The 72,089-nt window shown below is 37.7% G+C and overlaps 1 protein-coding gene and 2 long non-coding RNA genes across 7 annotated transcripts; 2 read left to right on the forward strand and 1 right to left on the reverse strand.

Annotated features, from left to right (window-relative positions):
• Positions 1-15,498: 15,498 nt before the first annotated feature.
• Positions 15,499-17,335, reverse strand: LOC148130838 (uncharacterized). Its single transcript, XR_015749355.1, has 3 exons — positions 17,269-17,335; positions 17,107-17,195; positions 15,499-15,585 (listed from the first exon to the last, which is right to left on the reverse strand). It is a non-coding gene; the product is annotated as an uncharacterized LOC148130838 (long non-coding RNA).
• PCGF5 (polycomb group ring finger 5) lies at positions 17,332-56,543 on the forward strand. Of its 5 annotated transcripts, none has more exons than XM_026670782.2 (10): positions 17,332-17,466; positions 41,331-41,636; positions 42,640-42,736; positions 45,462-45,517; positions 45,621-45,680; positions 46,166-46,314; positions 47,448-47,546; positions 48,600-48,689; positions 52,615-52,674; positions 55,123-56,543. In XM_026670782.2, exons 2-10 carry the CDS (start codon positions 41,525-41,527, stop codon positions 55,168-55,170), a joined length of 771 nt encoding a protein of 256 aa, XP_026526567.1. In that variant the 5' UTR covers positions 17,332-17,466; positions 41,331-41,524; the 3' UTR covers positions 55,171-56,543. The 5 variants fall into 5 exon arrangements, with proteins under 5 accessions (XP_026526567.1, XP_026526565.1, XP_026526569.1 ...); XM_026670780.2 differs by lacking the exon at positions 17,332-17,466 and adding an exon at positions 17,819-18,150; XM_026670784.2 differs by lacking the exon at positions 17,332-17,466 and adding an exon at positions 17,819-18,150 and having other exon boundaries at positions 46,169-46,314.
• A 2,500-nt stretch (positions 56,544-59,043) lies between these two features.
• On the forward strand, positions 59,044-59,420 carry LOC148130839 (uncharacterized). The gene is made up of 2 exons (XR_015749354.1): positions 59,044-59,189; positions 59,221-59,420. It is a non-coding gene; the product is annotated as an uncharacterized LOC148130839 (long non-coding RNA).
• The last annotated feature ends 12,669 nt before the right edge of the window (positions 59,421-72,089 follow it).

Below are 72,089 nucleotides of genomic sequence, written 5' to 3' on the forward strand. Positions count from 1 at the left end.
TTCTAGCGAATAGGTGCAAACTGGTAGAATCCCACCCCTGATGCTATCATATTTGGAGGGTGCCACTTTTGGAATTGCTTCCTCTATTTTTATATCCACCCCACATAACCAAGAAAGAGGAATAACTCCCAATAACAGAGATGTATTATTGCAAGAAAAGCATCAATGTTTATGGCTGGCATGTAATTTTTGTCCCGGAATGGAATCTTAATGCTATTGCTGTGGATATCACTATCAATAGTTAACATCACATACTTCACCATTCTGCTTTTATCTTGCATTACCCTGTTTTAAATGTAGGATTGAATATTCTGTTTTAGCATTTATTTGGGTTTGCTGGCTTTGAGGGGTTAGCTGTTCTTCTCCATCTTTCTATGGCTCGAAGGACAATGTGGTACTCATGTTGGTCTCCAGCCCTATAAAGCTGTATATTAGGAGCCCTGGTGATGCAGTGATTAAAATGCAGGATTGCAGGCTGACTGCCCCCAGCCTAGAGTTCGATCCTGGCAGAGCTCAAGGTTGACTCGGCCTTCCATCCTTCTGAGGTTGGTAAAATGATGACCGAGATCAGGGTGTCAAAACTCGCCGTGTCACATTGCTGTCACGTGATGTATTGCGATATTTTCCCGCTTCATGGAGCTGGGATGGGCGTGGCCTGCTCATGACACATCTGGCCCGTGGGCTGCCAGTTTGACACCCCTGACCTAGATTGTTGGGGGCAATATTCTGATATTATAAAGTTACCAGAGAGTGCTGTAAAGGTATATAAATCTAAGATCTATCCATCTATCTATCTATCTATCTATCTATCTATCTATCTATCTATCTATCTATCTATCTATCTATCTATCTATCTATCTATCATCTATCTATATTTGCCAAGGATAAGGTATGGTGAAAGTTGCGGTCCATGTTATCCAGAGGTCCATTATTCTCTACTGAAAAATGTCTATTTAGTGGTAACTCCTATTGAGCTCAATGAGATTTCTGAGTAGATATTTTATGAATAAGAATGCACTTCCCCTCTTATTTCTTAAAAAATGCTGTATTTCATAATAAAACATTCCTTCCCATGTTGCAACCAAAGCATACTATTACACTATCTTACCTACTCAATACCCATGTGTTTGATTAAAATTGTTTTCTTAAAAATAAAAAAAAGAAACTTTGTGAGGATCCATTGTGTTGGGGCAATATGCCGGCTCTGTAAACGGCTTACAGGGGGCTGTAAAAGCACCATGAAGCGGCATATAAGCCTTAAGGGCTATTGCTATTAAAATGGCTGTTTATCCAGTGCTTTTCAAGGTAACTTGGCATGCAAGAATTAAGTGAGAGAAGCTTTTCCTGGGAAAAAAGCAGCTGAGAAACCAGAACTTGTTTAATTTCTGCACTGCAGCTTCTAAAAACCGTATGAGCCAGGCCAACAGAGGATGCCAAGCCAAATAGCTCTTAAAGGGAAAGCCAGGTTTGTTTTCAAAACATCTGGGAAGGGTCTAAGAGTACATGGTTGAAACAGCATGGAATTCATGTCCTTTATAAACAGTGCTGTTAATTCACAAAAACTCTTAAATCAACAGCTTCTGAAACATTCCTAGGGAGTTTGAGCTTTTGGATAAATACTCCGAGGGGAGATGTCTAAGCAGTTTGTTTACCTTGTGTTTAGCTACAGATACACTAGCCAGAATTAACACCTTTAAATCCCATTAACTAAATGGAAAAATTATGCACGCACTTAACTTTTAAACTTTTAAGGGACTTTGCTCCTTTCATTAATTATATATTTCCTTTACGATGAAAATGCTGCTTTCTTTCTCTTTTCAGCATCCAAATTCTTCCGTAAAGGTTGAAATGAAAATGAAGTTCCATTGTGAAGTCCAAAATACTTTAAAGTACTTTGCTGTTTAGTATCCATCTTCTTTTGTGTGAGATACTTCTAAATACAGACAGAACTTGAGATGTTTTTATGAAAAGTAATGTTTATTGTAGCATTTTTAAATGAAGAAATTTTTTTTTGCAAGGGACCAAGGAGAAGTTATATTTATGATCTCACTTCATTTATTTAACCAAATAAACCTCCTAGACTCTGTCATTTATTCTCAGATAATACTTTCCTATGAATCCCGGACTCTAAAATGTTGATTCATTGTGGCTCCATATAGACTTCCATGGTGCACAAAGCATAGAAGAATTCAATTGGCTAGATTATTATTTTTATAATTATAATAGTTTCATTTCCTTCACGGGTGGTTTACTGGTTTTTTTTTTTTAAAAAAAAATAAATGTAAAAAGAATCTATAATTATTTCAGGTGGAACGAACTACCTGAATCCGTTATATTGCAAGTAAATATTTATTAGACTTTCACTGATATACAAATATTGTATGATAGAGATTTTACCAATAATAAATAATACAATAAATAAAATTGCTATTTTGTCAAATAATACTGATTTGATTGCTCAAGTATCGTAATTCTTAGATAAGACTTGGACTTGGTGGAGTATAGTTGCTAAATCCTTAAGTTTATTTCAGTTTCTTGTTGCCTTCTAGTAGTAGATAGATGAAGAACATATAAATCAGCGTTTCTCAGCTTTAATAACTTTAATACAAGTGAACTTCAATTCCCAGAATTCCTTGTCTAGCTTGGTCTCTGGGGAACTCTGGAAATTCCATATATCTTAAAGTTTCCAAGGTTGAGATAGGTTGATATAGATTAAACATTATATTTGCAACATTACTTTGTTTTCATCCTTTAATTGGACATATGGGATTGTCTTGGACAATCACTATATTCAGCATTGAATATTTCTGCCCAATAGTCTTCTGCATGATGGCTGTATCCTAAATCTAGCCACCTGCCTTTATAACTATATACTCCACAGCATCTGAAGTTCTCCATTCTTCTGGTGGACTTTTTGACCACTCATTGCAATTTTGCTGCAACTTTCATAGTTTCTCTTAATCTGAGAATCTTAATCTTATTTCAGAACCAAGACTGAGATGACTCCAAACAGAGCCAGACGAAGGAAAGGGGAAGACATTTTCTCAAATTATGCATGGGCTTGGTGGAAAACGTTTTGGGGCTGTATCTGATTCACAGCTGTAAATTCCCCTTCCCTTTTATCACTATTTCCACATATTTGTAATCCTATGAAATGACAGCTAACCTCTCGTGCATTAGCTAATCCTGAGATGATAAAGGCGAATCCAGAACAGCCATTTATATACCACCAATTAACAAGGATATGTAAAATGTTCCTATGATAATATGTAAATATCAATGCACATTTTAAATAAGAATTACTGTATCATCTAAATCAAATGGTTTTCCCCTTTAATTTATATGCACGGGAACTTTTCACTTTCATTTTTATTGCATCATCTTGTTTTGTGACTGATTCTTGATTTTACTGTTGTTTGTTACTTTCTGTTTATACTTTCTGTTTGTTTGACCATGGATGTTTTAAATTAAACATACATAAGTTGCCAAAAGTCATTTTGATTGCAGTGGGGTAGAAAAATGTGTTAAATTGGCTAGAAACAAGCCAAGTTCTATATATCAGAGGTGCAATGGTGGGATTCAAAGATTTTTATCACTGGTTCGGTGGGTGTGGCTTAGTGGACACGGGTGCGCCAAATGCACACTTTACGCAGGCGCAGAGGCGTTCCAACTTACCTCTTGCAAGCCTGCACTCTCCCTGTTGCTTTAGTAACTGCCACGCGGCACTCTACTGTGCCGCACAAAGAAGCTGCACTTCAAAAGCAGGGAATAAAGGTGAATATGGGAGCGTGGGTAGGCCCAACAGCAGAATGGTAGAGAGAACCGGTTCAATCTCCACTGCTCATTGGTGCTACCAGTTCATCTGAACCGGGCCGAACCGGTAGAATACCACCACTGCAGAGGTGGTATTCAGCAGGTTCTGACCAGTTCTGGAGAACCGATGGTGGACATTTTGAGTAGTTCGGAGAGTTGGCAAATCCCACCTCTGACTGCAGATTTTACAGTATCCTTCCCCTGCCATGCTCACCAAGCCACGCCCACAGAACTGGTAGTAACAAATTTTGAATCCCACCACTGCTATATATCAGCAATTTGAGGAAAAATTACAGCCCAGGATCTGTTTGTCTTTTCATCTGCTATCCGAAGGATGTCAAATTGGCAGCCCGCAGGCCAGATGCAGCACGCACAAGCCACACCCACCCTGGCTCTGCAAAGGCAAAAAGTGTTGCGATATGTCACGTGACATCACGTGACACGGTCGAGTTTGACACCCGTGGAACACTAAGTACTGATATTCAATTTCAAAGCTTCGATTTTCCTTTTGTATCTTTTTTAAAAAACAGAATTTATTTAAAATCTCTCTAGACAGATTACTGTTCTCACACACTTCTTCTGTAATAGAGAACTAAGAGTCATCCACGGCAAAGCTAACTTGATTTTGCAGCCATGGAATTTATGACTGCCAACATAGAGCCTAAAGTACAAGGCTAATCTATTTGGCAACTGTCTAGTTTAATGCTAAGTATACCATATGTTACAATATTATTGGGAGAAGGGAATATTCAGAATATTTACTGAGCAATCAAGTACAATGGATGAACTAGGCAACTTGAGAGAAACAAAATCCTCTGCAGAATTCCTAAGGAAGAAATACAACAGCTAAACCATAAACAATGGTTTACAAACCACAATGGATAGGTTCATGCACATGCTAAGCCAAAATCAAAGAAACCACTCATTTGCAGGGCTCCCACTATTCTAGTTTCTCATGACTTCGGAAATAGTTTGAGACTGACTCACAATTGTCTTAATTGACATGAACCTCAAAAGTGTACAGAACACCCAATGAGGTCATGAATGTATCCTTTAGTAGTCTTCAATTAACCAATGGACACAAAAGCCAGCACCCATTCTTTATCCACATTCTTAATGGATACTGTATTTGGCCTTTGGAACTGCAAAAGTATAAAAAAAAAACAATTCTCCATTGAAGATGCATGTTTGAAAGCTGGCTCTAATGCAAATCCTGCTGAACTGTGGCTGAGTTGGAAACAGACCCAGGTGCCAAACAGAGAACATGGTTAAAGAACTAGCAATATAGTGCGCAAATTCTGAGATTTACATGATATTATTTTGGTGTAACATGCAACTTAGGTTTTTTTTTCCAAACTCTGGGGAACAACAGTATATCATCAAATATGTATGTTACATATATGCACACATATATATATCTGTTATGCACAGTCAAGCTATTTTGAATTCAAAAGAAGCCTCAAAATGAAGTGATTTGCTCAAAAAAGTGAAAAGTTGAAAAGAAAGGGTTGGTATGCTGCCTTCACCTCCTTGGGGAACTATCTACTACAAAACGTAATTCAAGTGCAAACTCAAGCAGAAAGTTGTGATTTTTTTAAAAAAAATGCCTTTTCCAGAAAACCAGCTTAACCTAGTGAGGAGTTATCAAATTAACTCTTGCAACTGAACTAGCCTATTTGCAAACTTTTGGATCTGCTGCCATCTCTCCTTTTTCTCCAGATTTTTTAAAAAATGATTGTGTGTGTGTCATTGCTCTCTTACACTCAAGTAGGTTCGTCAAACATCTTCCTCTTTCGTTCTTACTTGGTCCATTGTTGCTTAATCTTCCTTCAGTTCATTTATCTAACTTTTCACTCCTGTCCTTCCCATCCCTTTCTTTTCTTTCAGATTGCAATATCTTTATTGAATTCTGATTCCCCCTCACACACATTTATTTAAAGACAGTAATTTTAGGCATACAGGAAGTCCTCTAGTTGCAAGCACAATTAAATAACTTTTGCCCCAATGTACGACTTTTCTTGCCACAGTTGTTAAGTGAATCACTGCAGTTGTTAAGTTAGTCACATGGTTGTTAAGTAAATCTGGCTTCCCCCCTTGATTTTTTGGTCAGAGAGTCACAAAAGGTAATAACATGATCCTGGAACACTGCAACCATCATGTGATGACCCAGAGTGTAACACAAACGTAACAAAATCCAAAATGTAAATAAATGTCCTTTAATGCCTCCAACTTGGCCCCACTATTCAATAATTCTCAGTTGGAGATAAAACGTATTCAAAAGTAGTCTTCAAAAGAAAGCAATACAGTCTGAACTTAATGAGCAGACAGAGGTGAAATGAAAAACTAAAACAAACTACAATGAAGGAATTTCCACAAGGGACCAGGATAAGTAATTACCCACTTCAAGGAGGTAACAAGGCACAGTCTGTTGGAAGGACGCCAACCAAGATAACACATGCTTTGCTTCTGGCAACGTTGTTTTAACCGTTTCTCTTATATACTATTCTCCCCAGCTGCAACCAATGAGGGAGATCATGGCTGCTTCCTTTCTCGTAAGCCAAGTTGTTTCCTTCTCCGTTCATCCCTGCGTGTCCTAGGATGAAGAAGGGATGGGCCTGGTTCTTCCTCTGACTGCCCAGCCAGCATCTGCCCCTCTCTAGCCTCTTCTACAATCTCCGGAGCCACACCTTCACTCCCTGTCGGCTGTTCCTCCTTTACCTCAGAGTCCAACTCTAACAAGGGCATGACACATCATAACTATGAGTCAGTTGTCAAGGATCTGAATTTTGATCCTGTGATTGTGGGATGCTGCGGTGGTTTCCTGCTTGAGCAAGGGCTAGAAGACCTCCAAGATCCCTTTAGTAATTTAATTTGAAGTTACAACGGCACTGAAAAAGTGACTTATGACCGTTTTTCACTCTTACGACCATTGCAGCGTCCCCGTGGTCACATGATTTACATTCAGATACTTGACAACTGGTTCATAGTTATGAAGCATTGTCCCAGGGGGTCATGTGATCATATTTTGCAATCTTCTGAGCGTCAAAGTCAATGGAGGAGACAGATTCACTTAAACATTAGTAACCGTGTTACTAATTTTAGCAGCTGCAGTGATTCTCTTAACAAATGTGGAAAGAAAAATTATAAAATGGAGCAAAACTCACTTAACACATTTCTTTACTTAGCAATGTAAATTATGGGCTCAATTGTGGTCTTAAATCAAGGACTACCCGTAGATAACCTAGAAGTCCCATTCATCAGAACAGCCTTAAATTTCAAGCACTTTAGATTTTTCTTCAGAGAAGAATTCCAGGTCAACATGCTGCAAATCTGCAGTATAACAGATAACATTGTTGTCGTTGGTGCTAGAAAAATAAATTAATAAAAAACATAAATAGTCACTTGCTTTGTGAGGTAGATGGCTATGTAAATTTGAAAAATAAATAAACATGAAATTAATTGTTGACTTGTGGCTAAGGATATGATAGGAACTGCTCATCTGCATGGCTTACGTACAGAAACCATTGTTGCAGACAGAAATGAAGTGGGTTTCCTTTGATAGAGGTGTGTCGTTTAAATCTCTACTGGGGAGAATTGCTTTTTGAAGCCCTGTATAACCCAGATGTATATAAATTCAAATTTATTTCTTCCTGACTGGCTTCAGAATATGTCAGTTCTTATAGCAACCCTAACTGTCATAGCACAATGTCTTATTGTCACTAGATTAGATATCATGTATCCAGTCTTAATTGAATTTTGTCTTCAATAATCAGCATATGCACAGGTCCTGTTCAAACAAGGTGAAAAAAAAGCTTTGATAAGCTGTCCCTAGCTTTTTATTAATATTTGTTTTGTTAAAATATCAAACTGAATCAATATATTTTTATCTTCCCTGTCAGACATAAAATACAAAACGTGAAGCGTGCATGTTAAACAACACAGCAGCATTAGAAGCTTAAGTATGGTTTTTTTCCTATGCTAGTCAGTATTTAAGAAAGCAGCACGAAATCAGCAGAACCTGTTGTTTCTCTCAAAATAAACCTGTCACTGTTCCTCTTTTTTTCTACTTTGTATTTTTATTCAAATTGGATTGCATGGAAGCTTTTTCAAATCATCTTTTGACTAAGGATGTGGTGGAGGGGAAAAGGTATTGCTTTGTATTTTGATAGAAAGCAATTTCACACCAAATCCCAAATTAAAATCCCAAACTGGAATCCATTTATTCTTTGGTTTACACACCTGTCTAAATGTCGTGATGCAATTATAAGATCAAAAAAGGCACAACAGACATGGGCGAATTTTCATGCTGAAAGTTTTATTTGCAGACGAGGAGGAAAAGAAACTTCTACCTTTCTAAAAAAAACATTTTAGAAAGCAAAACATGCCTTGTTTTCATTGCTATGAGCTAATAACTGAAGAGTAGCATACAGACGTATCTGGTCTCTGTGAAGAACAGAAAATAAACAGAAGTCACAACATTATATGTTGTCTCATAAGGAGAATTAGCTTGCTGGCTAGAGAATTTGGGGACTTGATGCCTACCCATCTTTAAAATACCATTGAGAAATACTGGATTGGAATAAGATTAATTGAAGAAAATACAACAATCCTTTAACACAACGGCCTATAGTAGTGACACCTCTCTGTCTCTCTACCCCCCTCTCTCCTTCTGCCAATCTCCATTTAAGAGTTACTTTCAAATTGAATATAAAATACATTATTTAACAATGATTTCTGATTCAACATTTTTTACAGTTTGGGATTTGGAGTGATATTTTTCTTTTTAAAATAAATTCAATGACTGCTTTTTCTTCTAAAGTTGAGCTGTCTAATTATTCTGATGTGGGTTCCTGAAGTATCTTCATCAATATACATACACAATATGCAATGATTTCTAACATGCACATAGCCTTTAGAATACTTTTCCATTAGTGGTCTTTTTTGTTGTCCTTTTCAAATCTACTTCAACCTGTATATTCTTTTCTTTTCTTTCACAAACAGATGAAGACGATGTTCACTCATTGCCCACAATCCTAGTCATATGTTCCCTTTATGAACAATATGTTGGGTAAATGTGAGACAGTTTAGTAAAAGGCTTCTTTGACAGCTATCCTTCCGCAAGAGAAAATGTTTGTGTGTGTGTGTGTATATGTAAATTATTATGAAGCATTGATTTTTCAAACTGCTTCAAACAATTATTCTTGTTGGCGTGCAGCAAAGTGAGAACAAACATAAAAACAACAATGAACTAATCAGATATGCCCCATTGGAGTGAGCATGGTGTCAGCTTTACCAGGTAGACCAGACAGGAAACATGATCACATAAGCTAATTCTACTTTAGTGTAAAGCTACATTAGTAGAATCTTGCAAGTCTGAAAATACGAACTTCCTGCCGTCTCCATTACAGCCTGATAAAACTAAGAGAGAGTCCCTCCTAGGCCTCTTGCTATGCCCACTATGAAGCTGGGGGCTATGCTGTCTCTTATCTGGCCATCTCTCTTATCTGACCATTCCAGAAGAAGCATCTCTTCACTTGGTCTCCCAAGGTTATTCACATTAACCATTATACATGGTTGTCTCAAAGGTGCTTTTTCAAAAAAGCAGCTGGACTATGTTTTTTCCTTTGAAGGAGAAGACGACATTTTGTTTCTCAACCAAGAAGCTTCATTAATTTTGTCTAGATGGCGGGAAGTAATCCTTCCATTCCCTCATCCCCTCACCCTCCACCCCAGCAGCCAGCCAGAACTGATGAAGCTTTTTGGATGAGAAGCAAAACGTCGCCTTCTCCCTCAAGGGAACAAAAACCATAATTCTGTTGCCTTTTGAAAAAGCACCTTTGAAACAACCATGACCTGGATGACTGAGAATCACCATAGATATTACACATGGTCATTCAGTTGAGTCAAAAGGAATGACAAAATAAAGCCATTTTTACTGCTTTGTGGAATGCGGGAAGGAAAAGGGAAACAATAATTTCAAACTGTGCAGGCAAGATGATATTTGATCTATCTCAATGCTATGCAGCGTGCAACCTGATAGATAATTCCTACATTTCAAATTGTACTACTGGAACTCTAAAATTGATGGTTGCACAAGCCACCATTTTTACATAAAGTGACTCATAAGTACAATTCATGTAAAATGATTCATCAATATCCTGGTGACTACTGTACAAGTTTGTCCAGAGTATTTGAATAGGCAAAGTGTACAGGTGATGCCCTTTCTTATTCTTAATGCCAACATAACCACTAAGGCTTTCTCTCCCCATGATTTTAGAGGCACATTATACATAGCTGCAGAAATTATGCAGATAACTTAATTATACAGTCTTAGAATTTGTACTGCAAATTTGAATATTAGCAAATGAAAATCTGATCATGGTTGATGAACATTTTATTGGCAAAACTATTGTGAAAAAGTACTGATTTAGGGCTTTCCTACATAGCTTCGTGACAATACTGTTGGGCTAAAAAGTGCTTTGAATTCAAAGATCAAAAAGATGATTTAGAACATATGGGGATGTTAGATCAGCAGGTTTCATGTAGAGGAAAACCTTTCTGTCATTACAAAATTAGCAATGATAGCGTTATCTCCTGGTAGTGGGATCTTTTTTGTTAGGTTCACTTCTCCCTATTTCTTTCTTCTTTTTTTGTAAATTTTATTTGAGTTTTCACATAAAAAAAATACAAATAAAACATCTTTTTTTAAAGTAGCGTAATCCCGGGTTACATTTCTTCGTACAGACACAAATTCAATTTCACGCTCATTTTTATGTTCTATTCCATATCTTATTACTGTTTTACATTTTCTACATAGCTTCTCCCCTCTTTTAATTTCCTCAATTATATTTTAATTATCTCATCTCAATTCAAATCATTATATTTATACTTTTTGTCTGTCCTGTTTCAATTTCATATTATCTTTTCTCATTAAACAAAGTTTCTTCTGTAGTTGCTGATTGGAGTAAAACACCTTTATATCTTTTAATTTTATCCATTTAACTTTTATTTAAGCTTCAATATATACCTTAAAGTTATAACATTCAATATAATACATAACTTCCATTCATATTCTGCTTGGTACATTCTTAAAATACACACTATATTCTTTAAAAAAAAGATTATAAATATATGTAATTAAAACAACACATTCCATTCCAATTCAATTCTATCATTAATGTTAATATTCATTACAATCTTAACTTCTTTAACATTACTTTTCAATTAAATATCATATTTCTATGGGAACAGTTATAAGCTTTCCATAATTAATTCCCCCCCCCTTCACTTATATTTTATAAAACATTGACTAATTAAAATGTTCCCATCCCTTCCTAATTCAATTCTCTCATTTATTTTATTTCATTTATTTTATTAACAAACATTTCACTAGATTACAGTAACTATTTTATCCCTCATTTTAATCATACATTGTTTCAAATTTTCTAAAATTATTTCTATTACTAATATAACAATACAATCTTATGTACCTTTACAGAATCCCTTTTTCAGTTAAATTTTCACCCATTATCTCTAAATAGGCCCTGTTTCTCTATATCTTGTTTCTGTCCTTTGTAACTTCTTTTCCTTTCCTTCTTCCCTCTCTTCTTCTCTCTCCCCTTTTTATTAGCAATGATAGCAGTATCTCCTGGTAGTGGGATCTTTTTTGTTAGGTTCACTTCTCCCTATTTCTTAATGAACACCAGAATAATCCAGGAAAATAATCAGATTACTTAAATATTTTGCTTCTTCCTAAATGCAGTATCTAATAACATCTCCAATTTATCACAGTTACTTGGAAAGTTCTTGGATTTCTACCCCAATCATGAATTCCCTATTCTAGCAAAACCATGATCCATTTTTTGAAAATCATGCTCCAGTTTTTCAGACTTTTCACATGTTGTGTTTAAATATGTGTATGGGGTTATCGTTGAAGACTTCTGAAGGCAATGGAGAGATTGACATCTTTATCAGGGTCCAGTTCCTTCCCCAGAATCACAAAGAGCATTTCCACATCAGTAATTTATGTTATTATCCAACTATTACTGTGGTGGCATGTCATTTATCAATATTTGTCATTTATTAAATATAATCATGTCATTTATTATATTTATATTTCTGTGGTGATAATTTCATGCACAACTATTATGACTTGGCATAAATGTTGATTTTACCTTGTGAATCCATCTTCCTTGGTTTAGTTGAATAATTTAAGAGGGGACCAAGCAATATGGGACTATCCAGATTGTTCAGGTTTCAGCACAATCAGCTTCAGCCATCTTGGCCATTAGCAAAGAATTATGGAAATTATAACTCCAATTTTCTGGAAAACACCTCTTAATAATTACCTCCTGCCCTATGATATTCTAAGGTGAGAGATCCTAAGAGTCTTAATGCAACCATCTCTATATAACCCTTGATTCTTCACCCCTGCTTAGGAGCAGCCCTCCTGCAGAGTTTGACAGAGCAAGACAGCAAGGTTATAAATAGATTGGATCCAGAGGTGGTATTCAGCAGGTTCTGACCAGTACTGGAGAAGCGGTAGCGGAAATTTTGAGTAGTTCAGAGAACTGGCCAATACCACCTCTGACTGGCCCCGCCCCCATCTATTCTCTGCCTCCCAAGTCCCAGCTGATCGGCTGGGTCTTCTTCTGTTGCCCTGCACAGGAGAATGGAGCTGGAAAGCAGGTTAGTGGGGTGGGAAGAGAATGGAGATTTTGCAGTAACCTTCCCCCAGGAGTCAGGAGGGAATGGAGATTTTACAGTATCCTTCTCCTGCCACACCCACCAAGCCACACCCAAGAAGCGGTAGTAAAAAAAAAAATTTTAGTCCCACCACTGATTGGATCTACAGTATGCCTGGTGATTAACTATGGCTTATTTAAGCATTCTTTCTTAAAGACATCTCATTTGGATGGTTCACCCAACATGCTAAGTCACAAACTTGGGCTAATATTAGCATGATATACAACCCCAGCCACAGATACAGGTAGTCCTCGACTTACAACAATTTGTTTAGTGACCATTTGAAGTTAAACCAGCACTAAAAAAAGTGACTTACAACTGTTTACCACACTTATGACCATTGCAGCATTCCCATGGTCACGTGATCAAAATTCAGGCAACCAACTCATATTTATGAAAGTTGCAGTGTCCCAGGGTCATGTGATCCCTTTTTGCGACCTTCTGACAAGCAAAGTCAAGGGGGAAGCCAGATTCACTTCACAACCCTGTGACTAAATCAGGGGTCAGCAACCCACGGCTCTGGAGCCGCATGTGGCTCTTTCATCACTCTGCTGGTTGTCTCCGTAATTGAAAGGGCTTTCAGTTAGGACAGAAAATGAATGCCATGCTAGGAGGAGACTCTATGGTAGGGGAACCGGACTTCCGGTGGGCTCCAAAATTGAATGGGGGGGGGACGAGTTAGGACCTTTGTGGCTCTTTGAATGCTTAAGGCTGTCGACCCCTGGACTAAATTAACAACTGCAATGATTGACTTCACAAATGTGGCAAGAAAAGTCATAAAATGGGGGCAAACTTCATTTAACAGATGTCTCACTTAGTAACAGAAATGTTGGGCTCAATTGTAGTCATCGGTGAAGGACTACCTGTACTTTTGTTTGCTACTAATAGAATTCAATTGCTGGTTGAACAGCAACATTTGCTATTAATAGAATTCAACCCAAGTCAGAACCAGCCATGAAAGCTGAGAAGATGACGCTGAGCCAAACAACTAGCTTTTAGCTCAGTCAAATACTTCTATTTTTGCAGTGGAGGGTAGAGTTTTAAGTATACGTCCTTGGATTGGTGGAAAAGAATAGGACATAACCCAATCAGTGTTACATTTGTTTTCCTGTGAGTTCTGCCAAAGTTCTGACCTACGTAACATGGTGAAATGTTTTTATCATTTTGTCTTAAATGTATTCCAAAAATCCCATGACTTTGAGACTTTGAAAAATAGGTAGATGCAGTTTCAATCATGCAGATAAAATAAAATAACATTTAGCGGGGTGGGGGGTGGGGGGTGGGGGAACCAGGAAGTAGAATGCAGGAGCATGAGATAAAGATAAGAACAGGAAGCAGCATGCAAGAATGTAGAAAGAAGAAGGAAGGTGAAGATATCTCTGTGACTTACTAAAGTTATTCCATTTGGAGATGTGTTTGTTTTTTTTTTTAATGTGCAAAAGCATTGAAGTGCTTTACTAAAAATTACAACATAGAAACACATTAACAAATTCATACAATCAGATCTGGAAATATAACAACAAAAAGAGGAAACAGAATTACAGTACATGTATAACACAAGACAAATACATGGAATTCATTAGAAAATATTGTAATAAATAATTCATGAATTTTAGTGCAATTGATTTATGCATAAATAGAACTAATTGCCTAGATATCAGTTATTAACAAAATCTGTCAAAAATCAAGGCAGCCACAGAGTTTTATTAAATTACTGCAGCAATGAAAATACTGCAATTTAAAACAAAAACAAAACACAAGATGTGGTTTTTAATTGATGCTGCCAGATTGTTTTTTTTTTTTAAATGACCATGAGTAGCTTTCATTCACAAAGTCTGTGAGAGGAAGTTGAGAAATAATGAATATCCTCATTATTTCATATTGGCTTCAAAGACCTGTGACATCTGCCATTTATGAAGAAATTGGTGGGTTGTGGTCTAGTCTTTAAAGTGTTGCAATGCCATTCTTTCTTGCAATTCCGTTTGTTCGTTTTTCTAGCCAAAACTTTTGCAGTAGTAAGCCGAAACCTTTTTACTAATAAGTGGCTCAGGAATTTGAAGAGCAAAGGATTTCTTATAGGGATGAGCTTTAATAACTTTGCATAGGGCTCAGTTCTTTGTTGCTCCTGCTGCTGGTGTTATTATTCATTATATTATAGGTTGCTAAGGAGCATGGGGGCTCGCGTTATGGGTTGGAGCAGGGGTGGGATTCTACCAGTTTGGACCCGTTCTGCAGAACCGGTTGTTATAATTCTGAGCAGTTTGGAGAACCGGCAAATTTGCCCCTGGCTAGCCTCACCCCTCCCCGCCTGCCCTTCCCCGCCCAGTCAGTCCTTATTGCACATGCGTGACATCGCTGACTGCATTCTGACTGCATTTCTTTTTTCCCCCTCCCGATGATTAGCTGTTCCAATGATCAACTGTGCCAGGATCCCCCTCGCTGTCTAGTTGCTTTGCCCAGGAGGCTTCCCTGAGGCCCAGGAGGATAAAAGGGGAGCAGGGAGAGCAGGGGATACTGTGTAGCCCACCCCCCCCGGCTCCATTTTTTTTTGCCTTCCTGGGCCCCAGGGAAGCTTTCTGGGAGCAAAATCGCCCCCCCAGGAGGATTTCCTGAAGCCCAGGACTCAAAATAAATGGGGGGTGGTATGCTGCAAAAAAAAAAAAAAGGAAAGAAAAGAAAAGAAAAAGAAGCCACGCCCACCCAATCACATGGACACACCCACCTAGTCATGCCCACCTAGCCACAGAACCGGTTGTCAAAAAAATTGAATCCCACCCCTAGAGAGTATGTCAGATCCAAAAAGAGTTGTATTCCCAAGCCATCTGAATGGCAAATGGTTGGAGAAAGTTGAGTTGAGACCAGCAACGTATAAGAAAAAAAAGCAGATGAAAATAATTTTGCTAAAAATCAGGATTAGCCAGAAGTGTATAATGTCTGTTCGGTAGGTAGTTGTATTGAATGATGAAATAGACTGTTGATGGTTGAAATGTCTTTGAACAGACTGTTGATTGATTGCTTGATGGCAGTCTGTGGGATAAAAGTATTATTTATCAAAAGATAAAGAGCAGTATTTGGTAAACAAATAATTGTACATTTCCAAGCAGCAATGGAAAACAAAGGAGAAACGAGGAGGCAGGAATGCCATTCTTTGTCTTTTAATAGAAATGCTTTTCCAACCCGAGCAATAGCAACTGAAGGAAGGGAAAAGGTGGGGTGGGGGAAATGATAGGCAAGTTACAGAGAGAAAAAATGTGCCCTGACAGTTGTTTCAATCTGGATTTGCTTTTATTTGAAAAAATAAAGGGAAAGAATTCACAAAACTGTATGACTGAAAATACAGATTTAAATCTTGTACCAATCCAGGAATATAAGGACTAGCTAAGCCATTAAGGAGCTTTGTACAAGGAGGCATTTTTACTGGAAAATGCTCTTGTTAAAACCTTGAGGTCAAATCTTACCACCACTTTGAATAGGCTCTTGGCTTATCTTGGGCTCATATTTAGGTAGTGAAAAATTCCATTTTCTTTCAGTTTTATAGAATATGCTGTGTAATTAAAAAGCCCTTTGGGGAAGGTAATTTTCCCAGTCAGGGAGGTTCTCTATCACTTGAAATCCTTAGGTCTAGTCTGCCAGTCACATATTATCTTGTGGCCAAATCCACCTTATTTACTACCATAATAGTAGTTAAAGGCTCCATCCGTTATATCAATAGGATTACCCTGAAGCATTTGGGGGAGGGAGTCGTGAGGACAATATATGGATTTAGGTCTATCAGGCAACGTTAAGACTTGTGGACTTCAAGTCCCAGAATTATCCAGCCAACATTGAGCTAAACAGTCTCAAAGGAACTTCACAGCCTGGAGTGAATCTCTCCTGCAGATCATCAGAACCGGCAGGTTTAGGACCAGTCTTTAACCATGCTCCCCCCTCCCCATCCACCCCAAACCTAGCACCTACGGTAGCACAAGCCATTGCACCAAGTTATATAAAGGATGAATTTTCAATTCCTGATCCATTTTTCATCAAATGCCCCGAGATGGGCAAGATCCATCTCAGGGACACAGAGAGAGACACGGATGCCACCTCACAAATTTTGGCCCCTGGCTGCATTTCTCCAGATAGACCTCGGTGACAAAATCCTCCACAATAAGCTTCCTGTCTAGTGCTGGGGGAAGAGGCAGTTTGTGTAGTGCAGGGGTCTTCAAACTTGACAGCTTTAAAGACTTGTGGACTTCAACTCCCAGAATTCCTCCTCCAGTCATGTTGGCTCAGGAATTCTGGGAGTTGAAGTCCACAAGGTCTTAAACTCGCCAAGTTTGAAGACCCTTGGTGTACTGGTTAAGGCATCCGGCTAAGAAACCAGGAGATCTCAAGTTCTAGTCCCGCTTTAGGCACAAAAGCAGCTGGGTGACCTTGAGGTAGTCACGTTCTTCTCAGCCCTAGGAAGCAGCAGGCAATGCAAGCCACTTCCAAAATCTTGCCAAGAAAATTGCAGGGACCAGTCCGGGCAGTCTCCAGAGCCAACACTGACGCGAAAACAGACATTACCTCCCTAAACTCCACACACTCCTACTTTGATCGGTGTACTTGGAGCTGACTCTCTAGAGTCCTCTGTACTTTCACTGCTCTGCGGGGACCTTAAAGCTCTACTTTCCCATGGGTAAGACTACAACGATAGAGTCCCGTCCTAGTTTTTCCCTTCTTAGGAACCCAACACCTTTCTATGGAGCCGCCGAACTGAAGAACTTCCGCCGCTATTAAAGGCACCGGAGGGGGGAGCAGGACATCTGAGGGCATCAAGCAGCGTCACCGCGCCTTCATCGAGCTTTAGGGAGCATGCGTCGGGGGCTACGCACATGCTCCTTGCTCCAGCGTCCTGGTAGCGTGTGCGCGGCTGGACCAGGAAGGGTAAAAAAAAAAGGGGGGGGGGGGGTTGTGAATGTCTCGCGGGCGGAGTGGCGGTGGGTGGGGGAGGGAGGGAGAGTTGAGCTTGGACCAGCGGTGACGCGCCTGCGCGGGGCTGCGTTCGCTCGCGGCCCCTCTGGATGCCATTGGCTCCTCGGCTTGGTGCGCAGAAGGAGCTTCGGGGAGCCGAAGTCCCATCAGCGGGGCAAAGTTGCCCGCAGCCCCCTTTCCCTGAAGTGGGGGAGGTGGGAGGGCTCCGAGCGACGGCCGCACCATGGCCGTGCGAGACGAGAGGGCGGGCAGCGAAAGGCTGTGCCCCAGTTTTGTGTCCAATCAGAGAATGGAATTGTGCGTTGCACCGAGCAGGGCAGCAATGCGTAAACAAGAAGCTCTGGGAAAGTCCTCCGTCTTTCTCTCTCTCTCTCTCTCTCTCTCTCTCTCCCCCCGCTCTCCTCCTCGCGCACCGCTCCCTCCACTCCGCGGCGCGAGCCTTCCTCCTCTCAGGCTCGCGACGTCCTCCTCCTCTTCCTCCCTCCCTCCTTCGCTCCGCTCCTTCTCCCCCCATCCCCTCCCCGGCAGGAACTCCTGTCAGCTGAACGGCAGCACCTCTTCGCTCCCCCGGCACCATCCACAGGAGTCCGGCGGCTGCTCTCGGGGCGTTTCGGGGAGGGGAGGGGAAAATCCAAGGTAAGGGAACCTTCTTGCCCCGGCTCTTCCCGGAGGAAAGTTGAGGGAAGGGAGAGAGAGAGAGAGAGAGAAGGGCGCCTGGCGAAGGGCAGAGGGGAAGGGGGAGCGACTCACTCCTCTCACCCCACCCCGTCAGAACAAGTTGCGGGAAGGCAGCGTCTCTCTCTGCTCCGGCCACTTCGCGCCTTGTTGACCCGGGAACTGCCGCTCGTCAGCCGCCTTTCCCAAGGACCGGCGAAGAGAGTTAATAACTTCTTCCTTATTTGGCCCCCTCCACACACACACCCACCCCTCCTTCTCCTCACAACCGGCCCCCCCTCCCCGCGCTTAATTCGGAGTGACTCCCAAATAGGCTCAGCCGGGCTGACATTTCCCGAGGGGAGGGGAGGGGGGGTTAGGAGACCCGAAGAGACCCTTGGCTGTAAAGGGGAACCGAGGGCGGCCAAGCCAACACCCCCCCCACACACACATATATGTGTGTACACCCCGTGGGGGCCGAGGGCGGCCTGGCGTTGTTGCGTCGCTTCTTCCATTCCGGATTTTTCTAGCCCAGCAAGCCACCCGTCGGTCGGCGTCAGTCGGGTTTTTTGTGTGTGTGTGGTTTTTTTCTCTCCCCCCCCGCCAAAAAAAAAAAAAGAGCGAAGGGCGGCTGGTCTCTGAGGGAAGCATCTGCTCCTCTCTCCGTCCCGAAGGCGGCTTCCTTGACTCTTTGGTTTGCTTGGGAGCCCGTGGGGTTACATTATGTAAGGTGGTCAACAAGAGGAGGAGCGGCGCAAGTTGGGACTGGGGCGGAGAGAGAAGAGAGCCCGGATCCCTCTCTCTCTCTCTCTCTCTCTCTCTCCCTCGGCTGCGATGTTTCTGGCCCTGCTCAGCCGGAGGAGGAAACCTCTGCACACGCGCAGTCAAAAATCCCCAAAAGTGAAACTGACCAGCCGATCGTGCGTGCACCTGACTTGGCAGGTGCAGCCCGAGTCCAAAGGGAGGATTTAAAAAAAAAAAAAAAAAAACCAGGTTCGGGGTGCAAACGTCACCTACGGACTCAGGTGTATTACCACCTGTCTTTTTTTTGGGGGGGGGCACGTGGGTTTTCTACCCCTTTCCTCTCACCCCCCCACCGCCCAAACCCGGTGCTTTCGTCATGGAGGAAAATAAGAGGCAAATCGATATCGGGGAGCCGTGGGTGGAGTTAAAAGAACTCAGGGGCCGTATCGAATCCTGGCGATTGTGGGTAAAAGGATTTGTGGATTAGAACCCACGTGTGTTTTGCTTGTTAATTCGGCCTCAAAAGGATGACTTGAATGGATGAATCATCAGTTCCCTGGAAGAGTGACTCACTTCTGCTTCCCGCGCCCGCGAGCATGCATGCTTTAGTTTAGAGATGAGCTTTTCCCATCTCGGATCGAAGTAGTAGAGGCTTAGCATCGTAGTGCAGAAGAGAAACAAACTTTTTTTCTTTAAAAAAAGCTACTTTTTTGGTGTCCATTCCAACACGTTTCATTGGGAGCCGAACTGTCCTTTTGGTTTTTTGGATTTTGTCTTGGCATGTTTAGAATAGAATAGAGAAAGAATAGAATAGAATAGAATAGAATAGAATAGAATAGAATAGAATAGAATAGAATAGAGAGTAGAGTAGAGTAGAGTAGAGTAGAGTAGAGTAGAGTAGAGTAGAATAGGGAAAGAATAGAATAGAATAGAATAGAGAAAGAATAGAATAGAATAGGGAAAGAATAGAGTAGAATAGAATAGAATAGAATAGAATAGAATAGAATAGAAGAATAGAATAGAATAGAATAGAATAGAATAGAATAGAATAGAGAAAGAATAGAATACATTTATTGTCATTGCATTCCATGAATACAATGAAATTTGAAAGCTACTCCAGCACAGTGCCCCAAACACCACATCACAATCACACTACAGAGTATTTAAAAATTAAAATAATAATAATAATAGAACTAAATCACAAATGCACTGTTTGATTCAAGACAATCACTGCCTTGGAAAAGAAACTTTCTCAATCTATTCTCATTTTAAGACACCTGTAATGCCTCCCTGAATGGTAACAGTTCAAAAACGAATGTCAAGGATGAGAAAGGTCTGTGGAGATTTTTAGTGTTCTAGAGAGGAGTTTGGTCAAATTATCTTATGACTAAATGAGGTGTATCTTGTGTCAAGATGACATCTGGGTAGTTTGCAATTAGTAGAAGCTTTGATCTTTATTCAGGAACATCGGGTGTTTTTTTGTGCCTTAGGGAAAAGGAGAGAGATATAAAATGATGAAATGTACCTTTATTTCTCTAACATATTACGACGTTCCCTTTGGTTTCCTTTACAGAAGTTAACTTTGTTGTGAATTTTAAGACGTGGCATTTGAGCTTGTTGAAGTTATATAATGTACATTTAATTTAAATACAAAGCAACAGCCACCAATGCCCCTTCATCAAGTTCTGTTGTCCTGCTCTTTTAGAAGAGATTCACAATAACAATTTTAGTATGGAGATGCCACCATACTAAACAATAGTAGTAGTATGGACCACAGCAGAACATAATGGAATAGCCAGTTTTTATGCTTAGATATTCAAGGTTTGAAACATTCATAGTAAGAGGATATGCAATCATTTAAGGTTGTATTAAAACATGTTTTCTTGATATGCATGACTGCAGTGTACTTCACTGTACAAACAAAATCATTTTATTCATTTATTGTTTTGTTCGGAGCCTTAATGTTGAAATCATTGGCAATAAACCAGAATGGTTTAATGGACTGAAGAAAGCTCATCAGCTGTGTTGATGGACTCATCCCAATTACATTTAAGTTATAACTACAATCCTAAACATTGTGCTATTGGAGGAAGTCATCCTGAATTCAATTAAATTTAGCTGTATAGCCATTTTCACACTATTGATTTATAGTATTTTATACCATTATCTAATCATTGGCTGGATGCCCACTATAAAACAGCATAAATAATTGGTGTGGAAATAGTCTAAAAAACATGCACATGTTAAGACCCACTGAGATTTCTGGGGAAAGTTAGTCACAAATAGATAAGTCAGCACTAATTTTAGTAAAGTATTAAGTTTAATTTGCTATAGATTGCATTTTGGTATGCCATAGTTCCTAGAAAATATGAGCTACAAAACTTGGTGGGGTTTGGTTTTTTGAGTTAATATGGAGTTATATAATGAATTTATAATTTTATAACTTCACTAAATATTGGTGAAGTTCAACAATTTAGGAATTTGTATTGAATATTTCAGAAAGAATTTGTTATGATATATGAGAATAACATCATAGCTTGCTTGAACCAAATAAGTCTGGATCTTGTAAATTATGTGGACAGAAGATTATTTGGGAATCCCCTGTTTCATTATGAAAGAAAATGAAGTGTAGATGAGATAAGCCAACTTAATCAAATAAAAGTTACTTTGTCCCAAGAATATATTGCAAGTACAATATAAATTTATATTTCTGATGTTGGTACATTTTGTTTCTAATGAAAATAGGAAAATTAACTTTTATGTTCTCTGAACTTTCTTCAGGGCACAATAAAGCACTAATCAGTATGAATAAATCCTGCAGGGATCTTTCTCCTGGAACTTTTGTTGTCTGTTTCTGTCTGTTATTTTATCTCTGAAAGGACTCTCTAATGAGGTGTCTGGCATGCCTTTGCAAAGTGTTAACTGTGCAAATGTGTTAGGCAGTTGTGCAAAATTGCTGCAAATTAAAATGCTTTCAGAAATAGAAGTGTTAATAGTTTATTTTTATCAATTAACAAAATGGAAAGTAAATGAAGAGAAATCCAAATCAAATCAATATTTGGTTTGGCCACCCTTTTCCTTCAAAACAGCATCAATTCTTACACTTGTACAAAGTCAGGGATTTTGTAGAATTAGAGTCAGGTGTATGATTAGCCAATTATACCAAGCAAGTGCTAATGATAATTAGTTTCATATGTAAGTTGAAACCAATCATAAACAGAAACAGCTGCCTAGGAGACTTAAAACTGATTGAGGAACATCCAAACTCTGCTATTAGGGTGAGGTTGTGGAAGACTGTTTCATATCACAGGTCACACACCGTGGCAAAACTGGAACAAGACACAAGGTAGTCAATCATACAGCATCAGCAAGGTCTCTCCCAGGCAAAGATTTCAAAGACTGGGATTTCAAGGTGTGTTGTTCAAGTTCCTTTGAAGAAGCACAAAAAAACAGGCAACATTGAGGACTCTAGATGCAGGGATCAGTCAAGGAAATCTAATGATGAAAGACACATCTCTTTGACATTGGAAGATGTCCAGCAGTTCCATCAGCACAGAACTGGCAGAAACCAGTAAGACCCAAGTATTCCCGTCTACTATCTAGAGAAGTCTGCCCAGAAGTGGTTTCATGGAAGAATTGCAACAAAAAAGCCATACCTCTTGATGTGGAAACAAGGCTAAGTGATTCAACTATGTATGAAAACATAGGAACTGATGTGCAGAAAAATGACAGCAGGTGATCTGGATTTGATGGGTCAAAATCTGAAATACTTGGCTATACTGGTAGCAGGAAGCAGTTTGTTCATCCAAGGTCTGGAGAGCAGTACAATAATGAGTGTCTGCAGGCAACAATGAAGCATGGAGATTCCTTGTAAGTTTGGGGCTGCATTTCTGCAAATGGAGTTGGAGATTTGATCAGGATCAGTGATGTCTTCAATGCTGAGAAATACAGGCAGATACTTATCCATCACTCCATACCTTCAGGGAGGCATGTGATTGGCCCGAAATATATTCTGCAGCAGGACAATGGCACCAAACATACCAATGTTATTAAGACACACTCTGCTAAAGAGAAGTTCCTTGAACTTTTCTCGAGCATGGGCTCTATCATGAGTCCAAAAACTCAGAAGACTGGTCTGGTCCTGGTGACCAACCCTGATTGGATCCTGCAATATTATCATGAAACACCTATATTTGCCTTCATTCATTATTAAGAACTACCTTCAGTGTAAAGAATAACAAGAAGGTCCTGGAAATGATGGTTTGGCCCCCACAGACCCTGATAACATCACAAAATCTGTTCAGGATTACATGAAGAGACAGAAGGATTTGAGGCAGCCTACATCCACAGAAGATCTGTGGTTCTCCAACATGTTTGGAACAACCTTGAAGGAACCTTGCCAAGTTCTTTCAAAAACTGTTGCAAGTGTACCTAAAAGAATTGATACTGTTTTAAAGGCAAAGGGTGATCATCCCAAATATTGATTTGAATATTGATCTTCTGTTTATTTACTTTCCATTTTATTAATTGATAAAAATAAAAAATCAACACTTCTATTTCTGGAAGCATTCTTAATTTACAATATTTTTGCACAACTTCCAAATATTTTTTCATAGTGTTGTAGGTCTGCTGTGATGTAGTACAATTTTTGATAAAACATTTGATGGCCGAATCACAGGTATAGGGCTGAGAACTGCAAAGTATGCGTATAGGTATAGCAACATTTTGAGTGTGGATTTTTGGGTACATTTTTAAATCATGATAGAATGTTTCCCACTTCAAAATAGCAGAAAACTGTGTTTCAGCAAAGATCCAGGAGCTGCAGAACGGCTAAAAAGAAGAACAAGAATAAATATCCAGCATGCAGCATTCATTAACAAAGCAAGAATAAGGAATAGTAGGCAAAATAAATTGAAGGCAAGAGATCAGAGGAAATTTAACTTGAATGTAATTTCTACTGGTACATTTTATTAAACTTTACCATGACTTTCTAATCTTACAAATCATCCTTGCTTCAACCATATTCATATACTCTATCATAGGTTGCCTATTCTCGTTAATTTTCTTACCTATCTTTATGAGGACTTCAAAAACTCCATCCTTGTACAAGCTGGTTAAACTATCAGCTCTGTCTAATATATTCAGATCTTATTCATATCCTATAAGAACTCCTGAGATACAGTAACTAATGAATTTTGTGATTTAGAAAGCATTTACGCAACATAAATACTGATATATACAGGTGAAACTTGAATAATTAGAATATTGTGCAAGAGTTCATTTATTTCAGTAATGCAACTTAAAAGGTGAAACTAATATATGAGATAGACTCATTGCATGCAAAGCAAGATAGTTCAAGCCATGATTTGTCATAATTGTGATGATTATGGCTTACAGCTCATGAAAACCCCAAATCCACAATCTCAGAAAATTAGAATATTACATCAATAAAACAAGGATTGTCCATAAAACAATATCGGACCTCTGAAAAGTATAAGCATGCATATGTTCTCAGTACTTGGTTTGGGCCCCTTTTGCAGCAATGACTGCCTCAGTGCGGCATGGCATAGAAGCTATCAGCCTGTGGCACTTCTGAGGTATTATGGAAGACCAGGATGCTTCAATAGCGGCCTTCAGCTCTTCTGCATTGTTCGGTCTCATGTCTCTCACCTTTCTCTTGCCAATGCCCCATAGATTCTCTATGGGGTTCAGGTCAGGCGAGTTTGCTGGCCAATCAAGCATAGTAATCATTGAACCAGGTTTTGGTGCTTTTGGCAGTGTGGGCAGGTGCCAAGTCCTGCTGGAAAATGAAGTCAGCATCCCCATATAGCTCATCTGCAGAAGGAAGCATGAAGTGTTCCAAAATCTCCTGGTAGACAGCTGCATTGACCCTGGACTTCATGAAGTACAGTGGACCAATACCAGCAGATGACATGGCTCCCCAAATCAACACAGACTGTGGAAACTTCACACTGGACTTCAAGCATCGTGCAGTGTGCGCCTTGATGCACTGATTCCAGCCTCAGTCCACTCCTTGTGAAAGTCCCCAACACTTTTGAATGGCCTTTTCCTGACAATCCTCTCCAGGCTGCGGTCATCCCTGCTGCTTGTGCACCTTTTTCTTCCACACTTTTCCCTTCCACATAACTTTCTATTAATGTGCTTTAATAATAGCACTTTGGAACATCCAACTTCTTTTGCAATTACCTTTTGAGGCTTTCCCTCCTTACGGAGGGTGTCAGTGATGGTTTTCTGCACAACTGTCAGGTCAGCAATCTCCCATGATTGTGCTTCCTACTGAACCAGACTGAGAGACCATTTAAAGGCTCAGGAACCCTTTGCAGGTGTTATGGCTTGATTGGTTGATTAGAGTGGGACACTTTGAGCCTAGAATATTGAACCTTTTCACAATATTCTAATTTTTTGAGATTGTGGATTTGGGGTTTTCATGAGCTGTAAATCATAATCATCTCAAATTATGACAAATCACTGCTTGACCTATCTTGCTTTGCATGTAATGAGTCTATCTCATATATTAGTTTCACATTTTAAGTTGCATTACTGAAATAACTGAACTTTTCCACAATATTCTAATATTTTGAGTTTCACCTGTGTGTGTGTGTGTCTGTGTGTCTGTGTGTGTGTTTTTGTGTGTGCGTGTGTGTGTGTTCGTAGATTTTCACGGGTACAGGTATGTAGGTCTAGATGTGTTTGGGTCTTTTCCCATGTAAGATTAAGAGTATCTTGGTGAAGTTTCGGCAGAATCTGTATATGTAGGTCTAGGTGTGTTCTGTATATGTAGGTCTACATATATATGTAGGTCTAGGTGTGTTTGGGTCTTTTCCCGTGTAAGATTAAGAGTACACGGGAAAAGACCTGATCACACCTAGACACCTACATACCTATACCCATGAAAATCTACGAATATATATATATATGGATCTTTGGTTATTCGGGTTTTCTCCCGCGTAAGATTCAAAGTATCTAGGCAACGTTTCGATGAAGTCTCATTCATCATCTTCAGGCTTCTGTCTTCAGCTCTGTGCTTCTCAGAGTGATGTGAGCTTGCAGCTGCTTCTTCCTTTTAACTGCTAGTGGGGGTGTGACTTGACTGGGTGGGGGCTTGGCTGCGTTCCGATTGGGTGGGGGTGTGTTCTCATTGGTTGGAGGCTTGGCTGTGTTCTGACTGGTTGGGGGCTGGCCGTGTTCTGATTGGCTGGAGGCGTGCTCTGTTCAGGTGGGGGCTTGGCCGTGCTCAGGCTAGTCCCAGCTGCTGGGGATTTGAGCTGGTGAGCTGGGATCTTGCTGTTTGGCTTTGAGTTCGTGGTCGTGCCACATCTTCATGGTGGGGGTCAGTTCGCTTCATGTATGGCTCAGATGGGTTTGAAGTCACTACCCACTTCAAACCCATCTGAGCCATACTGACCACTGGTTAACCACTGTAAAAGTCTGACTCACAGATGAACACTATACAGAAGCCTGATGATGGCAGATGAGATTCTGCCGAAACATTGGTACAACTTTAAAAGCACAACTACAATGACGTGGGAAAATACCCGAACAAAGCTGAATGCCATACATACATACATACATACATATATACATACATTTACAACAATAATGCTTTTTTATCCATGCTTATTCTCATTATAGGCTAAAGTGTGGGTACATGTTTAAAGACTCATTGTTACTGTAACTTTGAACTACAATAACTAATTTGCATATTCATAGCTTTCTTGGCTTCTGATCAGGATATTTGTTTCTGCCATTTGCAGGGGAAGTTGTAGTGCAAAATATAGAATACAGAAATATAAGTAGCAGTATTTGGTTCTTACAGGCTTAGATACAAATTCATCATATGAAAATATTACTAAATATAAAACTTTGAAGACTTCTACCTGACTTTCATATTGGCTATTATCTTTCCCATCTTCTCATTTCTCATCTTTTCTCATCTTCTCATCTTTCCTACTATCTTCTCCTATTGGTATCTTATGATTTATCACTTGTAGTTTGTATCATGATTTTAACTATGATTTATGACCTATCACTTTGTTGTTGTATGCGTGTACACTGAGAGCTTACGCACCAATTCCTTGACTGTCCATCACACTCGGCCAATAAAATTTATTCTATTCTATTCTATTCTATTCTATTCTATTCTATTCTCCTATTCTTTTTTGTGTCTTTCTAATTAAATATATTTATTGCTGCAATTTATATTCAATTTTGAAAAGGCTCTAAATGGCTTATAATTAATACAAATAATACAAAATAAAATGGACAGATAAAAATTCACAAACCTCCCAACCAATAACAGTATTAAATCTTCCTGTCCACTAAGGCACCAAGGAAAATAGTCATGACAACAGTTTGCCTACCAGAAGAAGACAACAATAGCATATTTATCAATCCTCAAGAGGCTTTCCTGAATACCAGCAATTGGTGGGATTTTTCATTATCCCATAAGAGTGAGAATGCCTGGAGGGTTACTCTTGTCAGGGAAAAACGGTTTTATGAAAAGAAACAGGAATATGACTCAAAGTATTTGCTCATAGGAACCAGGAAAGCATTAACCAGGCAAGAGGATAGATGTTGGGTGAAATCTGTGGCTGCTGCATATAAAGAATCATTACATGCAGGAAAAGAGGGAGCTGTAAAAAGAGTTGGGGAGAGAATTGAGAAGAAAAGAATGTTCACCCATGAGCTGTGAACAGAACAAAAAGGGTATACAGAATATTTTTCTAGTTATACTACTGTATGGCAAAGACAAAAGGAAACTGAGATAAAGGTACAATGTTCAGAGAAATATGACAAAATTGGAGGAAACTGGAATGTATTAAAACATAGAGATGAGAAAGCCTCAGGAAAAGTCCTGATCCCTTGGTAGACCAGGGAGGCAAGGTAGACAAGTCCTTATCCCTTGGTAGGCAAGACAAGTATTGCAAAAGTTCATTCCTATAAATCGGGGTGTCAAACTTGATTTCAGTGAGGGCCACATCAGGGTTGTGTTTGACCTTGGGGGGGTGGTGGCCAGGATGGGCATGGCTGGGATGGGCATGGCCAGGGTGGGTGTGACCAGCTTGAAGTCATTCGTTGAGGCTCTGTTTTTGGCTGACAGACTCCAGCCCTCTGCCAGTGAAAACAGAGCCCTGGGAGGCCGCTTGTGACCTGTCCGGGCTCCATTTTCGGCTGCGACAGCTTCCCTGGGCTTCATTTTCTCTGACAGCTCTCATGGGCAAAAACGGAGCTGGGGCCAGCTGCGCGCAGCTCCTCCAAGCTCCATTTTTGCTGGCAGAGGGCTGCAGGAGGCTGTCGCGGCTGAAATTGGAGCCTGGGGCGGCCATGCACAGCTTTCCCGAGCTTCGTTTTCGCTCTCAGAGATACCACGGGCAAGTCCTTCACTGTTTTCAGGGCAGCCCCATGGCCTTGAGTTTGACACCACCTTAACAAAATGCAAGCCATTGACTATGAATGGTCTCTGGAAGCTTCTGTTCCTAGATCATCAAAATTCCAACCCTAAAGTTATGTTTTATATTTTGTGCAATTTTGAATTATTATATGCCACAATCTAGTGCTTATGAGAGCACTAAATTGTTATGGTATTCATATACTATGAAAAAATAAAATATAAGTTTATTTTGTGTGTGCATATGTATATGTATATATGTATATGTGTGGGCTGCAAATAAATTTAACAAATAATAATAGTGACAGCATGTTGTTTTTTTCATCAGTTTTCAAGATGCTAGGGATACAAATACAGTTGAAGTGTTTAATCTAGAATACTCTTTGTTTACAGCTTCATGATATTTCTTTATCAGATATTATTATTACACAATTGTGTCTTTGAATGGTTGCTAAATGAGGTAGTCAGTAAGTGAGGTCTAACTTAAAAGTGACCACATGCTTTATATTGTGCCAATATTTAGGTTATGCATCTGAATGTGGATTTTATTTATAGGTAGTCCTTGACTTATGACCACAATTTATCCCAAAATTTCTGATGCTATGAAACAGTTCTTAAGTGAATTTTGCCCCATTTCACAACCACTTTTTGACAGAGTTGTGAATCGCTACAGTTGTTAAGTTAGTAACATGGTTGTTAACTTTGTCAGAAGGTTGCAAACGGAGATCACATGACCCTGGGACACTGCAACGGTCATAAATAGGAGACAGTTGCCAAGTGTTTGAATTTTGATCACATGACCCTGGGGATGCTGCAATGATTTCTGTTTGAGCAGCGGATTGGACTAGAAGATCTCCAAGGTCCCTTGCAACTCTGTTATTCCGTTAAAAACTTCGTTAACAGTCACTAAGTGAACTGTTATAACTCAAGGACTACCTGTATTCTCTGGGTGGCTCCCAATCAACAATATCCAATTTATATTGCATATTAGCCTGAAATAAGGAATTGTCCAAAAGCTTGTTTTCCTATACGTTTCTTAAACTGTGTTGCAGTAATTTTTATCACTAAGTAATTTTCAGACGTAAATGAAGGCAATGCCCAGCATGTGCACATGCACATTTTATGTTTCTTTATCTATTTGTTTTAAAAATGTAAAGGCAGATTTTTTCTTAAGAATGGCACCTTTACTTTTTTTATAAAAACAGTGAAGTGCTTTTATCACAAAGGTTAGTCAAAAGTGGCAAGGAAAAAGATATAAGAAGAAATGTAATTAATTATTCCAAATAAATCACATTCTGTCTTTTATTCTCACAATGATCATCCAGATCCTACAGAAATCTCATAAGCAGGTCACAAAAGTAGCATCTTCTGTAATTGACATCAAGAGACTTGTTGCCTCCAATACTATTATCCACAAGTAACCTTAACCTCCTCTTCTAAGCAGTTTAAATTGGTGGTTAATATATTCTGGAAATAACAAAAAATATGCTATGTGAAAAAGAGCTTTTTAAATTTGAATTTCTATAATTTCAATTCAGTGGATGATCTGAGATTCTTAATTATTTTTTCTATATGATACATATATGTACTGTGCATATCTTAATCATACAACCCTTATTTGTCTTTTCTTATTCAGCATTAAAGCTGGCTAATCATTGTAGCCTTCACTATAATAATAAGAGTTGCTGAAACTGTTTGATCATTTTGAATGAATTTTTCTTTCTTTCTTTCTTTTTTTTTTTTTGGCTCTTCGGTATGTTTTGAGATATAATTATCAGAACTGTTCACAGTTTTAAATACAGCTCTAATCACTCCCATAAAATGTATTGTCTTGTCTCCAAGACATTATTCTACTGTGCCTTTACATCCTTGGATACATCATACTACAAAACAAGAGAATATAGTTATTTCAGTGTGCCCCAGAGCATACTGGATTATATAGGAGAAAATACAAATCTTAAATATATGAGCATTTAAAATGCATGGGATGTAACAGCTTTTATAAAAATTTCTATGCTGAACAAAACAAGTTTTAATTATAAATGGCTCCCATTTTAGAAGAAGAAAAATGTTGAAAATCAGTGTGTTAGTCCTGTTGACTTACATCTTTGTATACTATTATCACTTTTACTGTAATAAATAGGTGAGCACAAATCCCCCCCCCCATCACCCCAAAAGGTGACTGAAAGAAATAAATTTTTCGGGAAAAAAGTGTTTCTCTTTCCCATTACAACTGTTGATCATTAATACATATGAACCGATTTCTTAAAATTGAGAAGTACTTGAGTATTTCTGTATCACATTCCTCTTAAAACATTCTACCATTACCTTTTAAAGGCTTAGTTTCAATTCCTGCTATAGTTTATAACTCTAGAGAGAGAGAAAAGAAAGATCACACGAAAGCTGCACATATAGTAAGAACATGTCTAAATACCATCTTAAGACAAACCAAAGAATGAAACAGGTAGAAAGGATACAGTAGAGAATGGAATGAGGTAGGATGAGGCAGAGCTAACTTATCCTAATAACTCCAGGTTGCCGACAAGCAGCTCCTTCCATACAGGCTTCTTCAGTTTTATTCCAGTAAAACTGACCCGATGCCAGGTCTCAAATGGTATTGTCTAAAAAATGTCTTTAAATGGAACTGTACATAGCAGTGTTACTTACATATTGGGTTCTCTTATTTTTAAATATTTTTCACAATCTCTTTTTCATACTTAAGAGGATGAGAATGAAAATGTTTTGTGAGGAGGAGTTTCTTATTGACCATTGCTGGATTTGTGACAACCAAATATTCAAGATGCAATAAAAAACATAAATACAGCTTGGATTTGCTCTAGAATCTAGTTGGACAGAAATTCAATATTTTATTGTGAAAGTGTTCTGCAATCTAGAGATCTACTAAAATCTTAAATTGCATCTAGATTTTAAAAAGTGCTAAAGAACACATAAAACTTTTCATTATTTCAGTCAGCTTTTATTCTTTTGCCATTATATCTATTTTAATTCCCATACTTAGTTTAATTAATTAGTTTTTGGATGGCATGGATTTTCAGTGCAATAAATAAACATGTACAGAAATCTCCAGGATTAGGACAATATGTTACTGTTTCTTGCTTGTAGAGAGGAAGGTCAGATTTATTGCAAAACATTTTGTTATCTTTAATGTTCCCGGAATCATTAGTCTGATTTACCCACAGATTTGCTAATTCCTCCCAGTGGTCATATCTGGGTTCCATGTTGATTTTTATATCAGATAATAAAATTGTATCGCCAGTGAAGGTCAGAAAAAAATCACTCAACAAAAGGGAAATTCCACAATCAGGGCTAAATTGAAATAAAAATAACATATCATAGACTGGCCGAGTGCGTATGTGGAAGGTGTATAATTAGTAAGTATGAAGAAAATATTATCAGTGTTTAGCAAAGCAACAACAGCAACAAGAGTAGCCTCTGGTCTCTGCTTTAAGTGTGCCTTCTAGTCACTCCATAAAAAACGATGCACAGGTTTCTGTCTTTATGATTTTTATTAGTTTTCAAAGAAGTTGTTTTTTTGTGGGAAAGAAAAAAATAGGTCAAAAGGTTTCCTTAGATTAAAAATTCATACACTACACTATTTGTGCTAATTACAACAGCTTCAAATACCTGAGACAGGAAAGCTTGGAACTATTATTCATTAATGGTGAAAACTACAGTACTGTGGAGATTCCATCCACTTTCTTTATTAGAAACAAGGGATTGCATCATTGTTTGAAGCACACCTTGAACCTTTTTATATACTGTGTGGAACATTTTCACATGTTGGAGCAAGCAGAACTTTCCCAAGAAGCCTTTTGCTTTAGGTGTGGGGTGCAACCTATGTTGTCAGTTGTATGCAAAAAATATGCCTATGTAATTCAGGAATATGAGTTCACACCAGGAATAATTCACAGAAAGAGTTCAGATTCCATTTTGTATCTGTACATATGTGATTCCAGAATAAGTATGTTTTTGAAAAGTGAGCTGCATCAAAAAATAAAACTACATGGGAAAATCATCACTACTGTACAGTAACAGTTTAGGCTGGGTTTGTTCAGAGTAAAACATATTTGCATGCTTGCAGTAATATTGTGCAGGATATAGCTCAATCATACTAGGATGATGAAGACAATCAGCTCAACAGGTTTCCTGTATAATGCAACTGATATTACGTTATTCTAAGCAGCCCAAGAGTACCAGTTTGGTATGGTGGTTAAAGCATCATTCTGGAAACTGGAAAATAGTGAGTTCTAGTCCCACTTGAAGCACAAAACCCACTGGACGACCTTGGGCCAGTCACTTTCAACCCTAAAAAGGAGGGAATGGCAATCCAATGGAAAAACTTTGCAAAAAAAAAAACCCTGCAGGGACTTTTCTAGGCAGTCTCTGAAAATCAGACACGGTTGAAAGGAAGGGGAAAAAAACACATCAGGTAACACCTAATCAGAATAATAACTGGTTATATATGGATGAGTTCAACATTTTTTCAAGACCTTCTGATATATAAAGCACTAGAGAAATGTTCTTAATGATGGGGTATGTGTGTGTATTGGTGCATTTAAACACTATTATAAAGACTTGGAAGCCCAACAAGATAAGTCTGCTTTTCCTAAGAACATTTTCTTTGAGCAGTCAAACTCCTCTTTTCAAAGCAGTGAGATATCTACATCAGGGGCGCTATTCAGCAGGTTCTGACCAGTTCTGGAGAACTGGTATGGAAATTTTGAGTAGCTCAGAGAACCAGCAAATATCACTTCTGACTGGCCCCGCCCCCATCTATTCTCTGCCTCCCGAGTCCCAGCTGATCGGCTGGGTCTTTTTTTGTTGCCCTGAACAGGAGAATGGAGCTGGAAAGCAGGTTAGTGGGGTGGGGAGATTTTACAGTAACCTTCCCCAAGGGGTGGGGTGGAAATGGAGATTTTACAGTATCCTTCCCCTTGCCATGCTCACCAAGCCACGCCCACCAAGCCATGCCACGCCCACAGTACTGGTAGTAAAAAATTTGAATCCCACCACTGATCTATATATAGCTGTCCCCAAACTCCGAAGGGCACTAATTTTAGCACACAGCAGTGCACTTCCCACACCAGTTTTACAGGACTAGTATAAAAAAATTCCGTATGAGTTGACACTGCACCCCTGTGGACAAGGGGCTATTGAAACTACAGCTCATGACCTATTATACTGTAACTTCTATAAGGACTCTGATAAAATACCCAAGAAACGTTGATATTTTTTATGTGCAATTGCTATTATCAGAGCACACTACGATGAAGTTTCTTTGAACGTAGTTAAATGTTGTTATATTGTTTACAAAATTAGGCAGATTTTGACTATTACAAACAATCTACTACAATCTAATTGTAACATTTTTTATTATTATTTGATGTCTCTTATTTATAGTGCTGGTCTGTGACATAATCAAAATTATTATTAAGGACTCTGAAAAGTAGGATACTGTTTCTAAATCCATGGACTGCTATTTATTTGCGTGTAACTGAAACTGAAATACCCTATTCTATTTGGAAACAATGTATGAGTTGCTTTACTGTGAATGTATGAGAGGATGTATTTATTTTACTCCACTGTAGCATATAAAATTACTCAGATTCACCTATCCCATTGTGTTAAAATAGTTACATAAAATGGTATTTGAATGTCATTATTAAACATTAAGCTATTGTTGTTTGTAGAATTTCTATTTGTCTTCCTTCTCCTGCCTACTAGCATTTCATCCAGAGCTGCACAGTATCTTATGGTGCCACACGCTATATCTAAAATAACTATGGATTGTCTAGTGAGAAAGACAAGAGTTTGCAGGGCATCACTTCAATTGAAGTGTTTGAGCCAACTTCTAATTTCTGGATCTAGACAGGGTTAACCTAAACTTAGATGCAAAAATCTAGAACATTAGATAGCAGGAAAAAATGTTCTGTATCTGCTGGCTGCTATTCATTTTGTTATCACCCAAATATGGGAGCTCTACCTGAAAAGAAAAGAAAGAAGCTGAGTTGTAGAACGGTGGTACATTGATATTCCCACAATTACAAAAGAACCTTTTTGGCATTGAATCTGCAATGTCCCATAAGAAAGATATTCAGACATGGAAACTCACTGGGATCAGTTATTCTGTCCCAATCCACCTATTTCTCAGGTTTCTTCTGGTGGGGAAAAATCAGAGGAGGAATCCTATGTGTGCTATCTTGATCTCCTAAATGAAAGGTGGATGTATGTCTGATTAATAATAGTGGTCAGTAACAGTTTAGTTTTGATGTATTTCTGAACCACAGTTCAAATACAATCAAACTCAGGACAGTGTTTTTCAAACCTGGTAACTTTAAAATATGTGGACTTCAACTCCCAGAATTCCCTAGCCATAATACATCTTAAGAGTTGCCAGGTTTTGAAGAACACTGCTCTGGCAGCTTCTTGTAATCCATATATCTTATGTTGAGCATATTTCTAAATTTTGGTCAACTTGTGTACTGGGAAATTCTACTGCTGTGGTGGAGTATTTTAACAACTCCTAAACCTCTGCCAGCTTCAGGCTTGGTAGAACAGTAATATGTCACAGTCGTAATACAGAAATAGTTGTGTTTATCTGTTTTCAGCTATCTAAAATTAGTTTCTCTTTTCCCTTGAATCCAATGGACTGAATATACAGTATTTAGCCATTGAAACATTGTATAGACCTCCTGGTCACAGAGAAAAAAATTCTTACTAGTGGAAGATTTATCAAAGTTAGGGTTTGGCATTGAACTTGTTTAGTTTTACACCAAATGAAAAGTATAATCATAAGCCAGTGGACAGTGAGCATCTAAAAGTGTACTACTAGATCCAGGGGGCAAAAATTTGGATAACTACTAGATGACAGCAAGGAGAGGCAGAAAACTAGCTCTTTGCTGCTTTTTTTACATCCCGGATTGATAGTTCTAACTTGGTTCTTTAGCTTCTATTTAATCTGCAAAACAATGTTGAGGATCAAGTAGATCCTTTAACGTTTCACTAGCCAAAATAATTATTTGCTTTATGTTTTACTTTCCATTTTTGTTTCTTTACAAAAACAAAAATTTCATTTGTATTTTCAGATGGCAAAACTCACAGCTGCTGCAGTTTGTGCCACCATTGTAAATGTAGTAAAATAACTGCTTGTGTAAATTTTGCTTTTATCTATTCAATTGTAATCTATTCAGGCACTATTTTTTTCTGTGAAAAAAGAAAAAAAAGGCCACGACAATATTTCATTCATCTCAAACACACAAGGAAAGGACTCAGCAATTCAGCTCAAAATACTGTAATGCTTAAAAGTTGATGCTGAAACATAAGGAAGTTGTCTAACTTTTAAAATTACCTTGAAACCTGTACCACATACAGATAATCTTACATGTTGACCATTACAAATATGTTTAAAATATGGAATGCTGTTTCTTTCCACTCTGTGAGCAGCCCTTTAGCATCCCAGTTTGTTTCAAGCTGTTGTATGATCATATGATTATCATACGATATGAGCCACAGTGGTGCAGTGGTTAGAGTGCAGTACTGCGGGCTACTTCTGCTACCTGTCAGCTGCCTGCAATTGGCTAGTTCAAATCTCATCAGGCTCAAAGTTGATTCAGCCTTCCATCCTTCCGAGGTAGGTAAAATGAGGACCCAAATTGTTGGGGGCAAGATGTTGACTCTGTAAACCACTTAGAGGGGCTATAAAAGCACTGTGAAGTGGTATATCAGTCTAAGTGCTATTGCTATTATGAAATGTAGTAAGCAATCAGATATCCTCTAAATCAGTGTTTCTCAAGCTCTGCAACTTTAAAATATGTAGACTTCAACTACTAGAAAACTGGCTGGGGAATTCTAGGTGTTGAAGTCCACGTATCTTAAAAGTTATTGAGCTTGAGAAAAACTTGTAGATATTTGGAATTCTCCATGCTGCATCGAGAGCCCAGGATGGGTTGACTCCTTCCTATGACATCATTTAGCTGAGTCTGTACTAAGATATAAAAGCCAGACCCCGGAAGTTACCCCAGCTTTTGACTCAGCTCCTTTCAGTCAGTAGCTGTGTCTCTGAAAGCGTTCTGTTAGTTAGCACTCACCAGCGATCTTCAGTACCTTTTTTCCTCGCTTCAAGCAGCTCCCAGGGCAGCTGCTCTTCCAGGAGAGCAGGGCTCTCTCTCCTGCAACGTTGGGATCAGCGTTGCCAGAGCGCTGTTCAGGCAAGTTGGGCAGCGTCTGTAGACCTTCCCCATGCCTGCGGTTTGAGCGGTCGTAAAAAGCGATCAGCAAACCGATAACAGCATCAGCCAGCTGAGGTTCTGTAGATAGCACTCACCAGCGATCTTCAGTACCTTTTTTCCTCGCTTCAGCAGCTTCCAGGATCTGGACAGCTGCTCTTCCTGGCTTCAGTTCCATTTGCGGGCGATAAGCTTTTTGGCGATGCTCTGGAGCCTTATCGCATCGAAACCAGAGATAAACGTAAGATTCTCTTTTCCTCTGGGAAGAGAGCCGACTATCTCCCAGCCCCTTATCGCCCTCCTGCCTTTTGAGCGGAGACCTCATCCCGCTTCCCCCAGTGTCAGAGTCCATACTCCCAACGCCAAGACCAACGTGCAGAAACATCTGGCAGGCAACAACCTTCTACTGGTAAACAGCCCTTTCAGGGTGGGGTCGTTCCTTCCGTCGCTCTAAGTAATCCCTCGTTCTCCCCACCCATCGGAGGTCGCCTAGCCTTCTTTGCCTCCAAATGGGAGGAGTCAATGACGGATGCCTGCGTGCTCTGCACTATTAGGTCAGGGTTACAATTGGACTTCCTAATGCCACCCCCAAAAGGGGGAAAAAGAAAAAAAATGTGCAAACCTTACCTTGAGTTGGAACACGAGCTGGAACTGGAAGATGAAATTAACGGCGGGGGAGGGAAATCCACCCCAGGGTGGCTTGCTGACATTGGTGGGAAAGTCGGTCCCATATTCCAGAGCTGCAGTAGTCACAAGACTGGCCCAAGACTGGTCATCCCAGAGCAGCTCCTCCAGTCCATGGCAGGCTGGTGCACCAAGGTGAGGAGCAGCTGCTCCGGGATGACTGAAGGGCCAGTCCTGTGACCACTGCAGCTCTGGAATATGGGACCAACTTTCCCATCAACATCATATTCATATTCTGCGGGATTTAAAATTATGAGTTTGGTGGTCCCTGAGGTTCAAAAGGTTGGTGAGCCTTGCTTTAGAAATCAAGTGGCCATCTCCAGAACATAAATTAATGTCCAATTCAATTTAGTTCCAGTGAAAACAAAACTTTTCAATCAAGTTTAAATCTTTCAAAAATTCTATAATAATTAAATCAATCACAAGCAAATCCTTCACTTACTAGTTGTTTTCTAGTCTTTATCTTAAATACCTAAGTGTGAAAGTAAATATATAGAAATCCCAATTAGGAAAATGCAGAGTATTAAGAAAGGTCCTTTGCAATCCAAGGGAACCCAAACATAGCACCTTTCTTGGAGTCATTAAAGCAGCTGTGTCTTTTGCCAGGCTCACACAGCTGCTTCCGAAGCTGCTTCCTCTGGTCTTTGTTATGAAGCATTTCTTTCAAATATTTGTATCAAATGCATTACTACAAAATGACAATTTCCAGCCCAGAACTGGAAACACTAAAAATGTAATCCTCCAAAAGTCTGGTTTTTATAGTTACACACAACTGCTTTTGCAAAATACTCTTAATAGTTGTTTTAATTTTTATTGCCTGCAAAATAACATTAGTAATAAAAACCAGGGAAATATAAGGAGTAGGCAATTTTGTTGAATAACTGTACCTATGATTCCTACCAAACAAAATGTTTTTCATATTACAGTTGTGGTAAAACCAGATGTTTTGATCAGAAGTGGCATAATTTCATCTTTGATTTGGGGAATGAATAACATATATATTAAAATCGTCTTATCTTCCTTAAAATGAAAGGAAAAAAATCTCCTCCCTTAATTTCTTAATAGCAAATTATTGAAAACCTAGGGAGGGGCAGTGTTCTCAGACCAGCCTACAATATCAAACAAAGTTGTTGGGGGGAAATAGGAGGAGGGAGTACTATACGCATCACTTTGAGATACTGACAAAAAGGGAAATTCTGTTTCAAATGAATAATTATTCTGTATAGTTTACCCACTGGTTGATTTTCATCAATTAAAATTGTGTTTTAATAAAAATTTGATTGATGTGCCATCAAGTCCTTTTCAATTTCTATCAGCTGCATAGATAGATTTTCTCCGTTATGATCTAATCTGTTCTTTCATGTTTCCCAAGGATGCCTGCGGTGAATCTATCCACCTTCCTCCTCCTCCTCCTTCTCCCTCCCCACTCCTCCTCTTTCCTTCCATCTCCTTTCCCAGGATTAGAACATTGTCCAGAGATATGGGTCTTTGTATATAATATGTTCTAAGTAGAATAATTTGAGCCTGGTCATTTGTGTCTCAAGTGGGAATACTGGGTTGATTTGTTCAGTGAAAGGTCATATAAATAATTATCTTTAAATAAGCATTTGGGGCTGATTGATGGAATGGTTGCTTAGATTGTCAGAAGAGCTACCAGTCTCCTTTCCTGTAAAACCATCCTCTCTTCTTTGGTCCCCTCTTTAACTGCCTCTCTCATATCTTTCAATTCTTTTTCTATCTCCAAATTATCTTAACTTTTTTTGTGCTTTCTGGATAAGGAAGATCTTTTGCTAGAATGACAAATGAGATTGTTTGCATCTCTTTTGCAGATAATGGACACCCTTTTTGGCAAAAGTGGGGGAGGGGGCTACGTGAGGATGCTTTTTGTAGATTTTAGCTCTGCATTTAATACAATATTTCCACATAGACTAGTGTCTAAACTTATGGATCTTGGACTTTCTTATTCCATCTGCCTTTGGATTATGGATTTCCCATCTGGCTGTTCTCAGAGGGTCAGAGTAGGTAATCATACCTCTTCAGCCTTTATTCTTAACACTGGTATACCACAGGGTTGCATGTTGAGTCCCTTACTCTATCCTCTTTATGTGATAACTACATTCCCACTCATACTAGTTATACTATTACTAAATTTGCAGATGATACAACAGTGGTGGGACTCATCTCTGGGGGGAGATGAGGTAGACCAGTTGCTTTTATGGTGTGGAGACAATAATTTGGTCCTTAACACCAATAAAACCAAGGAGCTTATAGTGGACTATAGAAGGAATAGACCAGACATCCAGCCCTTGCTTATCAATGAAGACCCAGTGGAGCAAGTGACCAGTTTTCAGTTTCTGGGTGTTACCCTAAAAGAGCACATGACCTGGGGCACTCACATTGCAGCACTGGTCAAAAGGGCCCAGCAGAGATTATACTACCTGAGGCTTCTCAGAAAACAACTGAATGAAAAACTGCTGGTGACCTTCTAGCGCTGCACCTTAGAGAACTTTTTAACATACTGCACCTCTGTATGGTTTGCCAATTGCACAGGGGCAGATAGGAAAGCACTCCAGAGGGTTAACGTCATTGCCCAGAAGATCACTGGTTGCCCTCTCCCCCACTTTGGAAGAGCTTTATAGCTCCCACTGCCTTAAGAAAGTTCAAAACATTATCAAAGATCCATCTCATCCCGGTTACCCTTTTTTGAATTATTACCATCTGGCAGACGGTACAGGACAATAAAAACAAGGACAAATAGGCTGAAAAGCAGCTTCTATTCCAGGGCAGTAACTATATTGAATTCTGCTGTATAGTGCAATATTAATGCAATATCGGGTTTTCAATTCAATTGTATAGAAATGTAAAGGATGTATGTTTGTGTTTTATAGTTATAATGTACACTGAAAATGGCATTTAATTTCATTGTACAAGTTGCAATGAAAATAAACTAAACTAAACTAAAAGGGGCAATTTGAAGTGAAGAGGTCAGGACTGGGTAACTGTCATTGTGTGAAAGCTTGTGTTCTCTGGATTATAATGGCATACATTTAGGGCCATTGTTAATATAATCGTTTTAGTTAAGATGCTAAAGGCAATTTTGTTGCCTCAAATCTGTTTTGGGCTGCTAATTAATTCAGCTCCCATTCTTAAGATGCTGTCATATTTATCATTGTCACCCATCTTAATGACAGCATAATGAAAATAAAACTAATCTTACAAAAAGTGTTAGTAATCTTGGTGGCACTTTCTACGTATCTAAAACCCTACTTATATTTTGATTTGCATTTTTGTTGACCTCTCCCTCTACCAACTCCTTGCCAGATCAACTTTCCAAGGACTTCATATTTTATTGACCCATGGTTCCCAATTAGGTGCTCTTCCCAAACATTAGAGCTACTCCCATCAGTCCCAGGTGACCTTGTCAGGGTGAGAAATGATAGAAGCTGAAATTCAACCTCTGGTGGTCTGAACCTAAATACTTGGCTGTTGTTTATCACCATTATGTACATTCAGGACTGATGGATGGAGTTGAAGAACCCTGAGATTAAGGGGATGGGAACAGGCTTGTTCTTCTGAGGCTTGGTTTAGTGGGGGGTGGCTGCCTCTCTGCCAAAGAAGGCTTAGGAGGGGAGAGGTTGCATGCCCTCTTCTTTCCCTGCTGAGGCTGGTGATAACTGCCAGGTAGGAGCTGGGGAGCAATAGGTCACATTCCTGGTCTTGGACCATAAGTGACTGTGGAAGATGGGAACTCTTCCAGGTGAGGGGCTACCTATGGATGGCTCAAGAAAGGAACGTACAACTTCCCCCTCCAGAATCTCTTGCAAACTCCTCTCTTTTTGCTGCTGTGGTTTTCAGCAGTCTGGGAGAGGAAAGAGGTAAGCAGGACTTCAATGTGGGCTTCCCTCTACATCCTTTTTTCTGGTCCTCCATCTTTCACTACAAACCCTTTCAGGCAGCATTCTTCCTGTTTTAATGAGCAGGAAAAGGTTGAGGAGGTGGGGGAAGCATAACCAATTCCTCTCTGGTATGTGCCTCTCATTTCCTGGAATTTATTTGTTTCCTTGGCTTGTTTGTTTCAGGGCTGAAAGATGTCTAACTCTAAAAAGAAAATGGAGTTTGGCATCGTCACCCCTTGAGAAGTGAGATCCTGCTCCAATGCTGGGAGACGCCCAGCTGCAGCCAGCAGCACCTCAGCTCCCGTGATCCCAAATCTTTTGCCTTCCAAATCCACGTCTCAAGTCTGATCACTTTATTCTGCCTGCTAGTACCACAAATGGCTACTCAGAGAAAGCACTCTGTGAAAGATTTCAACCCATATATCACCTGCTGCATCTGTAAAGGGTATTTGATCAAGCCAACTACCGTCACCGAGTGCCTCCATACTTGTAAGTAGGGATTTGTGAGGCATCCTTTTTTCCCTCCTATTTTAATTAATGCAAATTAATTAATGATTTTGCAGTTGTGAGATTAAGGCTCATAGTTTAGAAGCCATTAATGTTTAATATTTACTAGAACATATTTCAATATACATTGCCTATCACATACAAGGTATGCTTGAATTATTAATTAATAGTAAGTTGGAAACCATGAAGGGAGTTTTAATAGTAGGACTGTAGTTTTATTTATCTATTTATTTTTATCCTACATTTATTTATTTGTTTTGTTGTTTATTATAGTTTTATCCTATCTTTATTATTTTATAAGTAACTCAAAGCAGTGAACATATACGTATAATGCTGCTTCCTCTTCTTATTTTCCCCACATAACAGTGGGGTGGATTGGGCTGAGAGTTTGGCCCAAAATTACCACAGCTGGCTGTCATGGCTTTCATACCTGGTTTTTAGCCTGGTACTTTAACCAGTAGAACAAACATATGATTGCAAGAGATATAGAGTATCTGCCTGGATCCAGATGTTCTAGGAATCAGAGTACTTTCAGCAGAAAATGGAATGTGGGAGACATACAGTAAATGAAAAGGGTACATTTGCAAGTATTTAAAAAGTATATCTTCCTCACATATTAACAACAGCCATTGTAAGACACATAGGTGTTCAGAATACCTCCTTCTCCTCCAAGGATATTAGATGAAAGCATGAGATACAGTATTTTAACTCTATAAAAATAGACATAATAATCACATAAACTGTACAGTGCTAAATCAGGCATAATTCTTTCATAACTTGATTTGACAATCTTCAATATCTTAAAACTTCATTGCCAGAATGGTCTTGAATCTTCAAGCTCAAGTATTTGGGTTGTCAAATGACATGTAGAAAATCAGTATATATTTCTAGAAGATCTTGGAATATTAGACCTCCTTAAAAAAATCAGTAGTTTGCAATTATTATTTACATATTTTCCTAAAACACATCTTATCTGATTTTGCAGTCTGCAAGAGTTGTATTGTGCAACACTTTGAAGACAGCAATGATTGCCCCAGATGTGGCAATCAAGTACATGAGACCAATCCATTAGAAATGTTACGGTAAGGGGTTATTTAATATATGTAATAAATTATTTAATAAATTATTTCAAAGGAAAACAGTTCATCAACAGTGTTTTGAAATGGTATAAGAAAAAAAAATATCTATGCTGGAATTCCAAATTACCAACATTTTAGATAATTGAAAATAATAGAATAGTTTTGTCACTTTAACAAAATGTTAGTCATTGAATCTTGTTAAATCAGTTATAATTAAAGTTTACAAGACACATTTTAAATTAGTTTCAAATATTACAAAAGGATCTGCCTTGTTTCAATCAACTCAGTTTCAGTTTTACAGGTCAAATCATTAATTTCCCAGGTTTAAATATCGCCAACCAATTTTCAATTATACTGGAAAAATTCCTTTCTTTACACCATCTAAATATTTTTGTACATTTGTTTTGCAACTATAGTAAGATTCGGTTCCATAATATGATACGTACCCAATTTTTTCACCTTTTCTTCTTTCTCAACCCTGAAGCTACTTCCCACCTCCCTAGTTTTTTGATGGCTTATTTTCTTTATATGAACTTAAACATTACTGGATATTAGCACATATAATAAATGGTTTTCTCTTCCTTCCCATCCATCATGCTTCAGATGTCCAAATGTCATGAGCAGCAGGAAAGCAAATATCTTCCTACACTCTCTAGCAATCTATTGAACAACTGACTGACACACATTTATACTGCAGGGTTCCCCAGAATTATGGTTCACTGACAGGGGACTATACCACTTGCAACAAGAGATATGATCTTTTTTTTAAGCAAACTAAACTTGGTAGGAAGCATCATGGACAACAAATACAAAGGTTCTAAACAATTATGGAAAAGAATGAAATTTCTAGGAAGAGAGTAGATAGTGATGTGGAATGATGGGAAACTACAGTAACATGGTAATGGCTGCTGCTCTGTGTTTTTCCTTGGTTGAAGAGGTTAAAGAAAAAAGAAGTGATGTTTGTTTTTTAGAAAAACAATTTAATCTCCCAAAATAACAAATACAATGCAAGGAAACACTAAGTATATAACCAGTTGACACCACAGTAATGCTTTAAAGCTTTACTAGACAATTTGTGCCTCACTGCTGCTAGCTGAATGAGTGCAAGGTCCAGAAGGAGCAGGAAAGGATGAGCATACAGCCCTCCTATCTTCCCTTGCAACACGTAACCTACAGGTTTCTGTGAAGTGTAGTCAGAAGGAGTGGTGGAGCTGAAGTGGCCACAACTTTTCCAAATTTCATTCCCACAAGAGTCATGGGTCATAGCATTCTAAATTAATCCATTTGAATTATTTTGGTTCAATAATTGTTGTACCTTCCAATTTCACCCAATTGAAGGTTACAAAACTATATATATATAGTTTTCAGTATCAATAATTGTAGCTAATTTTTAATTAGACTAAGAGTTGTATCTTTTGAGATCTTATGGATTTCCAAAAATACAAATGAATGTTTTCTTGTTGAAGAACTATGCTAGTCTAAGATACAAGGAATTGTGTGTGTGTGTGTGTGTGTGTGTGAGAGAGAGAGAGAGAGAGAGAGAGAGAGAGAGAGAGTGCATGTGTATAATTTTATTCAGAAAATATAAGTATTAAAAATGGAAAAATTACATATAAAATTAAATACTTGGCTTTACGATTATATGCTGCATCAAAGCATCATACCCTCTTGATCTTTTTCTTTGTTCATGTCCTACTATTACTATTTTCTCTCTGTCTGAGAAAAATTAATAATTTGTGTTATGCATGGCTATCTATACGAAATAGCCATGGAGTCAGCTATATAAATATCTTCTCAAAATCTCTAAGTATCTTATTATTTTAAATCTTTTTGTGTCTTATTATTTTTCTAGTCCAAGGTGATGGCAGTAGCAGCAGCAGGGAAAGAAGTGTTAGAATATAAACTGATGAATCAGGGATTAATTCATTAAGAACTTGTTTATGAATTCATTTATAAACTTGTTCTGTACGCAGCTGACATCTGTATCCTATTTTTACATTTTGATCCCCATTTGTTCTTCAGTAATTTTAAGAATATAGATACTCTCGGCATTAATTTAAATAGTTGTAGATCAACAATTACAACATACACCAAGATGTCTGCTCATCGTACTTGTAAACATATTTATAAATAGCTAATATCATTACCCAACTGTGGATACAATTTAGTGTCACTACAATAAATGGCAATTCAAACAATTTCATGGGCTTGCGATTCTGACTATCTTAAAGCAAGTCTATTGGTTCTAACTTAGTAAGATAACAAGACAGATATGTTTCTGGATGGGGTCTTTTATGTATGTGTATATGTGTTGGTAGACTACTTCTCTTCAGAAGAATATTTGAGTTCTTTCCAATTCTACTTTTTAGCCAAAAGAATATCTCGCAGATCAATTTCATAGTCCACAAAAGAGCAAGGATTAACTCAGAATTATTTAAGATTGTTGCCATTCAAAATTACAGAGGAAACAATAGAGCCCCATTAGCTTTATGGAATCAAAAATCAAATTACAAATATTGCTATCTTATGGAGTATATGTCTTCCCTACAGAACAGTCATGGAGTTTGTAATCACTTTCAGAACATTTTCTCAAAAAGAAATTGAAAATAGATTTAGAATAGCTGTATTATTTCGCATTGAAGTTCTATAATGTATGCTTGTAATGTCTGTTAACTTATGAATATATACATATTAAGTATTTTGTGTTGTTGATTTTTTTTTTTTCAAGGCTGGATAATACTTTAGAAGAAATTATATTTAAGCTGGTTCCAGGACTTCGAGAGAGTATGTTTTTTGCTCCTCTTAACAAGATTATTTATTTTTGAAATCCTGTTGCATTATTAATTTGAGTTACAAATTTGTTTTTTGTTTTGTTGCTGAAAACTAGAAGAATTGCACCGTGAAACTGAATTCTGGAAGAAAAACAAACCTATAGAAAATGGAGAAGGTATTTACATTTATTTCACAATGTAGCATTTTAATTTCCAACGTATTAAAATGTCAGAAACTGTAGTATTTTTCACTTGAATTTGTTAATAAATGCCAATATGTACATCTTACTGAAGGAACAAGCCATCCATCATCAGTGCCTCTATTTTATATAATTTAAACTTTAAATAATTAGGTGTCATAAACTGCATTACTGATTTCAAGTACTTCTTCAGAACTTTTTCTGCCTCACCTAAGTTTGAAAAGCAGAAGTAAAATTTCTCTGCTTATTGATTCTCCCAAATCTCTCAGAGAAGTTTCTTGTAGAAGCTGCACAGCAAGAGGAATAGAAAACAGCTGCTCCAAGCAGAATGGAACTCTCTTGGCACTGCTTCAGTGAGATACATTGAAATTGGTTTCAGGAAAACTTAACCTAGATTTTAATCTTAGCTTGTTACTTTCTACATTGCTATATATATATATATATACACTTTTTTGTTTCAGGAGAAAATTCAAATTCTGAAAATCCTAAAGATGGTGAAAATGGAGATGAAAACCAAGAAGATAAAGACTATCACAGGAGTGACCCACAGATTGCTATTTGTCTGGATTGTTTACGTAACAATGGGCAGTCTGGTGATAATGTAGTAAAAGTGAGTTTTGAACTCTTTATGCATGTCTGTGGAGATTCTCAGTCATCCAGGTCATGGTTGTTCCAAAGGTGCTTTTTCAAGAGGCAACTGGTCTTTTTCTGTTTTTTCTTTGAAGACATTTCACTTCTCATCCAAGAAGCTTCTTCAGCTTCAACTGAAGAAGCTTCTTGGATGAGAAGCGAAATGTCTTTAAAAAAAAACACAAAAAGTCCAGTTGCCTCTTGAAAAGTTACCCTTGGGACAACTCTTTATTCAGTATTAATTAGTAGAATGATGCAAAGTAAATAGATATGATATAAACAAGTAAGGGTTGTTATTTGAATGCTGATTTTCAATAATTAAATAGAACTCTGAACTAATTCCTTATTTTTTTCTGCAGTTCCCATACCTGGGTCTTTGTTCCACTGTTTAAGTGAGCTAATTTTAAAGTTCTAAATATATAATTAAAAGTTAAGAAACTCTGATTCTCTTTCACTGTAGTCAGTACTGCTGAACATTATAATACAATAATATTTGCAGGACCTCAAATTCTGCTCCTTTGGATTAAAAGAAAAATATATTTGATTAACAGAGGAAGAATCAGTATCTTGCTCCCAAATGGTTTTTCTATGTTTCTTAAGAGATTAATGGGATGTATATTTTGTCATATAACAAATATTAAATAGTTTTCATTAGAAATTAAATAATAAATAATGTATTAAAGAAGTCATTACATTCAATAAATTTAATCTGTATAAAATAATTCTTGTATGTCAGCTGAAGATATTATATATTCTAGCATTGGCTAGAATTCAAACTAGTTTAGTGTAGTGGTTAAGGAACCAGGCTAGAAACTGGGGGAATCATGAGTTCTAGTCCTGCTTTAGCCATGAATACTGGCTGGGTGGTAGGCCAGTCATCCTCTTTCAGCCCAACCAACCACCTCACTCACAGGTTTGTTGTGGGGAAAATAAGTGGAAGAAAGTGTGTTGGATACTTCACAGTCTTGAGATGTTTGTAAACAATAATAAAGACAAGGTACATATAAATAAATAAATAAAATTGGTAGGTTGTCAGATTATGTAGGTAGCATTTGGAGTACAAGCAATGCAGATTTTAATATATAAGTTTACAGTTTTTGTCTCTTTCTTTAGGGGTTGATGAAGAAATTCATCCGGTGTTCTACACGAGTAACTGTAGGAACCATCAAGAAATTTCTAAGTTTAAAATTAAAACTTCCAAGTTCTTATGAGGTATGATGTTCTATCATTCCAAAGTAGTAGACCCTGTGCTTTGACTAAGTGAATTTAAACGACCATAACTTTAGCTACCAAAACCATTTTTCCTTGCATTGCAAATATGGAATGTCATATAGTACATTAATAATCGTTTTCTTTAGTGAAGTGTTCATTAATAATCGTTTTCCTTAGTGAAGTGTTCATGAGACTTATTCCAATATAAATTGGCATTCAGTTTCACTTTTACATGTCATAATCCAATTTAAAAGGAGTAGACTATTAGGAGAACATTTTATAAATTGCTTCCAGATCAGATCACAGTACAAATTTATCTGATCACAATACAAATCAGACGAACACAATACAGAAGCCTGATGATGGCAGATGAGATTCTGCCGAAACGTTGCTACAACTTTAAAAGCACAACTATAATGACGTGGGAAAATACCCGAACAATTTTGCAGGTTTTGTTAAAGGCCATGCTTGAACCCCTGGACAATTATTGCTACAGTGCTGAACTAGATGGCTAAAATAGTATAACATCATTTTTTTAAATTTTCTTATGCCAAATAAGACTTTAGTTTTTTTCCTTCCCTCATGCAGAAGATATACTGCATATAAAACAGCACAAGATAATTTCCTAATTTTCATATTCATCTTGCCATTTAAAAAATACAAGTATATAACTCTTCTATCCTTTTAAAACATCCAATGATTTAATATAAAGACCAAATGATTCCCAAAATAAATGGGGGGGGGGGGAAACCAGGCAAATTTATTTAACCAGCTGTAATTGATGTTCTACTTTCTAAGCACTTTATTTTAAGAAGCTTCTTTAGATGGAAAATACAGTTTGTGTTTGGGAATAATAATTAAAATCTATGTAAGTAGCTAAAAGTCATTTTGTTTGCATTCTTCTTGTTCATTAAGTAACTACCTTGCATAAGAATAATCAAGCTGTGGTAGGCTTCTAATCTTCGTTTCCTCTTATATATTAATGATTCTCTTTTAGGAAAGATGAACATAGCTCTAAGCATGTTTTATAAGTAACTGTTTTTTGTTTTAAAGCTGGATGTACTATGCAATGGGGAAATCATGGGGAAGGATCATACTATGGAATTCATCTACATGACAAGATGGAGACTACGAGGCGAAAATGTAAATGAAATAAGTTTTTATTGCTTTTAGTTTATATGGTATCTATATTAATTATAGGGCTGTTAGCTATATATTATTAATTATATTCCTTTTAAATAGCAATAGCAATAGACTTATATACTGATTCACAGTGCTTTACAGCCCTCTCTAAGCGGTTTACAGAGTCATATCGCCCCCAACAATCTGGGTCCTCATTTTACTGACCTTGGAAAGATTAGAAGGCTGAGACAACCTTGAGCCGGTCAGAATCGAACTCCTGGAGTGAGCAGTGAGTTAGCCCTGCAGTACTGCATTCTAACCACTGTGCCACTGTGGCTCATAAAAAGCTGTGGGTGTGTGAGAAAGAGGCGGGGAGAGGTGTCTGTGTCTTTCTAGCATCACAGTATTTTGGACACAGAGCTCTGATGGTACTGGGTTCTGCTGGAGCCACTCTCCAAGCTTAGGAATCACGGCTCTGAGTGCTTCTTCCACCACTGGGATCACAGAAACGGATCACCAAAAAGGATCACCGTGTTTGGCAAGGTTTCTTCACTTTTTGTCTTTTTTTGCTTTTCAAAACTGATGGGTAACTGTTCTTCCCATTATCAGCGGGCAACAGTTGAGATAGATAGAAGAAGTGGAGTTAGTAATTGCCAGAATTTTCCTAGGGTGGTGAGAATTAAGAAGAAAGAGGTAATCTTCTCGTCAAACAACTTAGTCTATTTTCATAAAGGAAGTTGGCTGATACATAACTAAAATTAGGTAGAAAATGGAACAACTTCGCCAGGGGTGTCCAACCTTGGCAACTTTAAGACTTGTGGACTTCAACTCCCAGAATTCCTCAGCCAGCAAAGCTGGCTGAGGAATTCTGGGAGTTGAAGTCCACAAGTCTTAAAGTTGCCAAGGTTGGACACCCCTGAACTACGCCATCAAATTCAGAGATCTATAAGTCAGACAAGGCTAGGATTTGTTGTGTCTCTGTTATTTGAATTCAGGAATATCTTTACCTTAAACAGATGGGTAAAGCATATAATATCCTTAGCAGGTTTAATATAAATATAAAAGGACTTACAGGAAGAGCACCAACCTTAATGATATCTCCAATTAAAGGTCAGAGAGCAAGTAGTAAAACTCAGGAGAATTGATAAAAGAGGCAATGCCAGTCTAACTGACCAATGATTTAGTTTTGTTAGTTTTTAATTTTATCTTTCCTCCAAGACCAGCGGGAAATGTTAAATATTTTGATATGCACTGCTGATTTCCAATAGCTAAAGTGCATGACTTCTAACCTGCTATACCATCATGGTATATAATATGTGACAGTTAATTCAAACCATCATGCTTGCATAAACACAGAAGCCATTGATGTCATATTGTAATTGTTATTTCTTGCTGAAAAAGAAGACAAAAATTAAATCCTGTTGAGGATTTTTGCTTTTCAAGACTTTGATGGGTAACTGTTCTGCCTGATACCAGTTCAGATAGACAGAAGGAGTCAGTAAATGCCAGAATTTTCCTAAGGCAGTGAGAATTACAAAGAAATCCTCAACCTTGAAGCCTCGGAATGATGTTCCTTTGAATAGCAAGAAGGCAATAAAAAAGTCTGATGCTAAGCTTTTACAGAACCAAAAACTGGAAAAACAATTGGAGGGGGAGATGTGCTAAAAGAGAGAACTGTTTCAAATTCCTTGTGGCTGTTCCAACCACATTGTCCTTCCTCACTGGAAGTATTCTTAAAAACCTCAATTTTTGAGAGGAAAACTGCCATTTCAAGCTTGAAATGAGGTCATCTGAAGATAAGAACAGAGAAGGACAGAAGCAGAACGGTATAAGAAAACTCATGGTGAGGTTGTAATGACTGTTTTCAGCTCAAAACAATCTAAATTTGAAATGTGGGACATGTCTCTACTAAATAACATTTATTTTTCCAAAAACCTACTTCTTTAGATAGCATCCAAGTGCATGAAATTTACAAATGTACAGTTTCAAAAATATGAATTGTAGATAGCACATTGGCATGTAGTATGAAGAAACTCCACATATTATTTTGGAAAATGACCCAGATAAATTGAAAAAAATTAAATAACAAGAATCAAATTACTTTGGGGTACAAAAAACAACTTCTCAGATTTCTGAAAATGTCATCTTAAAACAGTATTATAACTATAGATATAGATGTCAGAACAATTGTGACTAGAAAGATAAAATACTCAGGTATACAAAATTTATTGTCTGGTCTAGTGTTTCATGACAGCAGTTCTATAATATGGATATATGTAGGACAGTTACATATTTCTATATCTACTGATTTATTTATTTTTTAGTTAAACTATAGTTTAACTCTCTTCAATGCATTTTGTATGCTTAATAACTATTTACATTTTATCCATGCTTTTGAATATTTAATGAATCAAAGAAAGTTGGACAGTCTACAAAATAATAATTCCCATTATCTAACATGGAATAGGAGTACTCTTTGGAACTCCAAATATTGTTATTACTGAAAACCATTTAAAAATACATCTGTTTAAAAGTTGCATAATTCTGCATTTTAACAATTGTTACAAATTAGCTAGAAATAGACAATTACCATTTTTATGAGACCTATTCTTTTACTGAATTCACAATTGGTGTAATTAATGTTAATGTTAATTAAATTTGTTTGCATAGTTTTTCCTACAAAATTCCTGGCAATATAAAGATTCAAATTTTTTTTGCAAATCTTATTGTTAACCTCTTTCTGTCTCCCTTTGCCTCACTGCTATTCTTATTTTTATTAACCTGTGTTTTTTAATACTTTGCTGCCTTAAATCATTCTTATAAGTCAGGGATACTTTAATTCAAATGAGGGGGGAAATTTCCAATATCCACCCAGCCATCCACCTCCAATTATATCTAGAAGATAATTGTATTTAGAGCAGGGGTCGCCAGCCTTTTAGACCTCAGGGACCACCAAACTCATAATTTTAAATCCCACAGATCAGAGACCCTGGGAAAATCCAAAAAAAAGTCTGCAGGAAAATTCCCCACCCCGTTTTCCTACCCGTTTTCCTTCTATCATTCTTTATTTGGGATCACAGGATACTGTCTCCACCTCCGTTCTCAGGGGAGGGGAGAGAGAGAGAGAGAGACTTTTGGCTTCATGCAAGAGAAGCAGCAGAAGCAGCAGAAGTCTTTCTTTCTCTTGCCCAAACTCTGCCAGAAATGAGTCTTTGTGAGATTTGTTGCACCAGTGCAGCCTCTTGGAGCAGGATGCCTTGCAGGGTCCCAAAGACTCATTTCTGGCGGAGTTTGGGGGAGAGAAAGAAAGACTTTCGCTGCTTTCCTTGCGTGCAGCCAAAAGCAGAAGAAAGAAGCAGCCCGGTGGCCAGGCAAGGCACGTAGGTCAAGTGGGGCAAGTTCCCCCCTCCGCCCTTTCCCCCCTCCCCTCACTACCATATGTTGTTTGCAATGCAAGCGATGCAAGCCTTGTGTTCCTGTGGGCCATGTGGGCAGCGCAGCCTGGATTAATTGTTTTGGGGGGTGATTTGGGGGTGACATTTCTCTGCGGACCACCAAAATTTTCTTGTGGACCACCAGTGGTCCCCGGCCCATTGGTTGGCAACCACTGTTTTAGAGGATCCATGGGGTTTTTTTGTAGCCAGAATTGGGAGAACAAGAAAGCTACACATTGAAGAGATGGAGATGGATATATATGGCAACAATATATATGGCATCTGGCCAGTAAACACTAAACTCCATTCAGTTGTCCCGAGTCCTCCCCAATGTAAGGAATTACAGGGTCATTAAAAATAGATTCTTTAAAAAAAATTCTGGCAGCCGCATAGCTCATGTCTTACCGGTTAGAAAATTACATTCTTGAATATGCAACTATTTTTAAATGACTGATGATCAATGTTCAGTTGTGGATGCCTCTTATCTGATCAGAAAATCATCTCCTTCGCAGTTTCGGTGTCAGAACTGCTCCTCATCACAAGTCTGCTCACAGGATGGCTCTTTTTATCAGGTAAGAGGCACTCCCCGACTGTACACATTGTAGTCATTAAGACAATATCCTTTCAAATTCAGTTTAGGTGGGAGCTGAATATGTCTTTCATTTTCTGCTGGACTAAGTTCTTTAGACTAAATTTAATTGTAAAGATTGAAGCCTTGGGTTTTTGTCCGAATGTTTACCTAGATTTTTTAAAAAAAAAAATTGCATGGGGCAAGCTATATTTATTTATTTATATCTTGTGTAGCATACTATAGGCTCTTTATGGGCTCCAAATTATAAAAACCAATTTTGTAAATAAGTTTGAAATAAAGATAAGTATGGTATGTTGTAATATTACAATATTAGTTCAGATTTTCTATGCTGTTGATTAATTGTAGCCTTACAGTAAGGTATGATAGGATACCATGTACATGAATATTAACTCAGGTAAAATTACGGTTTATTGCAAGTTGACGGTCTTATTTTTTGTAAACTAATCAGGCTTAATGCTATCAATTATTGCCTTCTTTGAAACTTTGCTAACTTTAGCAATATTCTTTGCAACTCCATTTATATTATCATGACATCATAATGCAATAATAGAATAATCACTGAAATTATTTTGTGTCTACAAGCATGGGACATTAGGATTCATGAATAGTGCTATAGATATTTTGGGAAATGAATATGATAGAAAATTGGTAACCATTATGGTTACACTATCTTAGCTGAATATTTGGTTTCATAGTTTGGGGCTTCAAGGGATAGGAAGCTTAGGATTTTAAAGTTATTTTTATGAAATATTAGAATTGTACTGCAAAATATTATGTTCTATATAATAATTGTACTTTCAAAGAAGGAGAGTTAGTCCACAATGCCACCTTTGTCAAAATGGGTTTCCACCCTTAAGCATTCATAGTGTGCTTCAATTTTATCCTGCCCCTCCTTTACAGAGCTCCATTTTACTTTGCTCCTCTACTTTATATAACCAGGTGTATATATAATAAGTCACCCTTCCATGGGAGAAATTGAAAAAGCATTATGATCTCTTTATGGTGAGATTGTAAAATGCAGTGTTATATCCAGCATTAGAATAAATTTGTTTGAGCGAGGTCTATTACACATTGCCATCTGAGCTAGTCATGTGAGTGTTTTCTAGTAGAAAAAATAATAGAGTTCTTTGCACTTAAGTGCAGGAAGTACAGCCATAATTCACGTAAACGGACAGTTGCGTTGGGGAAAATGCATATCGCTGCTTTGAAATGTCCCTGTATTTTCAGATTATATCCCTAAGGATTGTCATAAGGGAGGTATGACTGTGCAAATGTTGTTACAGAACATTTCTCATCATCCTTCAACATTGTGAACAGTGGCTGGAAATGATCAGAATTGGACTTTAGCAACAAGTTACACATACTTGATAATTAGGATGAAAAAGATCAGGCCCTAGTACACGGTTAACAAACACTGTTCAGGAATTAACCTTCTATGGCAGTGTTTTTCAAACTTGGCTGCTTGAAGATGTGTGGATTTTAACTCCCAGAATTCCACAGCCAGCAAGAGTTGAAGTCCACACATTTTCAAGCCCCCAAGGTTGAGAAACACTGTAATCTAAGGTATTTTTACATTTTTTCCTTGGCTTTCTGGGATTTTTGCAGCTGCGTCATAGGCATCTGCAAGGGAAGGTAGATCAAAGAAATGTCACACATACTTTACATGATGCTGAGATGCAAGTATGGGAGACTGGGGTTTGTTATCAAGATGGTCCCTGACATTATCTTTGCATCATCACAGTGTATAACAGGTGAAGTATGGTCTGTTTGGGAATTTTAAAGAGAATACTCTTAAATGAAGATTAGGCCCAATCAGAACAATTAGTGAAGATTGCTTGTTTTTTTTATGAACAGAGTATAACACTAACCTCAGTGCCCAGCATACTGTTACTGTGAGGACAATTATTAGCAGTAGTAAATTATTACAGTCCTGGATACCACTTCTTAGCTATCTTGTGTATATTCTTTTGTTTAATTTTTAAAATTGCTAGTTTCTTCCCATTTAATGATGGTATTCTATGTATCCATAGAGAGAATTAGAATAACTTCAATACTGAAAACAACAGGTTTGGGGACAACTCCCCCCCCCCCCCCTTGTAGATGGTGATTTTCTTTCTTTATCCTGTCCAGCAATTCTTCTGAGGATAATGAAGAAGTACTTAGGAAGAAAAGTGCTGGTGAATTCAGATTGTTGAGAACATGGCCAATTTATTTTTCATTTTGAGAATATTGATTGGTTTATTGATGAGCCAGGTGGATGGGAGAGTTTAACTTATACAGCTCTTACCCTTGTATTATTTTGTTCTTCTTAACATTGATGAGGAAGGACTTACTGACTAACTGTTGAATCGTTAAGTCATTACACTGCTTGTTTATTTATGTTCTACCTGCTATTATTGTTTCTGTTCTGTTTTCATTGTGGTTTTAGTCTTATCCCATGGTACTCCAGTATCGACCCAGAATTGACTTCAGTTAAACCAAAGGGCCAGATTCTACTGAGATTAAACCTGCACTATGTTGTTTACCCATCGACAGATTGCACAATGAATGGATGTGCCTGGATTGGGGGGGGGAGGGGGGGAAAACCACTCGAATTTCAACCTGCGAATATGGACTTCTCTTCAGCTGATCAATTACTTTGTCCCTGCTGTTAAAGTAAACCAAGTGCCATTCTACAACTGAAACATTCATGATATATTTGTGGCATCAAAGACTGTAAATTATAGCCAAATCATTAAATGTATAGTCCAGAGTCAGAATCTCTCGAATATTTGCTTTGCCTGATAGAAAACTTAAATGGTTCCATAGCACCGATTACATTAGAAAAAATAGCTGTCTTCTATTTCTCTTGTGGTATCATTGGTTTTTTTCCCCACATGTACTGTTTTACTGAAGAAAAAGTTGTTTAAAAGTACTGTATGAAAGGTTAAAAACTATACCTTTAAATATTTTGTATATAATACATGTTTCAGAAACGTGGTTATTTTACTCGTTCAGATTCTCATAGAATCTGATGTAGTTCACTCATTAATATACAGTGATCATTTAGCAGTATCTGAAGAATTAGATTTTGTATCAAAGGAGTTGAAAACATCCAGACTGAATTGAACTTGACTAGTACAATATCAAATGGTCTCCTTCAATAATACACAAAACTTAAAGTTTTGATTTGGACTAATAGCACATTGTTACATGTGCAGCAGGTAAAATAAGAGTTTTTAAAATAAGAGATATATTTAAATTTTATTGTAATTTAACTAAAAAGAAAAACTATCGTGAAAACTTTATTCTCAAAGTGTGGCTTATATTTTTAATTGCTGCTTTCCCTTTGAAATTTGGTAATAATACTAGAAAGTTGTGGGTTGAAATTGGTGGTCTTAAATGTGTTGGATTACATCCACTGAAATGGCATTTGCTTCGGTATTCTTTAAACATATTCAGTAATATGCATCAGTACATTATAAAATGAGCCGGTTAATTGCATCACAGCCCAGTCTAGGTTTACCAGGACTCTTTACTGTTGTTATGAAAAGGGTTATCAAGTGTGAAATTCAAGTAAATTTGAATGGTTACAAAGCTATCTGACCAAAACTACTGGATGTTCAGGGTGTTTGGTTTTTTTCATAACAGTAGTGTTCAAAAATATTAAATGGTTGCCTTAGGTATTATATGTGAATTCTTTCTTGTTCAATAATGTTGTGCTATGGATATTACTGCAGAAATCACAATGTATTGTATACTGTTTTTTCTCGTCTTCCATTACTTTTTTGCAGTTAAAAACAAAGGTAACAGTCAAATTTAACTATTTGTATAATTTTTAATAAACATCATTCTTTATATGGTAAATTATATACCATAAGAAAAGTAATTCACTCTAGAAAACTAGTTTTGGAAACTAAGCTCGAATTCTGTATGCCTTCCTTGTAATACAGCGGTCTTGTAAGTAAAAGCATATAAAGTAGATCATTATTTCTAGGGGGAAAACATTATATTTGCACCAGGTCAAATCCCACACTAATAGACCTGGTTCTAAAGTTCTAGTCCAGAGTAATCAGCTGTACATAGATTAAAATACTGTGCAATGCTTGTTATGCTTGGGGCCAGCACTTTCTGACAAATATAGAGAATTCTCAGATAAATGTTAAATCATCTGTTAAATGTTCTCAGCTCATTGAAAAAGTATCATTTGTACATGCTTTTTTTGTTAGATGCAATAGGTTGGATCCAAATGCCAGTTTCAGCTCTTGCCTAGGGTTTTTTTTTCTTTTTTAAATAGTTAAATGTGCCCTATGGCATACCAAAACAATATTTTTGCTGTTCCCTTCCATTTTCAAAGCAGCTGATACATTGCTTTCGAAGCTACTTTTAAATATACAAAACTTTGGGCCCATGAAACTCATTCTGTGAATCTTAGTCAGAATTTTGTATATTCTGATTGGGTTTACCCATTGTGCTTTGTCATCACAAAGTTTGTTTGGTTTTGGCTTAGCTTATGCTGTGAACCCATGTGGTTTGCAAACTATGATTGATGGCTTTGACGACATATTAACCCAGCCAGTTATAATTTATCCAATAAATCAATCATGCCATAACACCGAAGAAGTCAGATCTAGTTGGGGGCCTGATTACATAAAGTTGTACATAAAGCTCTTTCAGTCTTCAGTTTAATATGTATATAATGACAACAGATTTCTTAATGCATTCAGTGTCTTAAGAATGGCTTTGAATATTCCCTTCAAGCAAGGGGGTAAATATATATGTGTGTGTGATTTGTGGGGTTTGTTCCATAATTCTGAATAACACCCAAAGCTGCAATTCCCATATTCCTGGGATAAATGACTATGAACCTAGAAGTATGTATGTCTCCCAATGGAGAGGATACATAGGGCATTACTTTCTACTTTATCCCAAACCCTAGGAAATGGATGCATAGTTCAAATTTTCAGGCCTTTTGGGTGAATCTAAATTTACCTGCTCCTGGGACATCTTATCAATATAGATCAGTCCTACACAATGCCTTTATCACTTTTTATCTGGTATTTTTTGCAATTAATTGAAAGATCTTCCACTACTGCTGAGCAAACATAGCTAATTCATCAGCAGTGAGACTTATCTGTCCCAATACTAAGAGGAAGCATCTAGTCTTTTTCTCATGTCAGCACTCTATCATTCAGAGCATTGTTAAAATTAAACATTCATGCAACTGTAAAAGCATTCTTGATTTTACAATTAAGTATGTGCACAATGTCTGTTTCAGGTTTCCTCTGCAGAATGAGTAATTATTGCTTTATCTTGTCTCATTAGAAGAAATGTAATATTCCATGGGTTAATTCCAACTGATCTGTGTTACATTTCCAATCTCCTATTTCTTATTATACTGTAGAGGACTGAAGCGTTTTGTCCTAATCTGCCAAAATATTTTCTGCTGTACCTAGCAGGGATTTTGCCTTTTGCTATACAAAAGGACCGTATGAAAACAAATATTTGTCCTCTGAGTAAAAAGAAAAACTTTCAACAACAATTCAATGAATTTTCAGATTTCAGAACCAGCTTATTTCATTATTTCATTGTTGTAATTTTATTTAGCCATGATTAGTAAAACAAAATTCCAATTGAGTTATGGGGGGGAGCATATAAAAGTCCAAGATATGACTTCTCAGCTGTGAAAGTAAACGCCTTAAAATATTTCTTGCACATCTAACCTCCTTGTGGCCTATAAATTTGCATTTCTGATACAGGTGCATTGTACCTCTACACTGTAGATGCTTTTTGTCAAAATTCACATCATGTTAATATAGTGATAGAGAATCTGAGCATTTCCTTGTAAACATGAAGAGAGGCTTTTATTTAGCCACTGAACCAAAAATCCTAATATGCTTTTACTCTACAATAATTTTTCACAAAGCGACACAAAGGAAATGAAATTATCCATTGAAAGCAATAAAACAAAATTTAGTTGGGGAGCAGGTTCCCTTTTCATCAGTATCCTATTCACTTTAGATGCTTGTGAATGTGGCATGTGTGCTCAGGCTTATTTTGAAATACGTCCTTTTCTCTGAACAAGAGGAAACTGCAGGAGGGTCTACAGCAGGGGTGTCAAACTCGATTTCATTAAGGGCCACATCAGATTGTGTTTGACCTCGGGGGCTGGGTGGACGTGGCCAACTCAAACCCAAAGCTAACCTTCTCTCAGCCAGTCCTTGAGTATTGAGACACACCCCACCACACCCAGGTCTATACGCAGTTATAGTTCTGGCCACGCCTAACTTACTATCTCTAAATGCTATTAACCCTATAACATGTCTACATCCCTAACCTATTCTGACCCTCACTAACTGATCCCCACCTGGTTCCACTTTCACCATGTCTTAACTTAATGCTTAATTACCACCTATATGTGCCCCAACCCCCTCTAACAATATACACCACATCAATACATGAAAGAAACCATTCCCAGCCCCGCAGTTGCTTCAGAATCCATCCTGCAACCCCGCAGTTGCTTCAGAATCCATCCTGCAGCTCACAGCTCTGCTGACTCATTCTACAGCAACCTTCAACATCATCAGCTAGCACACAAGCAGCAATACAGATCCGGCGTCAGCAAACCTAAGGTAATATTCTCCACTGCCAGCTGACTTGCTGCGAGGTGTGTTCGGAGCTGAAGGGCTCCATAGCGAACTCAGAGCCCAACAGGTGACCGTGGCCAGCTCAACGTCCTGCAGCCCTCTGCCAGCAAAAATGGAGCTCAGAAGGCTGTCCCGAACTCCATTTTCACTGGCAGAGGTACCGCGAGTCAGTCCTTTGCTGTTTCCAGGATAGCCCCACAGGCCAGATCTAACCACCCTGCAGGCCGGATCTAGCCCGTGGGCCTTGAGTTTGACACCCCTGGTCTACAGGGTGTCAGTGACTTGTGTGGCATGATGACATAATCATGAGGTGACTTTACCTACTAACATCATATGCCATGAGGCCATTGATAAAAGTTGTATGACCACATCATTTATCCAGTGATGTTTAGGTGTCACTGTGACTCATAATGTACACTGCTGCTACGAAATACTGTAGTTCAGGGGAGGCTAAATCTTTTTAGGTAGAAAAGTCTCAAAATAATTGGCATCTTCAGCTAAAATAATGAGTTGTATTTGGAAGTATAGATAATTCCCTACAGTATGTGGAGATAGTACTGAGTTAGATAGTACTGATAGTACTACTGTAAAACATTTTAATATACAGTACTTTGAAAGAGAATGTGTTTGCTATATTGAAGCAAATGGCTTTATTTAAATGTTACGGTTCAGTTTTATCTGTCTGCACAAACACAAAGGTAATACTTTTTTTTTTTTTTGCTTTTGTTAATGATAGTTTAGCTAGCTAGCTAGCTGTAACACACTTTCCAGTTACCTTTACAAGTGATCTGCCATTTTTAATGGAAGCTCATCTCAAATTCTTACATGGTGCAATTATTTTAAATAAACTATGGAAATCTATAGAATATTAAAATATTCAGTTCTCCAAGAGAAAGTTGATGCTTGCCATTATTTACATGGAATGTACTATGAAGGCTTTATGGGAAGAAAAATATTCTGATTATTTTTGAGTTACTAAAACAAAGTAGATTGAATATGCAGGGGGATCCACTGATTTTGTATGTGTGATAAGCAGATTGTAATAATATAAAAGAAAAATTTGCAAAATGTCTAACGTTCTTTTAAAAAATTACCAAAAGTTACTTGCTTCAAAAATATTTTTCCTTCCTTCCTTCCTTCCTTCCTTCCTTCCTTCCTTCCTTCCTTCCTTCCTTCCTTCCTTCCTTCCTTCCTTCCTTGTTCTTTTTTTTCTCGTTCTCTCTCTCTTACTCTCTCTGTCTTTCTCACTTTCTTTCTCTCTTTTTCTTTCTTTCACATTTTTATTTTCTGAATTGTTGGTTTGAAATTTGAGTTTCCTTAGAATTGATCTTGCTAATCTTTTTTTAAGGTCTAACTTTATAGAAATAACTTATATTTTTATTAAAATATTTATATGAATTGAAAGTAAATGCTCTGTTAGAATCTTCCGAAGCTGCAAAGCATGCTAGTTATAAATACTGGAATTATGACCCATAATATCATGAAAACACCAGATTGGAGAAGGCTGATTATTAATCAGCCTCTGGTTCTCAGTGACGTTTTCTAGCTTGGGGGAGGGGGGTACAGAGAAGCCATTTTCAAAGTAATTCTGAGTAACACCCCATCCCCAGCTCAGGAAACAGGAAGTACAAATTTCAGATTTCTGTTTTTATTGCTGTTGGTTGTAATTTATTTAGCCACTGAACCAAAAATCCAATACGTTCTTACTCTACAAAGCACAAAACTGAGCAAATTATTAGCCTTTTAAAATAATTATGGTTTCATGATAACCTACTTAACATAAGTGATAAAATATTAGCATTTGTTTTGCAAATTTTTACTATGTGTTATCTTAAAACTGATGCAATGTTGGGTACTAATTTTTCCCCAAAGTAATTTAATGGAAAACCTTTAAGAACACAGCTTTTAATATTTCCTTCTAAGAGTATCTAAAAAGTATACTTTGCTAGATTTGAGAACCATAAAATATCAATAGGCCTTTTCATTTTTTAACAATCATCCATTTAAAAATGAAGAAATGATGCTATGCTTTAAAAAAATAATCCAGGTAACTTCTGGAAAATAAAATTGGAAATAAAATATGCATAACTTCGTGGGGTTAAAAACATACTGTCTTTATAAGTTCCAAAAAATGACAAAAAGTATGACACATGTAGTAATTCTCTTTGTACTTCTTTGATTATCACTATAAAAACTTCCAATATTTACATCTTAATGCACAATATTCCATTGCTATCTCTTTTTTTTTAAAGTTGGAAATATTTTACAGAGGGTTTTTTTTTGGTCAAGATTAGTAATACCTTAAGAAACCTTTTTGTGGTTCTAAAGGTTGGATTTTGAATATTCAAATTGAAGTGAAAAAGGGTCATTATTAATGACTTGGTGTCTCCTAATTGTTAAAATATATGTATTTTTATAAAAGAAATGCACTTGTAAATATTCAATCAACCTATGTTTTGTTTTGGGGAAAAAATGTTGCTGCTTAGGCAATTACCTAGAAATGGTATTGCTTTGTTATTAATGACAAATTCATTCTGTTTCTGTCTAAATAGTTACAGCTGAGCTAGATGCATTTTATATATGGACTTAACCCAAATATGTCTTGAGCATGCCACAAGAGTTTCTCATTAAATTCACCTGAAGGCAGAATATATATTGGTGCCGTGTGTTCATCTTCTGTATTAGCTTGGTGGTGTCTTATAATTTCTATTTTTGTCATTGTGACCTAACAAGTTCATTACGAGAGCTGCAATCCAGAATAATCGCAGCAAAGGATATTTTCAGTTGTGCAGACTCTAAAAGGGCTGTCAGATTTTGAAATGAAAAACACTAGAAGTGAAGGTTCAGAAGAAGGACTTAGAAAAGGCATGGTAAAAAGAGAAAATCAAGGAGATTGATCACCAAAATGTTATCACCAGTGCCCCGAATTCTATCACAAGCCCTCTATTGTGGGGTACTTTTACAACTGAACACTAAGCAAATATAGATGGCCTTTCCTAGAGCCCAATCCCATGCCTTCAGCTCTACTGGAGCGAAGATTGCATGGGACTTCTTATTCCCAGACACTTTGCAAAAATTTTAATTAGTTGTGCTGTTTTATTGTCCTATATCCCCCCTTCCCTCGTAACTAATTACTGTATTAAACTATTTCTCTTTTTACTGTACTCTTTTATTGTAAAAGCTGGTCAGATATTGCAATAAAGATATTTGATATGACATGATAGAGCAGAATTTTTAAAAAAGATACTCAGCATGGTCGATCCATTGCCCATACATTCGTAAGTCTGCTATTATGGTTGATTGCATAGTCAGCCAGATATTCAGACTGAATTTGGCATTTTTGTCTACCTGTCAAGTTCTTGCCAATTATATTATATTCATTATATACTGATTGTAAACCTTCTGTTCTTCACACTGCACTGATTGCTAATATCAAGAATATCTATAGCATAAGCTATAGAAACCCCACCCCTTATATCCTATATGGGGCAACATGCTTCTAGCTCATTGGATAAAATTTATAAAAATTAAATCAGACAAATTGTAAACATAATTTGCTATTTAGCATCATATTGCTACTTTTTGAAAGCAATATATGCATTGACACCTAACCTGCAACCTATGACAAACATTTTTCTGGCCCTTTTATTTTCTGTATATTTTGTGCTGTAAAAATTATTTAGATCATGTGAAAAAAATACTCATTTGTAATGGCTTTAAAGGAATATGTATGTTGGGAACAGGTATACTAAGATATCTTCATATGAACCGTAGAAACTCAAAAAGACTTCAATATCAGAATTGTAATTTTTTCATGCAACACTGATTATAATTCAATTCGATTTCATTTAATCTTTGCCCATTCTTATTTTTTCTGAAGTTGAATATCTAGGTCTAAATGCAAAAGACCACATGGGCTTTTCAGAACTTCCTACTACAGAGCCCTGGAGGCTATGTTCCAAGTGAGGGTTAGAAACATTGCAGACAAGGAAATACAAAGGCAAGGACTACTACCAAGCCAAGGAGTTATGTGTGATTATTTGATGAGTCTTCCTAGTCTATTTTATGTGATGCATTGAATAACTCAGTAGGTAATTTTTTTTGTACAGATATGGAATTCTATTATTTTAGAAATGCAGATGTTGAGGCTTAAATCTAAAAACAGAAATGAGAAACAGAAGATGTTGAAGAATTGGGAAATGAGCCATTAGACAAAACACACTTTGATTTAGTGATGCAAAGAGATGTATATGTAAACGTGAACGTATGAGACAACCAATTAAGCTAACAGAAGTGGATATAGTTCATAACCACTGAACTTAGTGTAGAGTTCATGAAAAAGGGAAGCTACTGTTAATTAAGCTCAACATCTGGTGATTTTATGGACATTTCCAGGCAGCTTTTAAGCCTAAAATATAGAATACTGCAATTCACTGTAGCAGTGTACAGTAAGTACATGATTATATGAAGAACATTCAAACATGTATTGCTCTGATTCACAGATTATTGTTATCTGATTTATGTCCTTCATTCAGGAGCCCAAAATAGAGTACAGGGTACCTTCCTGTTTTTTCCAACAATAACCCTGCAAGATATGATGGGTTGGGAGAGTGTGAGTGACATAAAATCACCCAAGGATCTTCTGTGATCGAGGCTGGAGTAGAAGTTTGCTCTTTCAGTCTTAACACCACACTGGCTCTCCAGCATTTTCTTACTGAGCATTAATGGTTTTCCAAATCATGTCACAAAGTCAGTAGAATCAGTTTTCTTTCCTGCATTTTCATAAACATTCTTGATTTGCCCGGTTGATTGATCTTGGCTGTAACATCTACCAAATAATGTATCATGAAGAAACCAAGCCCTTTTAGGCAAAATGCTCCATCTACTGGCCAATTTATTGAGGTTTCACTCATTTTTTGGTTCTGTCTTGATGTAATCTCTACAGAAGGAAAGTTTGTTCTTTAATATTTTTGAGGGTGTACCTTGAAGAAACCACTGCAGGGCTTTTGAAGCCCACGGAGGTGTTCTGTTTCCTGTGGGGATAGCTTCTGACAACATCTGTCTTTTGATTCTCAAGCTCAGCTTCACCGTTTTAGTTTATTCTGAAAGCAGGGCTTGTACAGTACCTGAAATTTACATGCACATATAGATATGCACAAGATTCAGGATTTGGAATTTCCCGTTTTATGATGTATCCATTTGCACACAAGTTTTCACCTTGTCCGTCCATTTTGCTTAGGATGTAGGCCTACCCTCCTGTCAGCATGAAGGGACTACTGGAGAAGGATTTTGAGTGCATATTTACCCACAATAGGGGCACACCTGCCATGTGGAAAAGCTTTTGATTGAAGATTTACATTCCAGCATGTTCACAGCCATATCACCTCAAGTTTACTGCATGTCATTAACTATCCTATCTAGGGAAATTCACCAACATTTTTACAACCAGCCATTCCAGGAGGAATGAGGGAAGAATGCTGCCAAGTTATAACAGTTTGAAAGGTAAGGGTAGATCTGAAGAATTCCACATTCATTTAAATATGGTTTGAGTGCCAAAGATTGGAAATCTATGTTCTGGAAAACTTCTTGGTATGAACCCTGTGCATTTATTAATAAAGCTATGCATATATGTGTGTGTGTGTGTGTGTCTACAAGTCTAATTTGTACAATAATTCTGTTTTCCACAACAGGTTCATATTTCCTTTTATTTGTCCTAACATTAATTCAAGAAAAAGTAAATGTATTGCCACCTTGCTTAGATAAGCCACCCAATTGTTAAGTCTGGAAAATATATAGGGCCCTTCTTTTCCATGTGAAACAGGGCTTGCCTGTTTCTACTTAGCTTCCAGTTAGTGATAATTCAGCATTGGACAAAACATATGAGAATCATAAATAGTTCTCCCACATATCTATATATTTCTAAAACTCTTGTCCATTTGGTGCTTTGTAAGCTTCAATTAGGCAAACTACTGTATCATAGGGCAAAACCCTATCAACAGAGATAGTTCAAGTGGACTAACTTACAAAATACCAGGATCAGGGGTGGGATTCTACAGGTTCTCACCTATTCACTAGAACTGGTTGTGAACTTTCTAAGCATTTCGGAGAACCTGTTGTTGGAAGAAATCTCCTTTTGTTTTTTTCCACCCTTCTTACATTCTTGGCAGTATGCCTAGACTTACTGTCTCAGAAGGAGGTTTTTTTTCCTTTGCTGGTACTTTCTTAAAGGGGGTTGTTTTAAGCTTTTTACACTGCTGTTGGGAGGAAATACTCTCTTTGGAGTTAGCACTTTGAAGAAATAATTGAATAATGAAGCAGAGCTGCCAGAAAGAAACTTTTAATGACAAGAAACCAAGATGAGTGACATTCAGCAAGGCTTCTTGGCTAGCTAGAAAATTGACATTCAAACGTGAGTTTACATACCCTTTTTGAGTTTTGGTCTAAAACTGGTGACCATTCAAAGTTACAATGGCACTGAAAAAAGTGACTTATGACCATTTTTCACACTTACGACCGTTGCAGCATCCCCACTGTCATGAGATGCCAGGTGAGAAGCGCCCCTTGATGTGAGTAACGTTGAGTTGGCCACGCCCACCCAGTCACATGACTAGCAAGCCACGCCCACCAACTAAGCCACACCCACAGAACCGGTTGTTAAAAAAATTGAATCCCACCCCTGACCAGGATCCATTACTCCCAGGGAAATGAAATTTGGGCATTTTTTTTGCTGGTTCAGCACTGCTGCGCTGCTACTGAGGAGGAGAAAGGGATGGATGGATGGAAGGAAGGAAGGAGGGAAGGAAGGAAGGAAGGAAAGAAGGATTCTAACATTCACTGCCAGCTTCTCATGAGGATACTCAATAGGGAAGCCAAAAGGACCTCAGAAGTTACTCCTGCTTCCACTGATTTTTTTGCCTGTGGTCATTCTGCTTCTCTGTTTAGGTAAGGAAATATCTCTTAAAATAATGATGCAATGAGTCACTGGGTATGTAGTTTCTTTTAAAGCTTACTGGTCATTCTTCCCCCCCACAGCTCTAACTTTACACATTGTTATTACATGTTTTAATTGAGAGAATAAGAGCCCTCTTGTATAAATAATTCTGAAAAGCTGAGGACAAACATTTTTGTATATTAGGCTATTTCCTCTGTTATTTTAATGGGACTGGTACCAACCTTTTTATGAATTACGAGTGCAGAAGGATCCTTTCCAAATGACATCACTGAAAGCTTGCCATTACAATGAGGCATTCATAACACAGCATGCCAGCACATGTATAAGTCAAAGTGAAATTATGAAATCATATTTTTTTTTCCATAAAAAGGAACATTCCGTGCCAGAACAGAAAGTATACAGCTACTGCTCAGACCAATATTATCATTTATTCATAACAGAAAAGAGAAAATAAATAAAAGACTGTATAAAAAGTTTGTGCTTTTTAAAAAGAGAATATTTGGGAAAATAGTAAAAACAATTACATCTTTTGGGAGCTTTCTCATCAACTGCTATCATCTCTTAACTAGATATGCAAGAAGTAAATCTTGGATCTTCAATTTGGAAATACAAGGTTTACAGTCCTATCAATTGCTCTGGGACCTATAGTCAGATACCCTGATATTTTTGGACTATAACTCCCATTGTCCGATACTTGCTGAGGCCCCTGCTGGCTAGGGGATTCTGAGAGCTGAAGCCCACAAGTTTTAAAGTTGCCAAGGTTGGACCTCTACTCTCCAAATTCCAACAGGAATTTTATAACAAATAGATGCTTAGCTTCTCTGTTCTCAGATTGCCAGGTCTTCCAACAAGTAGAGGTAGTGTTGCTTGTTGCTTCTTCTAAATTAACCAATATATGAAGAAATGCGGCTTTTTATTCAATAGGATGGTTTCCAGGAAAGTGCATGGAATTATTTCCTTCAGAAAAGTCCCACTCATTCCATGGCAGGAGCTGTATGTCATATTAATCCATAAAGCAATTCATTTGGATTCAGCTTGGGATGTGAGAACCAAATTATTGTAATTTATTTTTCAAGCCGTGGTTAAAATAATTCCTGGTTTAGCTAAATCATGAATTCTACCATTGTGGTTTCTGAACCATGGTTATGTCTTACAATTACTTACGAACTATGACTAGCTAAGGAAGCCATGATTAAAACACAGCTTCTTGGAAAGCATAAACCTGGCTAATATTTCTTTTGAGAACATTGAAAAGGCAAATAAAAATAACTATGAACCAATGCCTGAACTGAAGTTCTAAATTTTAAAAAGCAGAAGCCCATCGTACCTCAACTGCTTTAAGGAAGCATTGCTGAGGTATTTCACACATAAATTCCAAAGAGCAGCAGTATATTATAGAATAGCAGATTTATAGAGGGAAAAAATTGCTGAAGTTCCACTTGTCAGTCTCCACACTTCAGTCCAACACCCATAATCACAGAATAGCGGGGAACATATGGAGAGGCATATGCACATTACTGGAGCTGTAAATCTTGAGGCCTCTGTTCTGCTGCCGATACATGAAGTAATGTCCATCATTGTTCCCTGTGGAGAGATGGGTGTCAGAACTGTTTGGCAGAGATAGGAAAACAATGCAAAATTGTTTGCAGTTATCTACTAAACGATGCAAGTGATTAATTATTGAAAAGCCATTTGAAATCTGTATTGATAATCAACACACGTTACTATGGTCCTTTTTTATTCTACATTATACTACTGTATATACTCGAGTATAAGCCTAGTTTTTCAGCCCATTTTTGTGCTGAAAATCCCCTCGGCTTATACTCGAGTCAGATTCCCTCTGAAAAAAAATGGTGTGGAGTCGCGCCTCCGGCGGCAGCGACTCCCAACAGCCAGCCGGGAAGGGAAAGGCAAAAAGCGCTTTGCCTTTCCCTTCCCGAGGCGGCGGGACTGGGGCCGCGCCGGCGGTAGTGACTCCTGACTCAGGGGCCTCCGAGGGAGGGAAAGAGAGTGACTCCTGCCTCCCGCTGTCATCATCATCTTCTTTTGGGTTAGTGAATCAATTAAACCTTTCATGATAGCGAGATCGTTTCCCAAATTAATTATTTTTATTTTTGAAATTTACCAGTAGCTGCTGCATTTCCCACCCTCGGCTTATACTCGAGTCAATAAGTTTTCCCAGTTTTTGTGTAAAATTAGGTGCCTCGGCTTATATTCGGTCGACTTATACTCGAGTATATACAGTATATATAATGTTTCTGATTTGATTGCCAAATTTGCTTCGGAGCAGACGGGGCACAAAATCTAGCACTCAGCTGCAATTCTTTAGAACAGCCACTTACAGAATTGCACATAGATACTTCATGTGTGTCCGTGTGTATCTCAAAACACCTGGGATCAAATCTGAACATTTCACAGTCCCTTTAAGCAAATTTTGTCAGCAAAATGTCAAAAGGGCTCTGATCCACACCTGAGCCCTAATATTCTGTTAATCCTAAAGAGTGCAACTTCATAATTGTCCTAGTTTCATCCCCCTGATACATGACATTTGCCCGCATTTAGTAAACTGGTCTATTACAAGATGTGATTATAAGAAATAAAGCATTGATTTTGTTGCTGCTATCAGTTCCCCCAGTTTTAGCCACTTTGAGAGGATACATTTGCTGTATAATTTGAAATAACAGTGAAATGAAATGACTGGTTGTTATTTAAATGCTTTTTTGTGATTTTTGGGGGGCAGGTGGGCTAGGTTTGATATAACAAGATAAAACATCCAAACGCATCATGCAAATGCTTTAAAACGTCTGTGTTATGACACTAAGTTATTAAAACAGAAAGAACATTTGTAATGCAAATAACCTATTTGGAATTAATTAATCTGCACGATATTGGGATCAGTCAAACAAATATCCTAGAGTAGATTTCCACAAACCCAGGTCCTGCTGTTGTTTGAAACCAATTCCCATAAGTTCCAGCCAGCAATCCCATGATATGGGGTTATTATTTTATATACCCCACACACACACTTTTCTCCAAAAGCTCAAAGCAGCTTATGCAAAGGTATCTTTTCACCTCTATCCCAACAACAACTCTGTAAAATACAGGGACCCAGAGTGACTGGCCAAAATCAGCCATTGATTGTTCATTTGAACCATTCCACAACACTGCATTTTCTTATTTAAAGTTCTCAAACTTCTTATTTAAAATTTAATACACTACACTGGAAAAGTTCCACCTTGGGAAAGGCTGTCCTAAAGAATAATTTTTTAAAAAACATTATTTTTTTTGTCTTCCATTTTAACTCCAGATATCATTCAGAAAGCTACTGTGATGACTTTGTTGTGATGAAGCTTCTTCAACTTCATATCCCCCAAATGCCACCATCTAAGATAATGATTTTCTAATATTTCTTTATTAAATTTATATGCCACCCTTCTCACTATCAAAGTGAATTCTGGCGGGTTATAAGACCATGAAAGCAAGAATATAAAACAAAAACATAAGACTTAACAGGGATAAAACTAGGAACCATGTAGTACAGAAATGGCATCTTCTATCTTAGTCTGCCAGCCACCTCCAATGTAGAACATCAGGGCTCCAAGCCAGTCAGAAGACCCAGGTTTGAGAAGACCAAGAGGTTGGGGCAGGTCTCACCTCCAACAGCAACAGTATTTCAAAAGATGGATGAACGGTACGATTTGTTTTTCTATCCAAAATCCTGGAGACCAGTAACAATGGACATCTGCCTGGTTTAAATATAATGGTCATTTGCACACAGATTTCTATTCTAGGTTTGAGGTTATGGATGCCTACATGTTGCTTTGTTATAATCTCCAGCATTCCAGGAAGGAAGGGATGAGGGAGGGAGGGAATTTCAACAAGGTGAGAGGATGATTACTCTTAAATAATACGTGTGTAGGATGAAAAGCTATACATCCTATCTATGAAACCTTGAGAAATCTTAAAGACAAGACACAAATATTGGACTCAAATCTCAGAAAACGTATGATTACATAAAATATTATGTAATGAAAAATTCATTCAAAATCTACTGAGAAACAGCCTTTGACATAGTTAATCTCACCTATTCAAATCTGGAGTGTTTTAATATCAACCCTCGTAAAATGAATGGTCAAGGACAAACCTATTATTCAAATTACAAAGGCTTTATTGAAAGGATATTCTTCTACCAGTATAATGAATATATTTTATTTTTTTAAAAAAACTATTGTGTGGCTGAAATGTTGAATGCAAAACCTAATAAACAGCATTCGTTTGATAAAAATGTAATGCTTGTCTAACTCAATATTACTTTTCTTTATACTGATGTACACTAGCTATTGAAAAGATCTAGATTCTGAATTAGCTACAGTTTTGGTGTGGACGGCCTCCTGCTAGTGAAAATGGAGTCCAGGTGGGCACGGGCATGCCCCCCAAACCCCGTTTTCAGCCTGGATGGCCTTCTGCAGCCCTCTGCCAGTGCACACGGACCCCCCCCCCAAGTTCCATTTTCACTAGCAGAGTCACTGCAGGCCAGTTCTAAGCACCCCACCCCGGGCCTTGAGTTTCACACCCCTACTTTAGCTGGTAGGATTCCTTATTCGAATTCTTTGTTATGGGAGAAACTTCTAAAGGAAAGGATTGCCAAGGATTCAGGTTTGAGTTATTCTCCAAAGATTTTCATGGTTAATTGCAAATGGAAAGCTGATCCTGTTCCCCTATTGTGCTAATGCAGTTCTTGATCCACATTACTTCATACAGAAGTTATTCAGACTATGTAACTCATATTAGGCTTATTAGGATAAAACAGACTTATCCAGCTCTGGTTTTCCAGTTTCCAACCAGATTGGGAGCCTCACATCCCCCCTCTTTTTTTAAACTGCTTTGTGAAGCTGGAAGATATACACCTAAAAATAATAGCATTAAATGGATATAGCTCATTGTTACCAGAAATGTTTCATGTCGTGGAACAGTGGCTCCACAGTGACAGTGAGGGATTTTTTGCATCGCTCTGATGCACAATCTGTCTGCATCTGGCTAAATTTATTCTTCAGCCTTCTACAACATTAAATTGCTGATTAGTTCTTCATTCCTCTTCCCTATGTGGAAATGGCTGAAGGGTTATTGTTGTTTCTTAAACCTGAAGTTAGAAACCAAATCAAGGAAGCATGGGATTACACTGGTCTGCTAGGAGAAAGCCTCAGAAATGAAAGAAACTTAATTTTACCAGAATTGGGTCAGTAATAAAATTAAGTTCTGAGGATTAATTGGCTTCCGTTTCCAAGAGGCAGCTTCAGATCAAAATTGCATCCAAATAATTCGAAATTACGATGATATTCCATAACTTTTCTGCAAAATGTGATATCGCAATGTGAATGGTGCCACACCAACCACTATAAATTTTTCTTTTTATTGATACCAATAACATAACTTTCCATTTGTTTATTGGTTTTTCATGTAACATTTTCATGCTTTTTGCATGCAAAACTGACAAGCTCTGGCATCAGATTATACAACAAGGTTCCATCTTTATTCGATATCTAAACTGCGCTTTTTGGCTTTTCTCTTGTGACCTGCAGTAGGATCATCCCTAGTTTTGTAGTTTTTATATAGTTTTATCTTTTTAATAATTGTAAGCTGCCCAGAGTTACCTTGTGGTAAGATGGGCGGCCAATAAATTTAATTAATAAATAATAACAAAATATCACACTTTACAGCGTACCATGAATTATATGCAGTGTTTTCCTGAATCTGAGCATTTAAACATACAGGTGAAATTAAAAAAAATAGAATATCGTGCAAAAGTTCATTTATTTC

The sequence above is a fragment of the Notechis scutatus genome, chromosome 4 (genome assembly GCF_049901735.1).
Source record: "Notechis scutatus isolate UNSWTSFEM ecotype Mainland chromosome 4, rNotScu1.2, whole genome shotgun sequence".
Taxonomy (NCBI): Eukaryota; Metazoa; Chordata; class Lepidosauria; order Squamata; family Elapidae; genus Notechis; species Notechis scutatus.

Excerpts from the sequence above, each read along its gene's own strand:
- PCGF5 (XM_026670782.2), top strand. The coding sequence starts at position 41,525 with ATGGCTACTCAGAGAAAGCACTCTGTGAAAGATTTCAACCCATATATC. Across the intron at positions 41,637-42,639 it reads CACCGAGTGCCTCCATACTT|TCTGCAAGAGTTGTATTGTG; the intron begins GTAAGTAGGGAT and ends CTGATTTTGCAG. Across the intron at positions 52,675-55,122 it reads AGGATGGCTCTTTTTATCAG|TCTTATCCCATGGTACTCCA; the intron begins GTAAGAGGCACT and ends TTGTGGTTTTAG.